This window comes from Pseudoliparis swirei, chromosome 20 (assembly GCF_029220125.1).
Source record: "Pseudoliparis swirei isolate HS2019 ecotype Mariana Trench chromosome 20, NWPU_hadal_v1, whole genome shotgun sequence".
In the NCBI taxonomy this organism is placed as follows: Eukaryota; Metazoa; Chordata; class Actinopteri; order Perciformes; family Liparidae; genus Pseudoliparis; species Pseudoliparis swirei.
The window spans coordinates 12,087,402-12,148,349 of NC_079407.1; the positions used below are offsets into that span (position 1 = coordinate 12,087,402).

Genomic DNA, 60,948 nt, shown 5'->3' on the forward strand with positions numbered 1-60,948 from the left:
AACTGTACCCTCTGGGTCTCTTTGCCTCTCGCTGTGGAAACAAACTGGACCTGTTCTGTAGCTTCCAGTGGAACCTCACCTTGTACCTGCAGCAGGGACACATTCTCCATTGATACAGTTCAGCTCCCTCTGTCTCCGAGACCGACCTCGCTCGCAGAGTAAGAAGCGAGTCGACTGCCAAAATGTCCCACTCATTACTGCAAACCCTGAGCAAGCTCTCGTTTCTGTGAAAAAAAGTTACAAATGAGAGGCGAGCAATGGATTTAAATGTCAGTCCCTACCTGGATCTGTTTGTCAAACTAAACCCGAAACAAGCTGTGAGCCAATTCAGTCTTTTTTAAGTCCAGTGTGTCCGAAGGAGGATCCTTCCCTCACAAGTCCCTGTCTGCAATCTTTTGTTACATTTTATTATAAACTGATTGATCATAAATACCCAGTGGTGAATACGTTTCATGTTATAACAGAAAAAGACACAGATGTCAAAACAACTCACGTCATGAAAAGGAAAAGCTTTGCATTCACATTCTTTATGTTTGCTCAAATTCCAGTTTTCTGTTTACTTTAGTATCTATTTAAATAACTAAAAAAAGGAAAAAAACATGACTCCCCTGTCTTCCCGAAAAAGGTCTTTCTTTTCCTCTCAGACTGGAGTCACTGACTTTCTCCCTTCTCCCCACTGAATCCCATGCATTCACATACAACGTTGTCTCTCATTGGCTATTCTATTGTTTTTTTATGCCAGCTTTACGCTGCATTCACATGGAATCCAGCAGACGGCAATCTGGGTTATCGGCCTGACGATGGGGGGCCAGGGGCCATATTCAGGGACAACATCTCTATCTCTGTGATTTGCAAGACTGTTTGTCAAGTAGCCAGTTCACAAACTAATTGTAAATCGATAGGAAGCTACATGATAGTCAGACGCTAACTAGAGGTTGAGCCCGCTCCAGCATGATCAATACGACTTAGCAAACGGAAAACAGAGCGTACAGGCTCTGCATTTGAATGCAGCATCTATTTATAGAGTTTAGATGATAACATTGATCAAGAATCACAATTTATTTTCCTCACCTACAAAGCCTTGATTGGTGATGCTCCATCATATCTTAAGGAGCTTGTAGTACCATATTGCCCCACTAGAGAGCTGCGCTCACTAAATGCGGGGCTACTTGTAGTTACTAGAGTCTTAAAAAGTAGGATGGGAGCCAGAGCCTTTAGTTATCAAGCTCCTCTTTTATGGAACCAGCTTCCACCTTCAGTCCGGGAGGCAGACACAGTCACCTCGTTTAAGAGTAGACTGAAGACTTTCCTCTTTGACAGAGCTTATAGTTAGGGCTGAATCAGGTTCACCTGGTCCAGCCCCTTGATATGCTGCTCGGGGACGTTTTAGGATACACTGAGCACCTCTCTCCTCTTCTCTCTCTCCTTATGAATGAACTTTCATCTCTCCATTGCACATTACTAACTCTGCTTCTTTCTGGAGTCCTTTTGACTTCTCGCCTCATAGGGTCCATTGGACCTGGCTGGGTCTGAAGCTGTTCCTGGGTCCTGGGTCCTGACTCCTTGCCCCTGCTTCCTACATTAATGGTAGGCCTCCTGCCTCAAGGGCCTACTATTCATACATGTCTGTCATATTCATTGAATGTGTTGTAACTCTGTAACGCTGTTCATATTCACACATAACATCTATTGTGTAACGTATGAAGTTATAAAAATGCAGCTTTTCTCTTACATTCTCTTACAAGCTTTCTCATCATGCGAATGAGCTGCATGCGTAACATAAGGTTGTAAATTCCAAAGTGAAAGTTTCTTTTACTTTGGACCGTTAATGTTGGCAATATTCTCCACTGGTCTCACCGTCATGCTCTTGACCATCGTGGGCCTGATTACATTGAAATGAAATGCAGCATCAATTGCCAACTTTTTGTACCATTTTTAAATCCCCGAAAGAAATGTGGGATAGTTTGTCCTTTCAAGTATACATTTGTGGTAATATTTAAGTATTTCATGACCATAGTGATGAGGTCACTATGTTTCAACGCTGTTCTTTCAGAGACATATTGAATTGAATGAATGCCTGAATGCCTGGATTGGGCCTGATACTGTAAACGGGCTCAATTCAATAGAGCACCTACAGCATATGGGGTCATTGTGATTAAGTGTGTAAAAGTCTTTGTTTCTCAAGTCATAGAGCAAAAGACAAGGAATGTAGAGGTCCAACTTCATGCAAACCTTCTACTTTGGGTGAGTTGAGGTTTGTGTTTGCTTTCAGGCGTCCGAGAACTGGCCTGACCTTCTTTCCACTTCAGCCGGGTCCTCTTAAAACGGACTCTCGCCTTTCTATTTATCTAGCTATTTATGTCCAAATGCGGGCACGCAGAGTGTTATGTGTGGCGCATGTGTGCATCTCAGCCTGCGTGTGCAGTTGGTCTACACATGTACATCCATGTTTAGTTTCTATGGTGCTCGCAATCTTCCGCGGCGTCGGCGTGCGACGGCGTTTAAAGTGCTAGTCTACATCTTCAATCGATTTGTATCGTGTTTGTGTTTTCTCAGCGTGAAACCATGCAGACTGGGAAAAGGGGAACCGGCGCTGAAAGGCACAAGTCAATGAATGGTGGTGTTATTTGTTCTGCACCTTTCACAGTGAAAGAAAAAACCCCGCCGTATCACTTATTCCGTCCCGCCTGCCACTGCCTGCAACAGAGGATGAGCCTGTGGCTGTGTTTGCGAGTGTGTGAGCCTTATTATGTGTGTATTATCTGTTTATGTTTTTGGTGTGCGTGAAGCCGAATTCAGCAGCCATGTGTAAAATCTGCTGAACAGTAAAATTACGAAGACGCAGCTGCAAATGTTTTTTATATTTGACACGTCCTGTAGCTCACACGTCTCTGTTTTGATTGAAAATGGCGAAGTTTCGCGAGACATCCTTAACGGGATTCCCGAAATCTTTTTGGCCAGATGGCTTTAGCCCCAAACTGAACCTATTTTAGCACGCTGATTGGCTAAATTGTATATGACTCCTTTATATCTTTATTCAGTGATTGGCTAAACTGCTTCTTAGACCTGTCTCCTGTGGGCTGTAACTATCAGGCCCCAGCTCAGCTGATACAACCAGACAGGCGAGAGAGGCGGAGAGGACGTGCTGGAAGTGCAGGAAAAGCATATATTTTGCGCAGATTTCCCATTAAAAAAATATAAATGGGTATATTCCATAACTCCAAAACACAAATATTGAAAATGTGTATAATTTCTGAATTAATAAAATAAAATAAAAATAGATATATATTTTTGTGGCTCAAGTCGGGTGGGGGCACCGTAGCCCTCTATGGGCCAGCCGCTACTGCCAAAAAAGCTTTTGTATTGTGAATAAAAACATCAATGAATCGCATCCTAAACCCTGTTTGTAAGAAGATGGTCTCTGGTCCGGACCTTTATTCCTCCTTTCAACCGTGCTAAAGGCAGCACACACCAGATCCACTCTTTCTGTTCTTATCTTTCACAATAAAAGCCTGACTGTAGTAACTGTTTACCAGAGGGAACTCCAATTACCCCAGAGCATTTGGCAAAAAGGAAATTTAATCAAATATCTTACAGGGGGTTATGCAACAATTTACTTCAAATTCTTGGCAGGGCAAACACAGGTGTAATTAATAACACAAATTATGGCCTTGTTCCATTGAGGCGGGCTAGGGGCCGTGGTATTGTGCATGCTAGTTCACTGGAATGACAGTGGCACACTAACAGACCATAATTCATTATTAATTAAATTAATACGTTCATGACAAACAATTAATAATTCATCACATGAAAGAAAAAAGGCACTGTTGTGTAAAGGACTTAAAGATCTTTTAGCTAAAACTGTAACAACTGATAAATCAAATGAGAAATGCTACCATGATTTAAAGAAACAAGTGTGCATAGGTTTCCCAGTCGTTGTTCCTCTGCCTCCACCAATCTAATTTAACGCTTCAATCAAAAAAGTTGTCCTGATCTGCCGAGAGAAGCCAATGCGGAAGTATTTTTAAACGTGCATTCTCTCGACTGACCAGCAGGGGGGCGACTCCTGCGGTTGCAAACATAAGTCTGATTGTCTAGAAGTCTATGAGAAAATTACTCTTCGTCTCTTTTGATTTATTACTTCAGTGACATTGTACACATGAGTTTATGGTCTCAATCTCAAATTTCAAGTCTTCTTCAATACAGCGCGATGTTCATTTAGTAACTGATGCTCCATTTAGAGTCAAATAGACCATAAAGTAAGCTTTAGGGTGGGCACACTGTGATTGACAGGTTGCTGCTGCAACCAGAACCGCACACGCCGTCTCTATATTCCTCCTCCGAATTCAAAATATGGTAACTTCAATTTAGAGATTGCAAAGACAAAATATAGCGACGGAAGTTATCCAAGATGGCGATGGAGAAATCATCAAATTTCAGCAGCAGTCTACAAACCAATGGGTGACGTCACGATGACCACGTCCGCTTCAGATATTCAGTCTCTGATATTGGTCACATAACGTAGAATAGCAACTTGAGAGTAATATAGCGGTCGACGTATCACTGGTGATCGTGGAACAGGCTGTTAGGGTCATTAAAAATGATACATGTTATTATACCTGTTACTTCCTATAATATAAATTATATATGACATTTTATAATTTTTTAAAACTCCTACTGCCATTTTAACCTCACCGGTGTGTCATAGAGTGTGTCTCTCCGCCTCCTCACAAGGCATGTCATTATTTTTAAATGGAGGACAAGATTTTAATTAAATGTCTTTACAAGCAAACAAGCCCTGAGGCGTTTTATTTGGTTTCTGCCGGCCTCATTCAACTTCAAACAAAGCCCAGATGGAGGGAAAAGGAAGGCAGGTGCTTGTCCGCTGATAAACCGATCATTTTCAAAAGGCAATTTACAAACCGCTGTTCATCTTTTTTTCTGTGGCTGTAGTCTTTTCATGAAAATTATGATTATATAGTTCACCTCCATGAGTTGAAGTGTGTAAATGTGTTAAACACCTACTAACGGTCCTTTGAAACGGACCAAACTTTAAATTAATGTATGAACATATATACTGTCAGGAGTGTTTTTCCGTCAGCTGCATCAACAACGACACGCGCTTGTCCATTGCAGCTTGTTTCAAAATGTGTCACTATAATCAAACTTAATATTTCAGTGCATTTGAAAGGTTTTCATCATCCTTGGTGTTGATTCGTGCCTCCACCTAAAAAATGAAGAGACAATTCTAGACAAAGAAGAAAGAGAAAAAAAAACTTGGATGGAACATTTAGGAAGGGCTCATAAATATCCATTAACCTCAGCGTAACCATCTCTAGAGTCTACAAGACAACCAGTCCGACCAGTTCTATCCCAGTGCTGCTCTGTTTGCTTTGAACAGCATCTCACTCGCTTCTCTGCTCCACAAGCGCTTCAACCTTTGAGCATTCGCTTTCCCACAGGTGAAGCTCACTGACTGATGCTGAGATATGAGGTATGAGGTGTGCTGCTGGTCATCAGCTGGTCCCACTGACAGACAGCACGTCAAACACAAGGGTCCCTTTCACAAATAGTTGTTTATCTGTTATAAACACTTAAAATGGGTTTCATATCATACTAATTGACAACAGCAAATAGATTTTTTTAAAGACAAATGCTCAATGAGTTATTGTATTCACTCAATAAGGAAACAAATGAATAAGAGTATAAAAAAGGTATTTGAACATATCTGTTCAATATTGTAATGAGAGCCTCCGTCCACCGACCTCCTCGCTCCAAGATCTGTGTGGTACAACAACATGGCGTATTTTTACCAGACCGGATTCTGTGACCGTAACATCTAAAAAGAAAAGAAAAAACACAAAAATGTGAGGTCTTGTTTTGTTCATAGTATTTTTTGTAACTTAAATTTGGTTCATTGCTCTGCTATTGTTCATGTTTTCAAGCCAACGTTCTTCAAAAAAATGTATTTGAGTGAGTTCACACTGGAAACGAGTGATAGATGTTGATGGTTGTGAATCAGTTCCAGGAACACCTCAGAAAACAAGAATCAAACTTTACATCGTGTGAAAAATCCCATTTAGCTTTATTGTTGTTCCACTGGAAGTGGCTTTCTAAAAAGTTTCAGCTTCCTTTCACTTGTCTCAGTGCATATCTTGTGTCATTTCCTGTTGAAGTAGAAAACACGTGGATTTCATAACCCTAAAACTATAAAGAAGAGCACATGCCGATGAAAAGGTAACAATTAAATAACGTGAATAAGAGTCAAAGAGCATTATTTTCTTCATCCCTGAAAAAAAGCTCACATTTTCCTGCAGTCCTTTAGCGTGGCGACAGCGATACGCTCGCCGACTGCGTGCCCTGCCCTGAATGAGCCTATAGATACAGGGGGGGGGGGGGGCAGGGGGGCTTCTGGCCAAACTGAGGTTTAGGAGAAATTACGATGAGGCGCAACGCAGCCTTCATGAAAGAAACATTGACTGCACTCGGTTTGCCTGAGATGATGGAGTCTGGACAGAGAGTCTGCAGTTCAGTGTGGAGACGACGGGGGAACTGAAGGGCACAAGAGGTGTGGGTGGGCACGGTCGAGACGTTTCGGGTGCACGCACAAAACACATCCACACAAGAGCAAGCACACAACCACGCACGGGGAAAGAGAGGGGTATGGGGAGAAAGAGTGGTTTGCTGCAAGTGTGTGTGTGTGTGTGTGTGTGTGTGTGTGTGTGAGTGTGAGTCATGCATAAGTACACATTGTTAGCACGGTGAAAATCCTCACAGGTTCCTGGAAGGAATTAAAAAGGCTGACGTGACACCAGGATGCAAGACTGCTCTGCAGGGCTGGTCCCACCCCTCTGCTGATCCATGTCAGGGTGTGTGTGTGTGTGTGTTTGGTTTTTATCCTGCGGCTCGGTAAAACGTTGTCATGGCTAGCTCCACCTGAGACAAAGCCTGCACATTCTCAATACAGGTGGAGGAATTACTCAAATCCTTTTAATATTTTCCAAGTTATGAATAACGTGAGCGCTAGCACTAGCTGAGTCAACGTTAGCCGTGCTATGGAAACGAGATGGTTCGGGTTAGTTTGGAGCTTTTGAAGGGCCGTTGTATGTATACTCTCTTGTTCTGAGAGGTACAATTACCGTTTTATCAACGGAGTCTTGAGGTAAGGTGCAAAGTAAAGCGACTGAGGACGTTAGCAGCTGAAAAAACGTTATTTAGTCACCTAAGAAAAGGCCCACCTGAAAATGTTATTCTTCTAAGTTACTGTCGGTAATACACATGGACTATTAGGGATGAGAATTGATAAGATTTTAACGATTCCGATGCCTTGTCGATTCCTGCTTATCGATTCGATTCCTTAATCGATTCTTTTATCGATTCTTATTGGGCAAGGGGTGAAAAAAAGAGCACAAACGGGTTTATTTACATTAATTTTCTATAATGCTGCACACACCATATACAGTATGTATACATACACATTTACATTTTTTTAAATAACCAAAAACATTTATACATATTCCTCTTGAACTTAAAATAAAACTAACATAACTTAAATAAAATGTATTCTGTTTAATTTAAACATGTTCCTAGAAATTACTATCCAAACGTGAAGTGATCAATAATGGGAGACCAATGCCGGAGCTCAAATGTACAGTATGCTTCAAACGAAGGGACAGAAGATAACTTGATCGACTACACACAATAAAGGCAAATTGCTTCACATAGTGAGTGGTTGTGATCACTTTTGAGGAGTTTACCTTGGACCAGTGGTCCCCAAACTACGGCCCGCCCCCACATTTGGACCGGCCCCCTGAACAATATCAGAGACGCGTTCCGATTTATTATTTGTTTCACCTGGCCCGCTGCTGTTGAGATTGCAGTGAGACGCGGAGAAAATGTGATGTGGTGCTCTTCGCAATAAAACATCTTTGATGGGACGTGTCGCGTCTCGGCCAATCAGCGTTCAGATGTCGACGGCGTTTGGGAAGTTAGGTTAGCTTGAATGTTAGTCCGCTACATCTGCTGCTGTCACGCTGCACGGTGTATCGATACTAACTAAGTACCCGTACGTTAAACACGATGTGATTTAGCATATTTTTTGTATCGATTCTTCATTAAGAGAGCGATCAGAGCGCACGCAATGCTCCGCTCCGTTAAATGCTGTCTGCGCGCGCAGCGCTCAGCCGTAATGCGCCCACACAGGTGAGCACTCTCACCTCACACTAGCACTTTTTGTCGTGTGAAATAGAGCCAAACTTTAGAACGCCTCTGCCTAGTTGCCATGTTTGCTGCAGTCTGAAGAAGAAACTAAAAAACTTTGCGCATGCGCAACGCCACAGAGGACCGCTAGCAGAACCGTTAAAGAATTTGGCTGACGATCCCAAACAATCGGTTCACTGGGAACCGGTTCTAAAACAGAATCGGTTCTCGATTCCCATCCCTATGTACGATGAATAAGGATATATGGAGGACGTCATCATTCATAAACCTACGTTAGGTCATGTGAGAAAACATAATTTAAGGACTTGGGTAAAATAGCATTTTGACGCCAACATTTGAATACACAAAGAACACGAGTGTGAAGGTACAGAATTACATAAAAACCTTAAGAAAAGAAGAACAAATAATTGACTAGGTCTATTAGCACAATGTAAATAACTCTGTTTGTAATGAAGTCTGTGCTTGTCAAAACCGTCCGTTCAGCATGGGTCTCGTGTTTGCTTTTAAAAAGATTAAAGACTGCATTCAAAATGAAAGTATCAATATTAAATAAACCAACTATGCCAAACTTATTTAGAAGAGACAATGTTGTGAATCCGTCAGTTGAAATGACTATGACTTCTTAACGGTACATTCGTTACATAACGGGGCAATGCATGACCCAACCTGAAACCTTTTTGTGATGATATGATTATAGTTTGGATTAAGTGAACTCTGTGTGTTAGATAAGATGGCCGAGCTTTGATGATCCAACTTCTTAATCCTTCCCAATATTTCACATTTATCAAAGCATTTATTAATGCCGAGAACTTTTCACTGCTTTGATCCTCGTAGTGAGTTTTTTTTTAAATCGCGTTTTCCAAGTCCCAGGTTGCTCCCTCCGCTGCACAGAAACCGTAGCCTCCCGGAGAGCTTCCTCCGTGTTGATTTGATCTTTATTTGGCTTTCTCGAAGCAACTCTTTGAATAAATCTACTCAGCGCGTTTACGGGAAGCGCACAGCGCAACATCACAACCTTCCCTCGCGCTTCCAAACGGAGTCTTTCCAAATCGGTTTTCATAAAACCTGCCAATTTACAGGGACGAGTTTAGAAAATCTTTCTCTATCCCCTACAACTCCCCCCCTTCCTCTCTCTTTCCCTCACCAGCCTCCCTTTTAACTCCCCTCTGCTCTTCAGGACAACCTCCAGGAGCAGTCATGGCCCTAAAGATGGTGATTCTAAATTTAAACATGCAAAAGGGTATCTTTGTAAATCCCAAGGTGGCTTCAGCAAGGAGAGGAGGAGAAAAGAGGGAGAAGAAGGGAGAAGGAAAGTTGCAGGGGGAGATTGAGGAAGAGTATTAGATCATAATTTTATGATTTTGACAACGATTATGCAAAAAACTGTTTGCTTTAAGTACAATCTTTTTATTTAGTTTTGTAACGATAACACATTGAATAAGAGAGAGATATCAGTAAAGCCTTTCAAACCACTCTGAATGCACCACATGTTCACATGAACTGCGGCTTTGGAAAGGTAAATGTCATCTTAAGCCCCATTCAGACTAGAGTTATGTCTCTCGGGGAGGTGGGGTGATTTTAACATTAGGGTTATTGAAAAAAGGCAGTGACGACTACAGCCCCAATAACTGTTTTGCAACTTCATGTAATTTAAATCCGGTGTGGACGGACCTCTTTTCATGGTACACTGGCTCTACTGTATTTGTAAATCATTTCAGTGCAAAATTTCACTTCCGTGTGAAATTTGAGGAATTCTAAACAGTTTTTTTCCGGATCTGGTGTTTAGAACATACCAACAGTAACCAATTTGGGAGCCATAGCCATGTTTTTTAGCCTACGTCTGTTTACCAATTGGCATGTTGCCGCTATTACAAGGATGCCAAATTAGCTATTAGCAATTTTCTCTACGCACTGAACATCATAAGGGTTTCGCAGGATTAAATAAAGTTAATGACATACACAATATAGCACAATAGAAGGGATTTATGTTCCAACATTGTCCTGATTCAGAAAAAAAGAGTTTAAATAGTGTACTTTGGTGTAAATATATATTTTTGCAGTTTTGCTTCCATCTAATACAACAGCGATACCTACATTTCTGCAAGAGTCAAATGCATAACGTATGCACAGTCGCTGGTTTGAATCCAGGCGTGAACCTTTATTTTATGTCACTCCCCCCTCTATGTTTGCTAAGTTGAAGGCAAAAATGCAAAACCCCCAAAAGTCTATTTAAAAGCCTAATCAGCCTCAAGGAGAAAGGACACCATTGCAACACCAATGACCAACAACATAAGGCAACAACATTCTAGTTCAAACTGTTAGTCTGGACAGCACAGCGTGCTGCATGGTGGCAGTAATGAACAAGTGGCACACAGGAGACAGTAACAGAAAAGGAGAGAGGGTCCGGGGAGGGAGAGCATTTCCCCTGCGCCGCGGCCTAAGAGCTGCTGCACGGGCGGCGTTCTCTCCGGCCCATGAAAGGTGTGATTGTCCCACAGCTTCCCTGAGCCAGGAAAGTTCCCCCGGCGGCGGTCGGCGGCCCCTCTATTTGCCAGGAACGCAGGGCCGCGGAGAGAAACCCAGCGCCGGTTATGTCAGATACCGCGCCGGGGCAGGAGGAGGGGGGAGGGATGGGCTGTGAAAGAAAAAAAGAGCTTCTTTTCAATGTGTGCTATAAATACTTTAATTTAGAGGAACACATACACACATTTCGGGGACACAGGACAAACACACAGGAGGACAGCGGGGCCCCGAAAACGAGGCTGTCGGCGTGGAGCGTCTGAATGAAGAGGAGGGCAGCTCTCAATGTGTTTATTTTGACAGGAGGGAGCGAGAGTGGAATGGGGGGAGGGGGGGGGGGGGACAGAAGTGGGCAGATGAGAGAAAGAGACGGAGAAGGCCGAAGTGATTCAGGCTCGGACATTCCTTCTTCACTTCCAAAAGACCGAAGTTGCAGTAGTGTTTGAAAAGAGAGCACCGTCGATGTTTTACAGACACTTTAAAAAAAAATTCTTTCGGGGGAAATTTCAGCGCAAATATTTTAACTCGGAGTGATGAGGAACATGAAGTCGGAGTGCGACAGTTTACTCTGCGTCTCGTTCAATGACTAAGGTGGCTTATGGGTGTGGTGGCGTAAAAAGACGGGACAATAAAGATGGCTCCGGGCCACAATAACTATTCAAATACACTGCAGGATGGCCCCAGGGCTAACTGCTGTCAAGGAGGCTGATGAATGATTAAACTAGCTGCTTGACGCTGAACAAGTTAGCAGTTTTTTTAACCACTGCAAATGTGGGTTTTCTGTCGCCCCCTCTTTTCTTGTTAACTTGGGGTTGATACATTGAAAAGACTTCAAGGAATTAGAGCTGGCTCTCAATATTCACTGACATGAAATGTCGTAATGCATTGACATTCCAACAGTGATAGCTCAAATTTGATTGTTAAATATTTGTTCTATTTTAGCAATCATCCACGTCTAGATAAGCAACCATCCAATTTCAAGCTGGAAAAATACAAACATCCTCAGTCATTATTTAATAATAGTTTAACGCCCCAAAAACCAGCTAACCATCTCATGGTGGCGTTGGAGCTGCTTTTTATTGACAGTGCTCAAAATCAAAAGGTTGTTAAATCCTAAAAACAAAAAGAGATGTGCTAACACTTTGGCATAAAATAGTCTCTTTCCTCTATAATTCCATCTTTGATACCAACAAACTGCTGTCTGCGATTATTAAAGATTCATCACAGCCATAACTCAGTTATGCCGTGTCCGCAGTGTTTTCAGCCCTGTGCTGTGAAAATAAGTAGAGCTTGTCTACCTGAGCGTGAGAGGCTGCCGGAGTCTCCTCAAGGAGTCCCGTTCAGCCGCGCACACACACTCCAAAACACACACACTCCAACACACACACACTCCAACACACACACACACTCCAACACACGTGTGCACACGAGTCCGGAGCCGGCAGACATAGTAGCGTTCATTCATCCTCTGGCAGCAGACGCCTCCCCCCCTCCTTCCTCCTTCCACCACTGGCCTTCAATTCCCTCCCCACCCCCCCACCATTCGTGCTTTTTTCATCCCGGCACCCTCCACCTCCTCCTTCTCTTCATCAACCCCCTCTTCAGACCACGTCCATTTTGGGCTTTGGAAAGGTAGGAAAACAGTCTGACGGATGAAGAGACAGGATGGTCCGTAACACAACTCGCTGTGCGCCAAAACCGTGTGAGCCCGCGTCCGCCGGCAATCTGTCTCCACAACCCTGCCATGTTTTTCTCTGGGTTTCCACACAGCTGCACTACACAACAGTGCTGAAGACGAGATTGAGGCTTTGGGGCATCGTCTCTCTGGATCTGGGGAGAAAGACACTTGCAGCTCCAGCAGCGGTTCAGCCCCCTGACGAGGTCTAGCGATTAAAATGAGAAATAGAAACATCCTGCACTACTACACTGAGTACTCGATCAGAATGTACTGCATACTGTTTTACTAAATGTTCATGTTAAAGCATGTGTCCGGTCCACCCCACCAGCAGCTCTGTCACGTCTCCAAAAAACGTTGACAGCTAATTTCTAAATAAACACGACCACATATTACAAATCTAAACATTTACATTCTCGCATGAAAACATATTAAAACTGTGACATACTAACAATGCATTGTGGGCAGTGGGCGGATAGCCCGGTGGCAATTAAGGGGCTCCCCATCCAAAAGTGTCCGTCCTGGTATCCATGAAGATGAGAGACAGTGTCCCTATGTGCATAAAAGCCATTGGAACGCATTTGTCTATTGGGGGTCCATTTGGGTCCAAAAACAGACTGTTTAGGCTTTCGGGATTTCTCAATTGTCAATCAAGGGGTCTCGGAGTGCCTCTGTATGTCGCACACAGATTGTGGGGCAGTTGAGTGTGTGCAGAGAGCTCAAGTCCCATACAACGATAATAATAATTTAATAATATTTTTCTTGTGTAGACCAAACCCACTACGCACTGCTTAATAGGTTTGATATCCTCCTCAGAACAGCAGTACTCAATACAGCCGGGTGGCTTGTGATTTCTTACACAGGCATTGAAACATCACACAGTTTGTCACTGAGACGGATACGTTGTGGTCCTCAGCTTCAGGATCTTCGCTAAACCAACAGTTGTATCAGTGGCTGTTTATCCACATCGGAAGCCATCGCTTCAAGGCTCGCGGAGTCAGGTCCAGGTGTGTCATACACCTTTGTGAACCGTGGGCTCTTAAGTTTGGTTAATGCACTATGTTCCCAGGAGTCGGTTCAGGTAACACGTGGGCTCTTCAACAGAGACAACAGAACGACAGCGAAGTGGGTAATTCTTCTCCCGTCTCTCGTGTGTGGGTGTTAACTTTAAACCCCCTCTGATCACCATGGCAGCACAATGAGGTGGCCGGAGGGCCACTAATGCGCCCCAGCTGGGTGCCGCACTACACTCTCAGTGGATGTGTGTGTGTTGCTGTTAATTGGTTCTGGCCGGGGAGGCCGGGGGTTTTGATTGGAGGCTTTGTAAAGAAGCAGTCACATGTCGGTGAAAAGTGAGAGGGGCCTTCAGATTCCTCTGTGACACGACAAAGTATATTAATCTGTATCACTTTACGGGTCAGCTCATCATTTGCTAGGAAGAGCCCCGAAAATAACTTAATTACAGGGGAAGTGCAGTCAAAGCATTGATCAGATAACTTGCAAATGATCAATCAATGCTATCGGTCCGTGCACACATCAGCTCAATGTGCAATCTGAAACTTTCCTATTGGACATCGTGCAATTCAAATTATAAAGAAATATATATGTATTACTTGGGTTTTAATGGAACAGGATCTTAGATTTCAAACATTGTACCGAATCACATAGATCCTTCCAGGAAAATGTGAAAAAACGGAACCATAAATTGTCACATGAGAAAAGAAGAACTTTTCTTCGATGTTGAATAGTCCATTTTCATTGAGAAAACCATGTGCATACCGCACAGAGGTGACATTTATTCAAAGATTTATACCACTGACAGTTGAATTCATTCTTTTCAAAAGAAACAAATTGTTTAAAGTTACCGCCCACCGTCTGATCCGACCGCAAACAGGTCTCTCTGTCGGTCTTGGCTCAGTGTCAGCATTGTGTTGAAGTGGTAAATTTCCTCATGACATCCAACTGCATCGACAAAGTCATAAAGGTGTCAATTGTCCCACCCCTGCAGGTGAAAGTATCAGTTGCCAATTAGCTTGACTTATCTGGCACCAACTAAGTTGTCTGCACGAGCTCAGGAGAGGAACTCTCCACCGAATCACCTGCACACCTGTGTCCCTCCTGTCGACAGGTGCTGAGTAGATGCACTGTACAAGTGTGGATTAGATTTGTGGTTGAAGCACATTGATGGGAGCAAAGAATCTCTCACTACGACCTGCGGCCACAGCTGTTATATTGTCCCCACTTACATGTGTGTGTGTGTGTGTCCAGCTGAACACATACACACATCTAATGAACTCTAAGTGCTGGCTGCAGTTGTCACGGTGGTGCGACCGTCTCAGTGCCCTCAGTCAAAGGCTTGACTTGAGTTCATTCTGGTCGGAAGCAGTGACCGGGGAGAGAACAGCTTCAAGGAAGAACATTTAGAAATTGTTAAAATCTTGTTTTAGTTTAGAAGATCATAAATCATGGAGCAGGCTTCTCATTTGCTCACTTTTGCTGGTTGAAGTGAGAATGTTGACGGCTGCAGATTATATATCAGCCGCAGCTACTTGACCCTTGGCCTTTGAATGCAAAACTATTTATTCTTATATGCGCTGGTCAAAAACCTCGGAATTCTATGTTAGCTTGACGTTGGTGACTCACTGTCTTTCTGGCACCCACTAAGTATTCAGTTATTTAAAAAAAAGTTTTTGACAAACAAGGTTTCCGTCCGACAACGACGACATGCTGTTAAGCATCTATTCCGAGTAGGAAACAGGTAATGGGTGTGGCCCCTTCAACATCCACACCTGTGATGACTCATAAGTGAGGGGCATAATGTGTGTGTGTGTGTGTGTGTTTGTGTGTGTACACTGCCATGCAACTGTATACTGTATATGTAAGTCGATGTGTTTTACGGATGTGAATGTGTGTGCAAGTTTGTGACCTGTTTTGTGGGGACCTACATCTGATTCGACTGACATTGTGGGGACTTACCTTCCTTTTGGGGATTGAATGCCCAATAACATAAAACATTGTTCAAGATTAGGTTTTGGGTTCAGGTTAAGGTTAGGCTAGTAGCAGTTATGGTTTGGGTTAAGTCAATGTAATGTCCCCACATGTCATGAAAACACGGATGTGTGTGTGTGTGTGTGTGTGTTGTAAATGTAACTGAAAAATCATTCTTCTCACTCCCATCTGTTGAAGACAAACTGCGCCACCAGCCTCGGGGCCATTAGTTCCATTGCTCCTCGACTTTATGATACACAGGTAAAAGTTGCTCAAAACAAATATGGATTTCAGCTTGTAGAATATTAAACAATCAGAGATTCTCTGTGCTGTAAACAAAGATTAATCCTCTGATTTGCGGCAAATATTTGCAGCAAATAATCAGTGTCATGAGGATATTTGCCAAGTCAAGGCTGTCCTCCTCGCCACTCTGCCACTTTCTCGCAGATCAAGTCGAGCCAAGTTTTATTGATACTTGGTTTGGTTGAGCAGCTAAACGTCTGTCTCTTTCAATGCTGTATGCCGCAAATCTGCACCGTCACATAATGTGAATTGGCCTATTATCACGTTGATATTGATGATAATTCATAAGACTGTATGTCACATGTTGTCATGTAGAAAAATCCCGAGGGATGGGTTGCCATGGACTGTCTTTCTGACTGACTTTAACTCTCTAAGTGTCTCCCTTTACTTGAATCATTGAATTAAGGCAAATAATAACTGTTGAACTTGTTCCAAAGCTCAGTCTTGCCCTCCTGATGTTAGTTTCTTCTTCTCTTCATCTATCTATCTAGAAAGTGTTTTTATAAACTAAAGCAAACTGGAAAATTCCTAAATCTCCCAGGAAAAGCTAGCAGGACAATTTATTTGTACACAACCTTTGCCAGTTTGTGGATAAAACCAACAAACATTAAAAAGAAAACTGAACAAAGAAAATAGCATATCTAAGCCGACACATCTTCATCCATCTCCGAGATGGAGACAAACACAGCCTCCGACATTCTCGGTGGGTCTTTATACCTCTTATGTATGTGTGTGTGGGTGTGTGTGTGTCTCAATTTCTGTAATTTACAAGGCAGTGGACAGTAGTGGCTGTCATTTTCAATTCAAGTAGTGTTGTCTTAAAGTCTAGCCAGAAGCTCTCTTTCACACACGCACTTTCACCGTGTGTTTGACCCGACACATGCTCTCCAGATGTTGGCGAACATTCCTGAAGGTCTCATCACACTTGTGGACATTTTATGTCTTCTTGCACCGTCCTGGCACTGTCACAGCTCAGCTCTTGGTTTGTTCAAATTGAAAGCTGCTATGAAGAGGTGGGGGCGTCCAGCAGAACGTGGGCCAGTAACTCTTCTTTTCTTTTGACTGAAAGCATGACATTTGTGGCTCGCTGTAACATCTGGGGGTTAATTAAATGCTCCCACACTGCCAGCTGTCACAGGGGCCCCCATACCGTTGTTCCGGCAGAGGCCGCTCAGGTGTGAATGCACCCAAGATGCACTGAGCTCTGATCGCTCAGACCATGTTCAGGGTTGGACTGAACCTCGTGTGGCTGTATTGTTTTAGCATTGTGTGCTCGAATGTGTGTCTACATAGGAGGACCGCCTACTCAACTGACGTGTGCGTGTGTGTGTGCAAAGTTGTCGCACTGATGATCCACTTATTTCTCCGAGTGAGAATAATCCCAGTTAAGGCGGTTTAAGGTGTGTTGATTGATTTACGGTGACGTGCATTGAGCATGAACACATTGCCTGTTGGATGGCCTTCTGATGAAGATGCGATGCTTGATTCTAAAAGATGCACTTTATAGCTCTTTCAAAACTCCAACAGTGAACTCTGAGGAGTTTGTTTATGGCACTATGAAAGGAAAATCAATGTAGCGCTTTAAAACCAGTGAGAAGCGAATACTCTCCTTGTGTTGCTGGTGCAAAATGTGAACGCCAAACTAGCTAGCAACAAACTTGTTCAGCAACAGGAGACTTTTCACTTATGCTCAACAAGTCAATCAAAGGCGTTTTAGTCCTGCCTCCCAATGACAGGATTAAGAGCACCTTGGGGTGAAGTGCCCTGCCCGTAGGCGTCTTGGCAGTGTAATTGTCGAGTGCCCTTGTAACGGATGTTACGGGGGCAGTCTTCCAGCATTATTAACTTTGCCTGTGTTGAAATAACACAGCGATTAGTCTGCATGTCGGAGAGGACTTATCACTTAGATGGGCCGTGTGACATCACAAGTCTGGGAAGTGAAGATTAGTGTGGATCAAAGTTTATTCGAGTGATATGAACCTTGCCGGGGTGTTCCCCTGCGTCCATCTCAGTGCTCGACATTATAAACTCCAACCCGAGGCTGCTGGATGACACACGAGTAAGAGGGAACCACACAAAGTCCTGAGGATATTGTTCTTCACGCCCCCCTCCACTGCATATCCAAACATCCTGAAACCACAGAGGAGAAACAGGACTCAGTCTTGAAACACAGCCGGTGTATTAACCTTGGATTCTTATCACCTGAGCCCTGTGAGCAATTTTTATTTTGAAATCTGCAGTGCGAAAAAGTGGACCTGACAAACCCGACAGGTGCTCTGTGTATAATCATAACAGAGACAATGTTACTCGCGCAAATTAAGATAAGATAAGAGAAAGACTTTATTGACACTTGCAGGGAAACTGGGTCAGTGCAAACAGAGGCAGGATGCAGCGAACATAAATCTGAAATGATGATGCAAAAATAAAACAGGAAGTAGAATAAAAAAATTGTTTTGCAAACATACAGTTTACTCAGTTATTCGAGCTTGATCAGGAATTTCTGGATCAAGTTAAAAAGCGCTAGAGGGATTAGGACCAGCCACCTTTTCGAAAAACCTGCTTGTCGGACTTTTAGCCTGCTGTTTGACGGTCTTTTTTGTCCTTCCATGATTGTCCCTGAGTCGCTGGATCTGTTTTAATCGATACTGTCTCCACCCCCCCACCCCACCCCACCCGCCCCCCATCAGGTTAAATGCAATCAGCCGCCTCCACTGTGTTCGTCTCTCAGGCCAGCAATTTTTATCTCGGGCCTCTTTGCAACACCCACGGCCGACAGAGCAAAGTCCAACAGCTTATCTGTGCCTCCGCTGGCCGGTGGCGCTCCGTCTGTCCGTCTGTCTGTCTGTCTGAATGACACACTAACTGACTGTCTCTCTACTTTACTAGCTGCTGCTCTACTCATCTCCCTGCCTTTTTGATCTAAACACAGCTTTTAATCCATGTGACTGTCTGTCACATAATAGAGACGCCAGTATGTTACTGTTATTTTACAGTGCAGCTGCTGTAATTTATTTGAACAGTATCTTCTTGTATATTGGAATACAGTATGTGATAGTAGAATAACTGGTTTTACAGTATCATGGCAGTATATGCCAGTAGGTTACTGTTTATTTACAAGGGGTCATAAAGTCTGTTACTTTTGCATTGAATTCCCTAAATCAAACAAAAGTTAAGACACACAATAATTCATATTTAATGCAATGTAGGTAATAAAATGTCCTAAATCATTTAAACTTTTACTTTAGACTTTATAAGATAAATAATATTAGTAATATTTGTATTTCTTAAAAATGAAGTTACTGCATGTTTGGAAGAAACATAATTAATTACACACCCATTTTACACATGTAAATATGTATATAATATGTATAAATATGTTTATTTGTAACAAGGGAATTTAAAGTGCTTCACATAAAATCATTTAAAGCACCAAAACACAATGCAAAAGAAAACAACATTTAAAAAGATTTTTTTTTTAAAGCAAGAAATATAACACAACGCAGTTAAAGAAATTAACTACCAGTGAACACACCGTTACAATAGTCGAGTCTACTGAAGATAAACGTGTGGTTGTGGTCTAAATCCATAACTACATCTAGATTTCTGGCTTGGTTTGTGGGTTTTAACATCAGCGATTGAAGCTGAGCGCTGGTTTTCAGGTCTACAGTCCTCTGTGATAGAACAATAAACACAAGTTAGGGAAATACAGTTACATCTTCACACCGTAATTGGCATTTAACTTTACTGACATTTGCTGGCTATGCGGTTAACTCACTAACGTTACGACAGCTAATTAAGTTCAAGCTAGCTAACCTTAAAGAATTAGCAATTTTAATAAACTGGTGAAACGAAACAGACAAATAAAACATTAACTGAGATGGTAACATTTCAATAAACATGAAGAGAAAACAATATTTCAAAAAATTAGCTATATCATCGAAGAAATATTAGCCTACAATCAACAAGCCGATGTAGGCTACATGGATAGTGGACTCACTGAATTTATATAGAGATGCGTATTTCTACCACTTCACAGTAAATTATATTATGCTAACTCAATACCTGAAGTTCCTCTTTATGATTGTAAATGTGTTGTTTACTTTTTTCTGTTGTTTTTCTGGCAAAAAAAGAACAAAAGTTAAATAAATTTGCGACAAGGGGTTAAGAGTTCGGACTTTGAACGAATAATCTTAATATCTGACATAAAGCCGAGAAAAAAATCTAAATCAGGAATTGCTTAGCAAATGTTTGAAAAATTACTGAAACAAATACATTTCCTTCGGCTTACAAATCATTTCAAATCGTTGAATTGTGCACATTTAAGTTGTGCATTTCCTGAATAACTTCCATACCACTTTGGAACAAAAAAAGTATATTTGTTGTGAGGCTGACGGAGCTATGAACTGTCTCCTCTTCTTTGTCTTCTATATGAGCCGCAGCTTCTGAATGTCAGTCTGACTGGCCCGTTCCCATTTTTGTCTGTTTTCCAAGTTGCCATAGATTTACAGCTCTTTCTGACTGCCTGAATTGCAGCATTCCCTATTAAAAACATCTTTTAGTTAGTTTATCTGTGTGTTTTCATATGACTTCATTTATTGACTATTATTTATTTTCGCTTAATGTTACTCATTTTCAACATACCCAAATAACTATATAACTCTCTCTCTATATATATATAGAGAGAGAGAGTTATATATTGTTATATATATAACTATATATATATATATATAACTATATATAGTTATATATAACTATATATATATATAACTATATGTATATAACCATATATAACTCTCTCTCTATATATAATCATATATAACTCTCTCTATATATATAACCATTTATAACTCTCTCTATAAGAGAGTTTATCCATAACTAACTGACCTGTCAGTCAAAATAAGGGAGCGTACCGCTAAAGCTGTATGTGCTCCCTTCTCTCTCTCTCTCTTTCTCTCTTTCTCCCCCCCCCCCCCACTTCATTCCCTCCCTCTCCTCAGGCAATAACAAGTGTAAACAGTTCATCCACCCAACAGGATCCAGGATGCACAGCGTCGTTTGCATGGCACATCTTGAAAACATGCACCGCCCTTTTTCTCTCCTCTCGTCTCATTTCTTTCTTTCTTTTGTGCCTTTCTTTCGGTACGTGCTTGTAGAAGCTTTTCAATCAAACACCTGTTAAATGGAACACTGCTGCTCAGTGAAACACACAAATGTCATTTTGTTATTAGAGACTTTCTTGTTGTTTTTTGTTAAGTTTTTTTTGTCTACTTCAGTGCACGTTCCATTTCTGGATTATCAGCTTAAACACAGTTGGGAGTGTTTGGTGCTTTTTAAAGTACGATTAAATGTGGGTTCGATGTAAACTACAGCAGCAGTAGAAAAATACGCCTAATTTCTTTGCGTGTTCGAGCACAGACGCTCTTTGTACAAGCTCTACCTTGGCTTCTGCTGTCACCAGGCCCCGAGGGCTGCTGTCATCAAGTGTTCAACAGGGAGAGCTGAGAGACTGTTGCACCTCAGGAGACAGATATTCGTGTAACTGAGAATGACGCCAGCATCTTCCTCGCACAGATCTGGAGGCTGAGGCTTTGTCAGACCTCGGGCACTAATTAGGCAAAACACAAACTGTTGAGTCGTGCTGTAGATAAGATACCATCTTATCTATGGATCTCACGCCAAAACTGTTTCATGTGTCTCACAGTGTTTTTTTTGGCTATTTACAAAACTAGAAATGGAGTAAAATTCAACGTACGGCCCTTTTCTTTTTCAATCGTGAGGATCACGAAAATTATTAAATACAGATTTTCTGCCGAGTGAAACGTATTGAAGGTGTTAACTGGTCAGTGCCAGTACTGCGGCCCAGTGTCCGCAGGAATCGTGTAATGTAGCAGGCCCTCAATTATTGTTTCCTTTGCCTAGTCAAGTTAGTTTTGTGCCTATACATCACCAGGCCTCAACTAAAGTGCTGTTAGTGAAAAACAGTTGTGTTTCATTAAGAAATAGACAAAATGAAGCACTTTTTCTCTGTTTTTTACGATTTCACTCGGATGAAAATCAGGAATTCGTATGTTTCATCAAGATGTATTATTTTATTGATTTGTTGAACAGCACAAACTGATTTTTAAACTCAGCCTCACCGCAGTTGGTGAAAATAGTTCCATACATTGCAACATGACGGTCACACAAATGAAACGAAAACCACGTGTGCTAGCAAGTTACACTACCGTTCAAAAATTTGGGATCACTTAGAAATGACTTTATTTTTCAAAGAAAAGCACTGTTTTTTCAATAAAGATAACATTAAATTAATCAGAAATACACACTCTACATTGTTAATGTGGTAAATGACTATTCTAGGTGGAAGTGTCTGGTTTCTCATGAAATATCTCCATAGGTGTATAGAGGCCCATTTACAGCAACTATCACTCCAGTCTTCTAATGGTACATTGTGTTTGCTAATCGCCTTAGAAGACTAATGTCTGATTAGAAAACCCGTGCAATTATGTTAGCACAGCTGAAAACAGTTATGCTGGTGATATAAGCTATACAACTGGCCTTCCTTTGAGCTTGAAGTTTGTAGAACAAAATTAATATTTCAAATATTAATCATTATTTCTAACCTTGTCAATGTCTTGACTATATTTTATATTCATTTGATAAATAAAAGTGTGATTTTTCATGGAAGACACAAAATTGTCTGGGTGATCCCAAACTTTTGAACGGTAGTGTATGTAGCAACGAATATTAGGAAAGACTACTTTTGGTGGGTTATTCAAACTAACACTGTCACGGCTCATGTCCTTTTTTGGTCTTTTCCCCATGTCTCTTGTGTCTGCTGTTCGTTCTCTGTAAGGTGTGTGTGTGTGTGTGTGTGTGTGTGTGTTTGTGCCATGGGCGTGGCTTCCAGCACCTGGCGTCATCTCCACACCTGCACCTCATCTCCAGCACCTGCATTCAATCATATTATCAGATCCATCCAATTAAAACACCCCGGCGTTCCTCTCTCCAGTTGCCAGATTATTTCACCGTTTCCAGGATTTAGATTGCTCACGTACGTTACATCGTGTTTGACTTCTTACTAACCTCTGTTCCCTCTACCCAGGATTCACAGGATTCCTGTGCCTGCACTCCTGCTCAGCTGCCGCTCACGCCACCTCACCGCTCTGCCTGCACTCACCTCCTGTCCTACCATCTCATCGCTGTCCGGTCAATAAAACCCATTAGCTTCACCCGAACTTGCCGTCCCCCGTGCCTGCGCTTACAAACCTTACAAACACTGGCCAATCAATGAGATTGTTTCCCAGAGCGTCGTTGTGATGTGTTTTTCCCAAACCGAACAAAAAGGTTGCTTTGCTAAAAACCTAAATTTCACTTTTTACAAAATCCGAAACCATACCAGGTCTTTGGTTGCGTGAAGTCCTCTCGACTATGATTGGATGAACCATCTATCAATTAAATTTTTACTGAAACCAGCCTGGAGAAGAGGGAATAGACTCTTTTACGTGGAGAAAGGTCTTCATGGGTGTTCCTTGCTCTTCTGAATCTATTGCAGCTATCTGCTTCGGTGTGTTTTTCACTGACAGGGCGACAGAGCTTTGGTTGAGGTCTGGTGACGTCTAGGCACAAACATAACTTGATCCGGGAAAGGGAAACGTTAATCGAGGGTCTGCGTCTTTACATGATTCCTGCGCACCATGCAAGGTTACTTACCTTTGTCCCTCAACTTGGGCCCCAATTTCCATTTTCCACTTCACGTACTTCCCACACTAGCAAAGACCGAGTTCAACCTCTTACGACATGTTGAGTTTAGAATTCAAGACATTATGTTCTTGAAAAACAAAGAACCGTTTGAGCTCAAACCACAGAACGTTTTTCAGCTGAGGTTATTGTGGCCATTTGTGACATCTAGACTGTTATCAGCAGCCGCTATCTATTTTCTAAGAGTCTCGCATTTGGAATTTGGGTCAGCTGAGGGTTACAGATTACAATCGAGAGGTTACAAATGTAAGGGTCACACTTAAGTTTCTATTTTTTTTCCTTTCTCCCTTTTGTCGCCAGAAAACGTTCCACGCTTAACTGCTGCATTGTTGCTCCCTCGAAACCTCCAGCATGTTATCTGTGCACAGACTCTAATCAGCTTTTTCTTCATGAGAAGTCCGGACTGAATCAGCACGGTCACCTGATTACTGCAAGGGGACATATCTAAGTGACATTTCAGTCAGCCAGGTTAGTCACACCTGGGGCGACCGTGTGTGTGTGTGTGTGTGCGTGCGTACGTGCGTGCGTGTGTTGTAGCTGTGGAGACCGTATCAGGCGGGCGCTCTCCTATCTTATCAAGCCAACTGCTCTAAAGGGACTATTGTGTATGCAAGGTGACAAACTCCCTTTAGATTCTTTCTAAGACTATAGACCAGTGGCCTTTTTTTAAGGTGTGTGTGTGTGTGTGTGTATGCGCGTGCGCGTGCATGTTGCTGCAGTCTATATTCTTAAGCCTCTGGAATCGTGGTTGCTGTGCTTGACGCAACGGGGAAGAATGGGCCGCGGAAATTACGTGACGACTGACAAACAGCGGAGGCCGAGGTTGAGCAAGCCAGTGGAGAGACAGACATGCAGGCAGACAGGTAGACGCGAGTCATGGCGACAGGGCGAGAGGCCAGGGACGGGCAGCTGCAGGAACCAAGATCAATAAAGTAGCGTGCTATTTTTTTTTACGGCAGGTGGAACCGTACATGCATCAATCCTGACTCATTCTCCTGATAATATTCAGCAGGTTTCCATACTCAGCTCCTCTCATGCTTGCAGGAAGTGATGTGTTTGGATCTGATTGGTCCGATCAGGCACAACCTCTGCCCCGTTTTGGTTCTGTTCAAGTTGGTGTGCTGAGGGTTCAGGACGGGTCTGGGTCTCGCTGTGCGTATATACGTGTGTGTGTGTGCCCCCCAGGGCATGTGCAGAAGTCTGCTTTGAGGTTCTCAGTGTGATCCGTCCGTGTTTAGTCTACCAGTCCGACATGTCACACACCACAGTCATTTGGTCAGGAGCTGTTTCAACAAGGCGCTGCTATTCCTGCAGCAGCGGGAGGAGGAAGTTGCGATTGATTGATTGACGAGTCATCGAGGTCCCCGTCAGCACGACGCCACGTGATCCAGGAAGCACATTCTTTTAAAGTCTTTTAGAAAAATAAAATTGCGTTAATAAACAGTATTTCTGGGGAAATGACCAGTGAGACTTTTTTAAATATAGCATTTTTATTTTCATGTTTTTTAGAGATTTACCTGAGTACTTCTTGGAAAGTACTTTGAAACAAATTAAGCTTGTGAAAAAACCCACTGTTAATGTATTTAGAAGGAAGGCGAAGCGGCTTTCAGCGTCGTCCTCGGCACCAACAAACACTTCCTATCGCCGGCATAAAAAGGAAATACAAACCCATGTTTCTCCCCACATTTTTTGCCTTTTTAATAAGAAAAATGAAACAATAATCATTTAAATCACATTTACAACCAACAGAAAAACAACAACGACGACAAAAAAACGACAACAATATATTATATCAGCACACTTTCAAAAGTTTGAAAAGCAACGCAGCTTAAATAAAAGACAATTAATTTTTGAAACTTAAAATATAAGCAGGACACCGTGTGACCTGAACCTTCCATGTCCTCCTCTGGACAATCCTTCAATAGATCGTCGATGCATTGATGTAAGAAAAAGGCACTTTTTGGGGAATGGTCATTCGACACCCGCTGACATCGTTACACTGATCCCATTGAGCCGACGCATTGACATTGTGAGGGGGGGCTCCTAAGTATTGTTGTAACACACTATCAGCCCACCTGGCCGTCGGGAGCTCCATAGTGCAAAGTACTGTATGTAAATCCTCCCATAGTGCATCTCTCCTACCCCTCCTCCTGTTTTTAGTAACTGACTGAGCTCCCCCCGCATGCCGGCTATCTCTGATTCAGAATCTGACATTCTGTAGAGAAAGCATCTGGTTTTAATGCTCCTGTAACAAAAAAACATAAACACAACATGTTTTTTTTTGTATTTCTATTATTTTTTGCAATGGTTTTGACCACAGTTGCTTTCCCTCCTTTCGGCTGCAGAAGATTGTTTAGTTTCCCCGGAGCGAGGACAAAATGGCTTCTTTTTTCTTTTCTTTGTTTATATCGACCAAAAAGAACAAATGCAGACTTCATCCGCTACATGTACATTGACGAATGCCTGATCTGACGGAAATGATGGACGTGGTGTGAAATGTCGTAACGCAAAAAACTAAACTAAACTGAACTAAAGGGTTCCCACTGCAGTAACACCTGCCTGAAGCAGTAACCTCTCGGAACTCGCCCGGCGTCTCTCCGTCTTCCGATTAGAAGAAGAAAAACCTCTCACATTTGTGTTGTAACTGGTCAACAGAGCGCTATACAAGATATATTAAAATGTATTCCCTTCATAAATAAATGCAAATGTTCTTTTTTCCTCCCCGTATTACCTCTATTTACATTTTGTACAAAGCCAATTTCCCCAGGACAGAGTCGGACTCCGGCATCGAAACACACACACACATACACACACATGCACACACACACACACACACACACACATCCAAGTCCTCAGTGTGACCAACCAGTCTGCATATTCTTCAGAGTTGGTCAAACAAAAAGAAATGTCCTTTGGTCCCCTCAAACCCGGCAGCCATTTTAGATGCAAGTCTCTTTTGAGGCCTCTGGACGTGAGCCAGAGAGGGAGAGAAAGAGGAAGATAAAGAGGGGTGTCCATTTTAGAAAAGGCAGGAGAGAGAAATAAGTCATCTTGGCTCGCCTTAAGAGACAGGTGTGTGAGTGGGGGCCGGGGGTGGGTGGGGGTGAAGGCGTCCACATTAGGAAGCATTGAGCACCGAGCGGCTGTACAGAGTTTGGTAGTAAGCGCCTGAGTCCATGGTGGCCGGCCCCTGGCTGTCGTAGATCTGCTTGGCCCCCACGGGGGAGCCGCTGGCGTAGCTGTTGTAGGCCATCACCTGGTCCTGGTAGGACTTGAGGTCCATCTTCTGCTCATTGGACATGAGGTTAGTGATGGAGAAGGGGTGGTTGAAGTTGTAGTGGGGGTCCAGGGACTTGAGGGCGTCGCTATGTAGGTCCATGTGCTGCTGCATGGCGCTGGGCATGAGGTGGCCACCGCCCACGAGAGACTGGGAGTGGAGGAGCGGGCTGGAGGAGGTGGCGGCCGACAGGGACAGGGAGGACGACGCGGAGGAGGACGGAGGCAGGGAGATGGGCGGGCTGTGGAGGTGTGAGGAGGACAGCGGCGGGCAGTCCAGCGGACCCATTGAGTTCCGGGGTTGCGGCTGGTCGTCCGAGGAGCCAGGGTGGGAGTTGTCCGAGTGGGCGGAGTCAGCTCCCTCCGATCCTCCCATAGGGCTGTGGTCCTCCCCGAGGTGATCCCCGCCGTGGCCCCCTTTCCCTGAACCCCCCTCCTGGCTCTTGGCCGCCTTCTTCGCCAGCTTCTCCTCGATCTTGAAGCGCTTCTGGCGCCTCAGGTAGCAGCCGTTCTCGAACATGTTGCCCGACTGCGGGTGCAGGGTCCAGTAGGAACCCTTGCCCGGCTTGTCCGGCGAGCGCGCCACCTTCACAAAGCAGTCGTTGAAGGAGAGCGAGTGGCGGATGGAGTTCTGCCAGCGCTGCTGGTTCTCGCGGTAGTATGGGAACAGTTCCATGATCCACTGGTAGATCTCGTTCAGGGTGAGCATCTTGCTGCCGCTCTGCTGGATTGCCATGGTGATGAGGGAGATGTAGGAGTACGGCGGCTTGGCGTGGGTCAGGGAGCGCCGGTAGGGCTTAGGGGGCAACTCCTTGGGCCCGGCGCGGCTCAGGGGTGCGGCGGAGGAGTACCCCAGCTGGCTCATGGACTGGCCCATGTTCTGGTAGTGGGTCAGGGAGCCCAGGGAGCCCAGGGAGCCGGGAGCGGCGGGGCCCAGCTGGCTCAGAGGGCCCGAGCCGAGTGACGAGGCCACCGGGGAGAGGGACATGTGGCCGGGCCCGGAGCCCATGGAGGCCAGGGGGGAGCTGCTGAGGCTGGAGCTTGGGTACGCCATGTTCATGCCCGCTGGGGAGGCGGTGGCCGGGTTCAAGTTGATGTAGCTGTTGATGGTGCCCATGGAGCCCATGGAGCCCAGACCAGAGTTCATGTTGCTGGGGGAGGAATATAGCTGGGGGAAAGAGGAACAACATCTGGTTATTCACAAGAGAACAAAAACGCAGTTGGCTTTTAAAGCAACAACAACAATATATATATATATATTAATTTTTTTATATATATATTATTTTTCTCCAAATATAATACACTTTTTTCTTGGATCAAACTGGTATTGATTTAAAAGAGTGGCTGCAGTGAAGGTCTGAACGCGAGAGTAAAGCGGCTTGACTCCTTATCAATGCACAATGAGGCTCTCAGTGCGCGGGGATGACATGGATTTCACACCGCGATGTTAACCTGTAAAATGCGTAAAAGCGCGTCATGGAGCCTCTCGGCTCAGACCAGACGGCCTTCTCCGCTGTCTTCTAAATCTTCACTATTTAACTCAACTTTTCTATTTTATTATTACATTATTTTCTGTTCTACGTTTTTTTGCTGAAGAGGAATAATTCCGTGTGATTTTGTTCTTCTTCTTCTTGGTGATAAAATCCTTTTGCGGAGAGGATAACGGTTTAGATAAAGGTTCTCCGGAGGCCATGAAGGGATCGCGGCCCGCTTACTGATCGCTGGTTACATATTATCAGACTATTTAATTTCATCAGCTCGAGGTGAGGACTGGAGCTGCTGATGGAATTAACTCTAATTGAATTAGTGAGGGGGGAGAAAGAAAGAAAAAAAAGTCTCGTTACATTTACACCTGAATCGTCGCAACACTTCAACAGCTGCGGGAGCACAAAGGAAGAAAGTCTATTGGAGCAACTAAGAACCGAAATAATAATAATAACAATAATAATAATAATAATAATAGGTATTAATGAATATATTAAATACATGTAGTATTGCTGTTGTTTTTTATTTTTATTTGTTTTTATATTTGAATAATGTTACTATAGGGATATTTTTTCTACAGTAGAAAAATACACGTGTTGGTATTATTTAAAGTTTATTTATCCTGATAATAATTGGTAAGTGTTAAACTACTAACAATGCACCGTGATACTCAATCTTACTTTATAATACTCACCGTTATTCTAATTATTATGGTACTACGACAATATTCCCATAGGAGCTTATAAGAAGTGAATGTAAAATCGTTATCATATTATTGTATCATCAAATCGGGATAACAGCTGGCTCTTTTTTTTAACAGAGTCCTGCACAAGTAATTTGGTCTTCTCGATTTCACTGGCAAGAAAACCCTTTAACTTAATTCTCCGAACAACACGAGTAAATAAGAAAACAGTGGTTTAATAATTATTCTGTTATTATTGCTGCTACTTCAATGAGTGAGCGTGTCTTTACCTCGCTGGCCTCACTGTAGAAAGTATTCCACTCTGGTAGATCATGTGCTTCCATCTTCACGGAGCTCAACATCCCCAAGACAAGTCTTTGGAGGAGAAAGACTTATCTATGACCGGATTGTTTGAACAAATATCAAAAAGAAATATACAATCCTTTGCAACGTTTTTAGTTGTTGAAAACAAAAGAAAAAAACGTCAAAAGCACAAGTCTCTCGTTTGCCAACAAAAGAGGGAGGAATTGTGTAGAGTCAAAAAAGAGAACGAAACAACGCTCTGCTCCTGGAAATTGTAAAGTCAATATGTCTTATTCGTCAGTCGTCCATTGTTTCATAATCTTATTCTTCTTATGGCTCAGCAGATGTTGAATTATTGTGGCTCGTGTTTTTCTTCTCTCTCTCTCTGTCCTCCGGGGCCTCGGAACGCAGCGTGTGGCAGGCGGAGGTGCAGCGCGCAAATACAGTAGAGGGACCTGGACGTCCTCCTCTTATAAGATGCCGGCGGGTCACGCCCCACTCCCCACATTTGAATACCAGGAAGGGCCCCAGCAAAAAGGCCGATGTGGCCCCCTGGCGTGCTGTATATTGGCCGGCGGCTGCAACGGGGGCCACCCGGACGAACGACGGTCCAGTAATCCTCCAGTTGTGTGGAGATAAATATAGATTATAATGTATGTATGATTATTTACGTTGAGCAGTGCGTTCTCAATACTAGTGATATGCTCCAATGTGAAATATCAAACCGCTTTTGAATAAATGCGCCGGTTCTATAAATAGATGTAATAAAGGAGCCCAACAAAATGCAATCATGTCGCTTCTTTGAACTGAACCATAATTCAAAATATATGTTTTCATGAATAACCACTTTTCTGAAACGTTTGGAGGTATAAAAACTTCTGGAAATTGAAGTTATACCACTTGATCGTCAACGAACACTATATATCAATATGTCGAAATATGTTTATTAGAGTTGCGACTGACTGCAGTATGTGTGTGTGTGTGTGTGTGTGTGTGTGTGTGTGTGTGTGTGTGTGTGTGTGTGTGTGTGTGTGTGTGTGTGTGTGTGTGCGTGTGCGTGGGATGAAAGTTGTTAATTTCTTCTCCTCCATGGTCTCTGGAGCTATAGTTCTCAATTGACTTATCTGGTTAAATAAAGGTTACACAAATAAATATAAATAAATCCAGATTTTTTTCTAGTCAAATATTTTCCTGATCGTGAAAATCCCAACATGAATTTGACTAAATATTTGAATATTATAAGAAGAATATCAGACCATCAGAGATCCTAATCAGGAGAACACCCCCATTCTCCCCCTCCCCCTCCCACGCACACACACCCTTCTCCGCATAAACTCCTGCCACATGTACTTTAACACCAGATGGAGTAAAGTCGATAACACCTCGAAGGTTGCAACACGCTCGTAAACGCAATCCGTGCGTAAACGTGGCTCCTGAGGATTTATTTATGTTCTATATTTTCTTCCAAAAGATGTATCCGCGACCCGCCGCCACGCAGCCACACAATAAATAATGTAATCCGGGTGTCAATGCGCAGGGCCGGCCTCCTGTGTTCGGGGGGAATACACATCGGCCTCGCTGCAGACGGAGGCCCGTGAATGTCAATGCCTCTGCTAATGGCCAGTCAATGGAGATGTAATTGATGCGCAGGCGGGAGGTCGACGGGATTAAAAGACTGTGAGAAAAGATCCAGAGGAAATAAGGAACAACAGGAAGGCGCGTGAGAGCGCGCGAGGTGCAGTAAAAACAAGACCATGCAACATGTTGTATCTGCTCAGTTCTGCGCGCCTGAATGAGTCCCTTTAACAATCACGCACGGTGATGCGTTTGGCTGCGTTTCCACCTCCCGTGAACACACGTCAGCCGGCCCCATCACCTGTGAAGACTCGACGATTATCGCCTGTTTGCAAAGCGCTGTCGGATCGATTAACACGCGGAGCGAGCGTCACACCTCGGCGTCTGTAATGATGTCATTAAGGCCCACACAGGTGAGCCGCTCCCTCATCTGCACGGGGACATCTGCAGCATGTTGTAGATAAAGAGCAACAACGAACACAAAAGGGGGGAAACTGTGACCAGTTTATGATCGGAATAAGTATACAAACGGGGAACAATACATGTTGAGATCGAGTATTTTCACGAGAATAAAATTCAGACGTCTCTTGAAGCAGGTTATATATGTGGATATCAGCACCAGGGGCGTCTCTAGGATTTGGATACATCTGGGGTTTAGCCAGTGCAGCTTAGATAGGAAAAAGTGACCCACGGCGAGCGTTGTCGACGGGGGGGGGGGGGGGGGGGGGGTTCTAGTGAGTGTGCTCACCTGTGTGCGCGGATGTGTCGGCGCGTATCACGGCAGAGCGATGCGCATTATGGGAGCGGCGGCGCTGGGCTTAGCCCAGAAGAGTGAAGCAGCGAAATTTGTAGACATAGAAACACTCTCAGACAGCAGCTTGCTGTTACGTGCGCCTGCTGCCAGTCTGACTCCGCTGTTTTGGGTGAATGACGTCACGTGCGACCTGGAAGTGTTAACCACTTGTGTGCCAAATCTTTTTTTATTATTTTTTAAATTAACATTCGGGGCTAATTAAAAAACATCCGGGGCTAAAGCCCCGGGTTTTTTAGCCGAGGGACGCCACTGATCAGCACCATTGGCTTATTTGAGCTACAATGCTGTTGCGGTAAGGGCGGCATTGGGAAATCTGAGACCTTCAATTTCCAGCTCAGCGTCACATGCAGCGGAAAAGGAGAAACTGCTGTAGGCTACGTCTCTGGTTGGGTTGAATACTCCTTCAAGGCCCCCGACACACATGTGGCCATCCCGTCTCCTCTCTGCGGGCCGCTGCTCATCCCACTGGGCCCTCATCGGCCATTAACACCTCTGTAATTGGTTTAACAATAGCCGACACTAATGGAGGAAATGGCACATCGGCCGACCAGCAGCACGGCGGCCGGACGGTGGGGGTGGGAATAACCAAACGCCCCTTCCTTCTTTCTTTCTTTCTTTCTTTCTTTCTTTCTTCTTCTTCTTCTTCTTCTTCTTCTTCTTCTTCTTCTTCTTCTTCTTCTTCTTCTTCTTCTTCTTCACCACAATGAAATTGAGCAGCGTCATCACTGTTGAGTTGTTATCTCTTGTTGTTAAAGCGGCCTCTCCCGCAGACTGAGGCAGAAGCCTGTCAGCGCCACCACGTGGCCTCTGGAGGAGAGCTCGTGTCTGGTTTGTTCGGTTCTTCAAAGTCTGGCAAATGTATAACAACAACAAATGTCAGCATTAAATTGAGACCAAAACTATAAAGCAAACACAATTAAATGCAAATCCCCCTATTTTCTTCTAGAGTAACCAGTCAGGTCTCTGCACTTATCGTGAGATGATGGTCCGTGTGGGAGATACAGCTATGGCCTTGAATTAGGGGCGGAGCCTCTTCATCCCACCTCAACAATGATTTTGTTAAATTCTTATCGAACAACCACTGTGTTGTTCAGGTTCTGTCGTATTTAATGTTTGTTTGTTTTCTCTCTCTCCCTGGTTATCCTCTGTTGTGCCATGTCTTGTATATATTGGCATGGAAAATAAATATAATCTATAGACTAAATATTGTTCTTGTGGGAACAGCAATGAAGCCAACCACTATACTGCTATATCAGGTAATAATAGGAAATGACACAATCTTGAGTTGGATGAGGAATATCAAAATGGTATCCTGGATGCTTTAAGCAATATTTAAAAGACAAACCGTAACGGTCAAAGCTTGCGAAAACAAGAGTACATATACATATATATATACAGGACTGTCTCAGAAAATTAGAATATTGTGATGAAGTTCTTTATTTTCTGTAATGCAATTAAAAAAACAAAAATGTCATGCATTCTGGATTCATTACAAATCAACTGAAATATTGCAAGCCTTTTATTCTGATTTATTGCTGATTATGGCTTACAGCTTAAGAAAACTCAAATATCCTATCTCTAAATATTAGAATATCATGAAAAAGTATACTAGTAGGGTATTAAACAAATCACTTGAATTGTCTAATTAACTTGAAACACCTGCAAGGGTTTCCTGAGCCTTGACAAACACTCAGCTGTTATAAATCTTTTTTTTTACTTGGTCTGAGGAAATATTAAAATTTTATGAGATAGGATTTTAGAGTTTTCTTAAGCTGTAAGCCATAATCAGCAATATTAAAAGAATAAAAGGCTTGCAATATTTCAGTTGATTTGTAATGAATACAGAATGCATGACATTTTTGTTTTTTTAATTGCATTACAGAAAATAAAGAACTTTATCACAATATTCTAATTTTCTGAGACAGTCCTGTATATTAGGGCTGTCAATCGCAAAAAAATTTAACTAATTAATCGCCCATTTTAAAAATCATTAATCGCGATTCTTCTAAAGACTAAATCTTCGATATGAACGAGTAATCCCTTCAGACAGCATGTATTTTAGACACTTGTTTAATTGTATTCTTTTTTAAAGACAAAACTTCACACAGAGCTGTGTTTTTAAGGAGGCTTCTACCTATAAAGTGCCAGCGAGGTATTTAATATCGTGGAGGATAAATTGTTTCTTCAGTGAAACATCCAGATAAGTAAACAAAAAAGTGCATTAGAGACCCCATTGGTCCTGTCATCTTTAACACTGAACAACAGCAGAACCAGTGGCCTTGATAAACTGACTGACATTCAAATATGTCACGTTAACCCTCTGGAGTCTGGGCTCATTTTCTAGATTTTACAAAAACAATGTAAATTCACCTTTTAAAGTCTTTTGCATGTGACACATCCCAGTGTTTCCCCCACCATTCAATCAGGGTGAGGCCCCGCCCCCCTGTAATGTTCTCTATCGCGCCAGATTACAGCAGAAGTAATGTAAGGTTCTTTTCTTCAAGACGTCTTTGTTCTTTTATTAAACTAAACGTCTGTTGTTGGTCGTCTCTACAGCAGCATGTCATTCTGTCTCGACGTGTCGGTCACTCTTCTCCGCAGAGCTCCATGCCGGCGTGTCTGCGCGCGCATCGAGGCGGAGAAAGAAAAAAAGTCACCTGCACCTTCCGCCCCTGTTGTGAGCTTGGGCTGATTTTAGCTTGTTTTTCTTCTAAACATGTCAGAGCTTAGCTTTCTTTTGCAGGTTGTAGCCACTCCCAAATGGGGTCCAACCATGTAGGCTGACCACATATAGCACTTAGCATCCCTGCTTGGGAAGGGTTTAAAAACCCGGAAAAAAACAAATTCCTTCCTTCAAAGGTTAACAACTCCTCAAATGTTTGTACTATATGAACAATTTCAATTGTATTCTACCCCATTTGGGAGTGGCTATAACCTGGAAAAGAAAGCTAAGCTCTGACATGTTTACCCAATTTGACCATTTGGACCTGTTTTTGGGGCCCTTAGCTCAGAGCTATCGGTCCAAAACGTTAGGGTATTCATATTCAGAGGCCCCTCTTTGAATCTGAAAAGAATCCAGATCTTTAAGTTGATTGAAAGTATGAAAAATGTACTTAAAGACTGGTTTTAAGGATCGTACAAGGGTTATTGGCACGGTGACAATTTTCGATTGTGAAAGTTTTGGAGGGGATTCCCCCCATGACCTCAAAGTCTTATATTTAGGTAAATATAATGCATTAAATATAAAGCAGTAGGGTTATATCTGAGAGACAATTGGGAGGTCAAGGGTCAGTCTGCAGAGTATGCGTGTGTGTGCATGTGTATATGTGTGTGTGTGTATGTGAGTGTCTGTATGTGTGTCTGATTGTGTGTCTGTGTGTGTGTGCGTGTGTGTCTGTCATTCTGTGTGTGTGTCTGTGTGTGCGTGTGTAAGAGTGTGTGCGTATGAGTGTGTGTCTGTGTGTGTGTGTGTACGTATGTGAGTGTCTATGTGTTTCTGTCAGTGTGTGTGTGTGTGAAGCGATGTATTAGTTTGCATGCATATCAGTGGAAGTTGAAGGGTAAATCATGTTTTATTAACAATTCCCAAATTATTTCCCCTGTAAATAACGCCATGAAGGGTTTATTGTTTTGAGTTGTTTGACTGTTTAACATTTTCCTTATTGATTTTGATGTATGCCTTTTATATTGTATTGTTTGAATAAATATAGACGTTTTATACTACTTCCGCTTAACAGATAAATCGGACTTTTATTTTGAAAGGTTAAAAGGAAGCGCATTTTTTTTTAGGATAAAATGCGAACTTTATGGTATAGATTATGGACAGATGCGCATTTTATAACAAGTTTAATAGTTGATTTGACCCGTATGGGGCTAACTCTGTTAAGGTGGTGATAGTGTACGAGTTTTAATTAATGTATTGTCACCTAAAGAAAGCAAATAGAGAGTCACCAGCAGTAAGTCTTCACGCCAATTCATATGATCCGTTACAACGCTTATTGCTGTCATAATACGCAGGCGAAACAACATATAACATTATAATAAATAAGACTAGAAGACGCTTTTTACAATTCATAACAGCATTGTAGAAAAGAGAGATAACAAACGGCAAAGATACGTTGATCAGAGACGTATTTGTAATTATAATACGTCAAATACAAACGTAATCTGGAGAGAAATACGTTTGTCAAACGTAACTGCAAATTGCATTTTAGGTCTGGGGGAACGTAATTTTTGTGATACAGGGTTGGTATATATATATATATATATATAATTTCCCCCATAAAACATTTACATCCAGAAACAGTTTGTTCTGCTTCTGTACTGACGAGTGACGAGTGATATATAACACATTTACTGGTAGTTCAATAAGTGTAAAATAACACATGGTTTGGGATTCTACATACTTGTCAAACAAAGAGTATTTTCTTATTTAATGGAAAATTTAGTGCAAAAATAATCACGGTTTTCTTGGCAATCTGAGTCGGTCCGTGCTCGTTATCAATGAGGATGAGGGGATATGGCGTATCACGATATTTCATCACGATTCCACTCACAGAAGATAAAGTATCACATTGAATTATCGCCGAGCCCTAAATGCTGCACATAGAGAATCCACCCAAAGTTACTACATTTGTTGTAATGCTGGTTTGTTCAATTTAGGAATATTAGGTCCCTGCTAATTATTTCATCAAAGTACAGTTTGTATGTTCATCATGAGATCCACTGACATCACAGGAACGATGGATATGAATCAAACGCACATTTAACAGACTGTCAGGCTGTTTGTTCGAATCAATAAGATTAATTATTTCACCATCTGCAATTAAAAATGTAAAATAAAATATACTTAAATACTTTCCACTCGGTCTTGTCTCTACTTTTGGGAGCAACTAATTGATTAACAACTTTCTGCTCGTGGATGGATTCTCCCCTTCACAAAAACAAAAAGGTTTAGGTTAAGGAAATGATACACATCGTTTAATCACATTACAAACCGTTGCATATCATATGACTAAGGATTGCACATACTATTGTATACAGTATATAGTTAACATTTGACATTCTAGTATAAAATAGTTCTAGGACTAACAATAGATATCTTTTCATATACATTCGGGGTATAAAGCGATGGGCTGGATCTCGTATGAACACTTTACATACAGATAACACAACTTGGCCAATATATGCGTAGAAGGTTGTTAAAAACAGTTCGATTAAAAAAAAAAAAAATGCGGGGACACAGAAAAACGTTAATTACTGGCATTCTGTCCGTATTTCATGTTTAGTTAAAGATTTGTATTCGTTTCATTTGAACCAACAAAAAAAAGAAGAAATATGATTGTGCACCGAAAGAAAGATGGTCAAAAAACAATAAAAATACATTTGCATTTAAAATGTAAGGTACACTTTGTCGCCACGACGGTCAAGCTCTTATAAATTGCATTTGTAGCAGCTTAAATATTTCATTTAGACTGAACAATGGCACGGCAAGTTCCAACTTGTTGCGACATTTTGACCTCCTGCCGCTCATCAGGAGAGATATGGAACAACCAGAGGCCGCCGCTTTGAGTCTGCGTTGGATTGGTCAACACGGTTGTTGTGCTTTCACAATAGAGTGTAGTGCTACAATAGACACGGAACCGTGGCTACTTTCTGTGAGCTTGAGGTTTTGTTATATATATATATATATATATAGAGAGAGAGAGAAGTGAGCCCGTCTACATGGTGCTCGAGCCTGTGTATCTCCAGCTGCTAACAACAGCTAGCCTGTCGTGCTAATGTGACCCTACGGGACACGATGCCGACTCCACAGAAAGTAGCCACTGTCCAGCTGTTGACTGGCCCTGAATATCTGACTCACACAGTACAAAAAGGCAATTTTAGGTCTGATGAATGTTGATCAAATTTGATGGTGTGAGCAGTTGGACTCGAGACCTCGAGACAATGCAAAAGAACCTGCCTGGGACTGAATTGGGTCGTGGTTTGGTTTACACGGAAAACCATCATCACGACTCTCTCTCTTTCTTGACGGTGACGTCTCCGCCGGCGGCGGCCCCGGCGGCTCCGCCGGCGGCTCCAGCTTCATTCCCTGCTCCAGGTGCAGCGGCTGATGGAGCTCCTGCTCCAGCAGTGCCCAGAATGGTGGAGACCTCTCCCTGCATGAAGGCCCAAGGGGGACTGTTGGGAGAGATGTCTAACGGACATCGCTCTCCGCTGGGGCAGTACACCTCCCCATCGCCCCGCCGGCCCTGAATGTACACTCTGGTGCAGGGGAAGCAGAACCTAAATACGGGGATGGTAGAGACATAAATATTAGAAATACCAACGACTAACGATTAATACTGTAATAACCAATGATTTGTTCAAGTCATCATGGTTTATAGTATATCAAATGTAAAAACTAATACATGACCAGAGTATACAATGATGTCTTAAACTCCTTATTTGGTCTGGCTAAAAGCCCCAAAACAACGCACTTTATCTACAGAAACATACATTTGCAAATTAAGTTACAAGACAAAACAATAGCAAACAAAACAGACCTATGCCCTGGCACGGATGGACACTGGACAAAGTGTGTGTCTTCCAGCCTCTCCTGACACAAGGTGCAGGACAGAGTGTTGCCGGTTGAGTGGGTGTTGTTGACGGACGCTGACCCCAGCTCGGAGGCCCCGCTGTGGGGCAGCGTGGCAGCTGTGGTGGCGGCCTCCGCCGAGGTGCTGGATCCCAGGGACTCCCCTCCGGACCTCGAGGCGAGGGGGCGCGGCTGCCTGGCCGGGGACGAGGCGGGCTTGGGACTGGTCTGGCTCACACCTCCAGCCAGGGTGGAGGAAGATGAAGACATGCCGGCTGCACCCTTGCTGGCGCTGCTGCCAGACACAGAGGTGTGCATCTGGCTCTGTAACTTGGCCTGGTTCTGGGACGAGCTGAGCTCTCGTTCCAGCTCCGGTGTGATGAAAGGGGCGATCCCCAACCCCATCCCCAGCTGCCTGCGGCTCATGTCGGCCAGCACCGGGCCGGGGAAGATCATGGGGCTGCTCATGGGGGCTGTCCTGGCCGTCAGGCCCGCCGGCATGCCCGCAAGTAGCCCATGTGGAATACCCGCAATGTTCTGAGTGACCAGACTAGGAGGGATCGCAGCACCCAGCATCGGCCTCCGGCTGCCGCCGGGGCTCTGCCGGTTCGCCTCTTGGGGCGGCGGGCCGTCCCGGTGCAGCCCGTTGGGCGGCACACGGATAGCCGACACGGCCTCTCCTCTTCCTCCCCTCTCGAAGCGGTCGACGTGCGGCCGGCCCACGTCCCCAGCAGCCTCTCCTCTGCCAGATGTGCCGTGTTTATTGGGCGAGGGACCCGGTGACAGGACGTTCCCGTCCTGCAGCCCGTGAGTCCGCTTCAGCTGTCGGGTGCTCGCTATCAGGAACTCGATCTGGTTCGCTCCCTCGTAGTTGACGCAGCCCCGGCACACCACCTCGCTGAAGTCCCACACGACAGTCCACGGCATCTTTGGCAGGTCGCACAGGTAGCACCACTGGCGCCTGGAGGAGGAGGGGGACGACATGGCCGGCGAGCGAGCGAGCTAAGCTGCGCGGGTCGGGCGAGCCAGCTAGCTTGCTGACGTACTAGCACCCGTTAGCTCCGTTAACCTACTTCGCGTTGACAGGTGCGCTCCCGCTCTTCGCTTTCGGATTTGTACTTTAACGGACGTCCAGCCGCTTCAGAACAATATTACACATCCTACGGTTCTGAAAGTAAATCCCATTGTAACGTTGCTTTTGCTCCCTTTTGTTCATATGTTTGTTTTGTTTACCCACTTCGGCCTGCTCTCGACTGCTGTCAACCGCTTCACCCACCGACGGACGGTGGGACGTTACGTAACCTTGCGCGGTGCATTCTGGGCGTTAGAGTTTCCTCATCCAGATTCGTCCGCGCGAACCAACTCGCCCTGTCTCGTGTCGGAACTACAAGTAAAACTGAGACGGAAGTGATGTCATTAAAGGTTAGAGTTTGTTCGGCGTCACCACGTGTGCGTCCGCAGTAGCCATGCGTGTTGAGGTGGAAAATGTCTAATTTCAGCAGTTTGTTGTTATTTGCAAACATAAAATAATGCCTCCAGCGATGTCGTCGTCGTCGTCGTCGAGCGAAGGCGAAGAGGACAGCCACCCGACAGAATCACCTGTAGCGCGAAAAGAAACCGGTAAATTCTCACGAGTTATTCTTTTGCACAACGCTGGTGTGTTTGGCAGTTTCACTCATTCACACACAAGGCAAACACATAAATGCACAGCACAGTACCCCGTGACATGCCGAGCCCCAGATTATTAGGGTTAACGCATCTATGAACTATGAATTGGAAACGATAACATCGCGTTTTTAAAGTCTGTATTTGAAGTACAGAAGAGCACTGCTCTTCCTTGTCTTTGTGTCCTGCTGTGTGTTATTATATTCATGGCCTAATGAATGCGGGCCGCTTGGATCCACAGATAAGAAGACCAGCACGTACCAGTGTCCCGATGACTTCGTGCCTTTCTGCCACAAGCCCTGCAGCAGCACTCTCACCGAGAGCCTGAAGAACGAGGACAATGAGCTGTGGCTCATTAAAGCTCCTGCCAGCTTCAACCCAGAATGGTCTGTACGATCCAGAAACCGCTCGAGCAGAATCATGAAACTGTTCTGGTGTCTTAGCAAAGATTATTATCTTTGTGGATCACTGCCTAAGATGTGCCAATAAATTGAAGTCGGCTGTAATGTTTAATGAACAGCGACAAATGTTAATGACAGAATTACAACAACAATAAATGCTAACTCTTAAACAAAGACTAATAGTAGCACATACACACCAGTCATTATTCATACATTTAAAGTTTGCTGTTGTTGACTAATGTTAGCCACCATAAGGTGCAGGTCATACCACACCAAGTATGGCTGTAATGTCATTTATTTTGTATCTTTTTTTGGCCGTGTTTAGTTTTCTGAAGCGTCATCGAGTTCCTTTTTTAAAGAAAATGATGTCGTTTGGTGTAAACGTTGACCGCGTCTCCCCTCCCTCTCCCCAGCTTCAGCGGCATCAAGGTGCCGCTCTCTGGTATCCAGACCCTGAAGGTTCCCACGGCTCCAGGCGGAGCCAAGACTGGGAGCGGCCAGCAGGTCTACAGCGTCCTGGCGTCCCCCCACGGCACCTCGGAGCTCCACCTGCTCACCAGTGACGAGCCGTTGTCGAGCAGTGTTGTCTTCGGGCCGGCCTTTTCGGGCCTAATCAACGTGTGCGAGAACTACGGGGACAGCGGCGCCAACCAGGCCCCTCAGGTCATCCCCGCCACCCTGCCGCCCTCCTTACCGACGGGGCTGAAGCAGCGCTTCCACCCTTTCGGCAGCAAGACCCCCACGCTGACCTGCGTGGCAGAAAGCGAGGTGGACGGAGCCGCCCTGGGGCCCTCGTCCGCGACTCTCCGCCCGCTCGTCGTCAAGCGGTTCGTGGAGGAAACTTGGCAGGAGGAGGAAGGGAGGAAAGGGAAAAAGAAGAAGAAGAAAGAAAAGCGAATAAAGACGGAGGTACTGGACGTGGCGGAAGTGAAAGTGGAACCCGTCTCTGAAGTTCAGGAGGAAGCGACGATGGGGCTCCCCTTTCAGCAGGGCGACGCTTCGGAGGAAACGAGGAAAAAGAAGAAGAAAAGGAAGGACCGGGAGCGAGAGGAGGTGGAGGAGGGCGTGGAGCCAAGCGTGAAGGAGGAGGAGGTCACGGTGAAATGCGAACCGATCGACGATTCCTACGGTGACGTTGTGAAGGGAAGGAAGAAGAAAAAGAAGAAGAAAAGCAAAACTGGCGATGACTAGCCCCTTTCGTTGGTTGATCTTAGGCCTCATAGGAGCCATTTTATCACGACTTCACGAATGCAGCGCTTGCTTTGGCCAGGACATCGCTTTTCAGAAGTAAAGAAGAAGCAGAAGAACACATCCTGAATCAATTGAGCGGTGGATTCATCCCAACGTCTTTAGGGCCAACGTTCCTCTAATTTCACCACGCAAAGGACCGCTTTACAAACAAGGAATGTGCGGCGCCGCAGCGCTGCATGAGTCAGTCGGAGAGGGAACTTTTGCCATCGTCTGGCCAGTCCCGTTAGATTTGGCGGGATTACGCTCGCACAGCGCATCCGTGTGCGTAATCACGCAGCCGAGGCACCGCAGCAGGTCCAGAGGTGTCACGTCATGTTTAGATATTGTATTATTTTTTAAGATCTGAGTCCCATGTCTTGGAGAACACATGTTTTAAAATAAACTCCCAGAAAATGAAATGAAAGAAAAGTGTTTGTTTTTTCTGCCTATGCCTGGATCGAGTGGTGATTTCATCCAGAAGGAATGGAACCAGAACTCTGTGCAACAAAAGGAGCGTTCCCAATGCACTGATCTGTCTCCTCATGATTTTGTGTTTTTGATGACGAGAAGAGAAGTCTGTGTTCCGTGACCAGACGTTTAGGTTTGCCAACAATGTTTTCTGAATGAAATGCGAAGAGTAGTTTATTTGGCAATGCACTTTATTGTGAAATGAAGTTGTTTCTCAGTAAATATCTCCCTTTCTCTCAGAGCTCTGCAGTGAAAAATGTTTGCGGTTCTGCTTGTAAGCTTTTTAGTTGCACAAACAATTCCCTCAAGTAGTTTGGCCTCCCATTAAATAGATCCGGCCCCGAGTTTCATGATGGACTTCATGATCTATTTTGTGGCTTTTTCTCCGCTCTGCCTCGACTACTCCGTGGCTCTAACCTGTCGGCATGCTGAAGGTCCTATCACAAAGCCCTGGCATCAGAACTGGAGGCTGAATGTGTTGTTACTCTGTAACGCTGTTCCTCCGTACACATGACATCTCTTGCTTCTGTCCATCCTGGAGAGGGATCCTCCTCTGTTGCTCTCCTCAAGGTTTCTTCCCTTCTTTCCTGTGAATATTTTTTCTTCTATTTCTTGTGAGTTTTTCCTGATCCGATGTGAGAACCTGGAAACGGGGATGTCTATGTGTACAGACTGTAAAGCCCTCTGACGCAAATTTGTAATTTGCGATATTGGGCTATCCAAAATAAATTGAATTGAGTTGAATACCAAGTCCGTACATCTCTGCGTATCTGTTGCCATCAGAACTTCCTCTCAGATATGGAGACAGAGCAGCGGCCACAGGCAGATGGCGCCACACTCCAGCATGTGTCCTGCGTGGAATGGCCTGCCCTTTTTCTCGGACGACATCCAAGCTTATTATTTACATGCTGGCACTTCTTTCCTCCTGATACTCTCCACGGACACAAGACGGGATTTATGAATTCCACAGTTATTTGTTTGCTCTCCCCAAGACGGCAGCAAATCATGTGAGAACTCGGTGACACTCGGGGGTGAATAATCTCCAGTCTGGGCTTTGAACCCCCCCCCCCCCTGCATCCCCCTCTGCCCCTCCCCCCTGCTCTGCACCGGCGTATGGTCCTGCTTCTTAATGAGCTCCGGCACCTCTGGTGCTATCTCACCATCTGTAGTAATCCTCCTCACACTGCAGGGCTTTATTGATCCAGCCTTCATGTGTGTGTGTTCACATTTAATTACTCATTCTAAAGGGGTCACAAAATAAACCAAACCATTTTGAAGAGTACAAAATAAAAATAAACCCATTAGATACCATTAAATGACTTTGTTTAAGTGGTTTTCTATACTCTCTGAATAGGACTGCCCATTGTGGTGTTTTGGGGTTCAGCAGGCGGCACATTAAAGCAGAGGCCTACAGATGTTGGATCAAGCGCTTTTCCCCAGGAGTCACATCTAATGCCATAGTCCTGCGTCTCCTCCTCACTGGCATGTCGAATGTGCTGCGGTAGCCAGAGTCTGCGGGTTTGGGTGCATATGTAAATGAAAGAAGAGGGTATGTGTGTGTGTGTGTGTGTGTGTGTGTGTGTGTGTGTGTGTGTGTGTGTGTGTGTGTGTGTGTGTGTGTGTGTGTGTGTGTGTGTGTGTGTGTGTGTGTGAGTGCGCAGCTGCCTGATCTTGAAGATTATTATTTTTATGTAACAAAAATATATATGTATTCTTTTATTCTGTGATTTTAAACCTGTAGAAACAAATACAAACTACAACTATCCCTCTTTTTGTAGAACGATTGTATATAGTGTTCCTCTCTCTACTTGATTTCCAGTTGGTTTACACTTTTGAATGATCCACATCTATAAAAAATACTCAAACACCAACACATTTGTCTTGGATCCCTCAACAAGAGCTGCAGGTCACTTGAAAAGATATCTTTTGAAAATAACTTTAAAAGAAGTCCTTTTAAAATGAAACAATTAAAAACAGTAACCTTGTGTCTGTGTTGAGCCAGGTCAATTCATACTCTCTATGTATTGTGTCTTTTGGGCGCGAATACTCGCTTGCCACCTTCTCAGTCTTCCTGGGATTTTATTTTGTATAACGAGACTCCAAAATTATTGTTTCCTTTGGCTCTCATCGCCTCGTGTTGTAAAGTGACACGAAGCAGCAACTCCACCTCTCCGCCCGTCCACATATGAGACACATTGTCACCATGGCACCAACTTTCTACTACGTGTGCAGAAATAATGAACTATTGCTTCACTATTAGTTAACACTGGCCGAAGGAGCATGCGCAACATCCTCTTTTCTACTTCAAGATATCCTTTATCGCCACCTACTGGAGAGAGTTGTTTCGTGACACAAAGGCGGTGCGAAAGAATTACATTTTACAACGCAGAGGAAAATATCTGTGTACCTTTTATTTTGTACTTGCTCAGCCAAAGACGTCATTGAACAGAGGTGTGATAGCAGCAGCCAGATGAAATTAAACAAATAGACAATAATCACCAGTCAATCTGGTTGTGCAGGGCTCTTTCTCCTCTTGTCTCTGTCCATAGTGCATTGGAGTCATAAAGGCTTTAGATAAGCACTCGTGAAACACCTAACAGGTAGCGATTTAAAAACAGTACAATGTGTGTTTAGTCCTGAAAGTGAGAGCCCGTAGGCTTTATAGCCATAAAACATATCAGTTCTTCCGTCTACGTTCTGAAATATTTAAAAGTAAAGGCCGTATTGTTTTAAAAAAAAAAACAGAAATCTCAACACCTGTTGAAGTATTGACTGAAGAGCTGTAGTTCACTGTCACCCCCCTGCAGAGTACATGACCGCCATGGCACAGGATGTAGTATTGCGCCTATATTAATATGTGTGCCTCTTGTTATGCAGCTTCTGACATTTATCTGAATCTTTCATTGAGGTTGCATCAGTTTTCCGACTGTGTGTGTGTGTGTGTGTGATCGCAGCAGTGTGGTCCAGATGGTGCAACACATTTTTCATCTCATTTCCATCGCATGTGAAATTCGCCATCAGCTGAATTTACTTGGAAGCCACCGCTGCCTTTTCCTTGGAGCGTTCGTCTCTCTGCACCGGGCCACCGCATCATTTCCCAAAGGAACGGGGAAATAATAATTGCACATTCTCTCTGGCAATGTTCACACACCTGCTGGAGGAGTATTGTTAGCACTGCTTCTTTCACAATGTCTCCCGGCCGCGTGAATGTAAACACAAATTAGAACCAGACGCTGTAGAAGCAGCCGCATCGCGTAAGGTGAGGGGTTCCTTCCGTCTCCGGCACCACCTTCACACGGATGGAGTCACACCTTCCAGGGCCGTGGGGGATGCTCTGTCTTTCAGTGAGGCAGGTAGACAAGTAACATGCTACAAAATGAATTCTGTTTTCCACAACGTTCATTTGGGGGATAGGAGTGATATTTCTTCCTCTGAGCGGGCCTTGTCTCGTCTTCGCCCAGAGTTCAATCCGACTGAACTTTGACCTCTGAAACAGTGAGGCTCAGTGAGTTCTGGCCGATGAGGGCGGAATTAACCTTCAGCGCTGCAGTTATTGATCGGTGCCCTTTCTCGGTGATGCATCGGTATTAGTGGAGGAGAGAAACTGCAGAATTGAAGGCAATAAAGCAATGAAGTGGAATTCTAATGGCCGCTGGGGAGGATGATGTGTTTCTGAAGGACAACCCAGAGAAGGTAGCATCGCACCGGTTCAAATACGCTTTGTGGCAAAGAAAAGTTTATGATAGAGCCAGGTTACCTTTCAATCATGGACGCCAGTTTTATACATGTTTTAACGCCTGTAAACGCCACCGCGGTCACATGATGAGTATCACACATTGAGGATGCACATGGCGTTTTGCAGTATGAATGAATCACTTTCAAAATTTGACACTTTCAAAGCTTCAACATTCACATGAGAGGTTTAATCAGTAGCGTTTCATATCGGAGATAAAAAAAACAACGTTAAAAACGGACTTTATTTCAGACGTCTAACCAAAAACCCAATAAAGGAAACCAAAACAATGACATCGAGATGAGGGAACCGGAGGTGCTCTCTATGCTAGCAGGTCGGCTGAGCTAACCTCAACAGATTGCGTTTGCGACTCTGCGTGGTTTAGTTAAATTTTTCAGGAATGCTGCTTCTCTCAGGGGATGCTCACGACTCATCTATTTCTCTGAGAATATTTATTGTTTTCGATGTTTTCATGATTTGTTAATAGAGACAGAGGGGGAAGAGGAACACCACGTAGCAGATGGCGTTGGCTCCGGATGTGAGGTTACAGCCCCACTGTATCTTAGCAACCCCCCCGGCTGAGTGTGTAAGTCCCCTTGAATGCATCGCTGTCCCCGCTGAGGGGTCAGGAGGTCACAGCTCAGGCTCGGGAGCGCTGAGGAGGGTTCATGTTTAGTTGAGGGAAATTAGACTGAAGGAGCCGGAGAAAGGTATCGCATCTGTGCGCATGATGTCGGCCGACGAGGGTTCAACCAAGAAGCAGGCCGTAGTGTTTATTTCTGCTTGTATTATTTTGTGTGTGTGTGTGTGTGTATTGGCTACTCGTTGTCTGGTCTCAGTCCAGGTTCTGTGTGTGGATGTGTAAGTGTATGTGTGTGTGTGTGTGTGTGTGTGAATCTGTGAGTTAGGCTGCGGTGCTGTCAGCCAAGGAGGAGGAGGAGGAGGAGGAGGAGGAGGAGGAATAATAAATGCAGTCTGAAGTTTGGATCCAACGTGTTCAGACTACTGAGCAGCGTGGAGGCCTTTCCATGGCCCGGCCCGAGCCAATGCCTACACGATAAGATTTGTTTGGGGGGAGGGGGACAGGGTGTGGGAGGATTTTCAGGGGTGTTGTTGGTGGTGGTGTTGTCGGGATAATGAATTGGAGAACCAATTCTCGCCTGCCCTCCTCTCTCTCTCTCTCTCTCTATCTTGCTTTCCCTTTCAACCAGCGTGCCTCACTCCAGCCAGCCTGCGGCAATGTGAACGTTGCCATGGCAACATGGAGAAGACCACGGCAATAGAGAGAGAGAGAGAGAGAGAGAGAGGAGGGGTGCAGCTCATCAATGTCTTAAAGCCCTCCTCCCCTCCCCCAACCAAACGCACATACACGTACACTTCTTCAGGCATGCTGTTGAAAGAACCAACATCACAAAGGGCTCCAACCTCAAATGTGCTGCAGAGAAACTCAAACTCCACACAACCTTCTTTCTTTCTTTCTTTCTATCTATCTATCTATCCATCTATCCATCTATCTATCTATCTATCTGTCTTTTCTTCAGCCCTTTACCTGACCCTCTTTTTCTATTTCCCTCCACCTTTTCCAATTACATGTTTCTATATCCAATGTTCTTTACTCTATGTGCTCCTGTGTGTTCCTGTGTGTTCCTGTGGTTGCCTGTGAGTGTGTGAGTGTGTGAGTGTGTGTGTAGGTGTGTGTGTGTGTGTGTGCAGCCCTGGCTCATTTCCAGCTCCAGCCCTCTAATAAGCTATTGTGCTGAAGCTGAAAGTGTGACATGGATCAATAACTGGATATATGAATCTATTCATGCACAAACTGACATTACAATGGTAATTCACGTCTTCTCCTTTATTTTTCAGGCAATATGGAGGGAGTCGAAAGTGCCGGTGTGTGTGTGTGTGTGTGTGTGTGTGAGAGAGAGAGAGACATTGCAGCGTGGATCTGAAGAGGCTGCGGCAGCTGTCGACCAACAACGAAAATCCTTACTGCACCAACAACTTGATTGCATACTAATGTCTCTCTTTCTTTCTCTTTGTGTTTCAGGGGAATTACAAACATGTGCTATTTTAAGTGTTTGAACAACAAAAAGCAAACAATGCTGTTTTATTTCCGATATAAATCCCAAAACAGAGACCACCATAGTGAACAGATAATCATCACATTCGAGAGGCTGGAACAGGTGAATGTCTGGAAGCACTCCGAGACAAATTTGTAATTTGTGAAATTGGGCTATACAAATAAACTGAATTGAATTGAATTTACTTGAGAATGTACTTGTGGAAATGTACATTTTTACGTCCATCTACTGACCAATTAATCCAACAATCTTTTTCTGCTCCGTAAATTGCAGAAAGAATTCTGCAATATATATTCAGCTGAAAGCTCTCTGACTCATGAACATGAAATCCTTTGTAGCTTCGACATAAACACGGGAGCAGACAGGTGAGAGATGGATTGTTAAGCCTAGAGGGAGTTGAGCAATGTGTTACTCAATATGAGGAGGTTGGACATTTTGGTTCTCAGTGAATGTTGGACGTCTGCTTTTTCTTTTTGAGGTGGAGATTAGCCGTTGTGGATTTGAGGATTTGAGGCTCCATTGCCGTTGTTTTGCTGTTATACAAAATGTGTAAAAGAAGTTGCTAAAAAATAAAATTAAAAAAAGATATTTTTTAGCAAATGAATTGTCCACGCAAACAATTGGAGCAGGTTTTCTTTGCCTGGATCGTTGCGGGCCGCCGAGAGACAGCAATGCAAATGTTAGACCAGAGAGCGCTGTGCGAGACTGAGTGTGATCGGCTGCACCGAGAGTCTGTTGCAAGGCTCACTGTGAACAGACCAGTCAAGTCTGACATATGTTTTCAAAGCAGCCCTCTTAGCAGCTTGCAGCAGTTGCCATGGAAACCCCAATACCATTTCCCCCCGTTGTTTGGACCTGCATGATATCCTGAAAGCTTTTTTCAGAGTCCTAATAGAAGCTGAGAAGAGCTGGCTTTGCGTAGTTTGTGCACGCATCCGGCATTTATGTGTGGGCATTTTTACAATAATGCATATATAATTACAGTATCTGTGTGTGTGTGTGTGTGTTAGTTCAGTCTCTGAGGTGTTAACAATGGAACGCGTCCTTCAATTGACCTTCACAGGAGACACAGACATGGACCGAGTCGATGCTGCTCTTTTTTGTCACAGCTGAAATTATATATACAGGACTGTCTCAGAAAATTAGAATATTGTGATAAAGTTCTTTATTTTCTGTAATGCAATTAAAAAAACAAAAATGTCATGCATTCTGGATTCATTACAAATCAACTGAAATATTGCAAGCCTTTTATTCTGATTTATTGCTGATTATGGCTTACAGTTTAAGAAAACTCAAATATCCTATCTCTAAATATTAGAATATCATGAAAAAGTATACTAGTAGGGTATTAAACAAATCACTTGAATTGTCTAATTAACTCGAAACACCTGCAAGGGTTTCCTGAGCCTTGACAAACACTCAGCTGTTATAAATCTTTTTTTTTACTTGGTCTGAGGAAATATTAAAATTTTATGAGATAGGATTTTAGAGTTTTCTTAAGCTGTAAGCCATAATCAGCAATATTAAAAGAATAAAAGGCTTGCAATATTTCAGTTGATTTGTAATGAATCCAGAATGCATGACATTTTTGTTTTTTTAATTGCATTACAGAAAATAAAGAACTTTATCACAATATTCTAATTTTCTGAGACAGTCCTGTATATACATTTATATATAATATTCTAGTTTTTAGGAGAATCCATCCTTTTTTAAGTCGATAAAGTACTTCTAATCCTTAAATCTTCTGTAGAATGAGCACCTGGTACCTAAAAGCCCACTTCCCCCTTGTGATTTGCCAAGTTCTAATTTCAAACACAGACAATTTTGCCATCTCTAGTCTGGACTGCAGCTGTTTTCTCTTATAAGATGCTCTGCATTTAAATTGCAGTGTGGTTGATATATGAAATCCCATGGTCAATAACCTTGAGCTTAATTCTTTCCATTAAAGTCTTGATAAAAGGGATAAAGGACAATGAGCACAGACGGTGGGTGAGGTGTAAGCCTTGTTGTTAGTGCTAATGCTTCATTTTACAGGCTCCTCTCGCTGCAGAGCTCTCACTAAAATAATGTTTGGGTTACAATATAATTGATGGAAATGTTTCATTGAAGCCCTGTCTATGTACTTACCCTATCATGTTCGACCAAACTACACTTTTTCTGCAAAACTTCAGGAAATTAGAGATCTTTTTAAACTATTTTTTACTATGTTTTTATAAATAACTTATACATGATTATTAGTGATATATAGTGTATATATACACTACCGTTCAAAAGTTTGGGATCACCCAGACAATTTCGTGTTTTCCATGAAAACTCACACTTTTATTTATCAAATGAGTTGCAAAATGTATAGAAAATATAGTCAAGACATTGACAAGGTTAGAAATAATGATGTTTATTTGAAGTATTAATTTTTTTCTTCAAACTTTTCTTTCGTCGAATAATGCTCATTTTGCAGCAATTACAGCATTGCAGACCTTTGGCATTCTAGCTGTTAATTTGTTGAGGTAATCTGTTGAAATGTCACCCCACGCTTCCTGAAGCACCTGCCACAAGTTGGATTGGCTTGATGGACACTTCTTGCGGACCATACGGTCAAGCTGCTCCCACAACAGCTCAATGGGGTTGAAATCTGGTGACTGTGCTGGCCACTCCATTACAGACAGCAGACCAGCTGCCTGCTTCTTCCCTAAATAGTTCTTGCACAATGTGGAGGTGTGCTTTGGGTCATTGTCCTGTTGGAGGAGGAAATTGGCTCCAATCAAGCACTTACCACAGGGTATGGCATGGCGTTGCAAAATGGAGTGAAAGCCTTCCTTATTTAAAATCCCTTTTACCTGGTACAGATCTCCCACTTTACCAGCACCAAAGCAGCCCCAGACCATCACATTACCTCCACCATGCTTGACAGATGGTGTCAGGCACTCTTCCAGCATCTTTTCACCTGTTCTGCATCTCACAAATGTTCTTCTGTGTGATCCAAACACCTCAAACTTGGATTCATCTGTCCAGAACACCTTTTCCTTTTTTGCGGGTACCATTTAAAGAAGCTGCCAGTTGAGGACCTGTGAGGCGTCTATTTCTCAAACTAGAGACTCTAATGTACTTGTCTTCTTGCTGAGTTGTGCACCGGGGCCTCCCACTTCTCTTTCTGCTCTGGTTAGAGCCCGTTTGTGCTGTTCTCTGAAGGGAGTAGTACACACCGCTGTAGGAAATTTTCAGTTTCTTTGCAATTTCTCGCATGGAATAGCCTTCATTTCTAAGAACAAGAATAGACTGGCGAGTTTCACATGAAAGTTCTTTTTTTCTGGCCATTTTGAGAGTCTTATCGAACCCACAAATGTGATGCTCCAGATAATCAACTAGCTCAAAGGAAGGCCAGTTTTATAGCTTCTTTCATCAGCAAAACAGTTTTCAGCTGTGCTAACATAATTGCACAAGGGTTTTCAAGGGTTTTCTAATCATCCATTAGTCTTCTAAGGCGATTAGCAAACACAATGTACCATTAGAACACTGGAGTGATCGTTGATGGAAATGGGCCTCTATACACCTATGTAGATATTTAATTAAAAACAAGACGTTTCCACCTAAAATAGTCATTTACCACATTAACAATGTATAGAGTGTATTTCTGATTAATTTAATGTTATCTTCATTGAAAAAAACAATGCTTTTCTTTGAAAAATAAGGACATTTCTAAGTGACCCCAAACTTTTGAACGGTAGTGTATTGTATGTATGTATGATTTCCCCAGCCTCATCCTACAACTCCTGGAGCCTTTGAGGCTTTCAAATCCCTCAAAGGTCTTCTGGTTCTACCTCAGGATTTCCCTGCAGTTGGTTCGGCATCTATCAGAGTTTCCTGTTGCATTAAAGCTGCAGTTTTAGTCTTTACTCCTTCGTCCTCACTCTAAAAAGCGAGCCCCTTTTTAGCAGAGACACAATCCTGAGGCCACTAAAACCAACACTTTCATTCCTGTCCAAACTGAGAGATTATGTCCATTAACAATTCACACAGGATCAGCAGCCCAGTGTATAACTAGAGGCCTAAAACACCTTTAACCTTGTTACCTTATAGTGCCCCCTCTTTAGATGAAGAGGCGGTTTGCACAGACCAGACTAAATTGTCAATTCTCATCCTGACAGTTTATTTTCCTAAATGCTGATCTCAAATACTGTGTTTCATTCTTCTCATCTCACGAGGCCTCGCAGAGTGCCTTGTCTGTGTGTGTGTGTGTGTGTGTGTGGGTGTGTGTGTGTGTGTGTGCCATCATTCATTCTTAGGTCAGAGTTGAGGCTGCTGGATCAGAGATGAATTGGCCGTCAGAGGAGCCCTAAAGTCCTGCTGGGCAGCCATCTGCGGGTTGACGAGCCCTTCTGCCCAGAGTCCTGGAGACCGGGGGCTTTGGCCGAGAAGGATTGTTCATTGGAAACGGTTCTGGCAGGCAAAGAGGATTAATAACACTTTGCCCTTCCCAAAGAAGCAATTAGCTTCTGATGAGAGAGATCTGAAGCCACACAGCCATTAGAGCTGCTGCGTGGATGCAAATCCAAAAGGAACATTTCGATGATGCACTAAAAACGCAACTTTGTGAACGGCGAAAAAACAGATGCGAGCTCACGGCTTTGGTTAGCCTCCTCCGTCATGCTATGATGACAACATTTAGGAGGTACTAGGCTACTTTCAAAGTAAACTCCTTTGTGTGTTGATATTGAGAAAGAAGCAACCGTGGTTTTGACTGCTCGGACAACACCGTGTGGCGGTTTGTGTTTTTAACATTTAAACTTATTGGAACGGATGGATTATGGCCTTTGTTAGGGAAAATGAACACCATGATTATTGACCTATTGGTAAATTTGTCAATCGTTTTCTTCATCTGGCCACGACAATCAGATAAATTAGCAGCCAGTAGCGGCTTAAACATTAAGTAAGCAGGCGCACTTTTATCAAGGCAGCACCAATATCTGAGGTGGACCATAGAGCAGATGACCATGTGTAGTGACACACCCACAGAGAATGATGGCACGCCTCTACGGATCTGTTCTCATCAACCCCATTGCAGCTGTCTCAGCTAGCAGGGCCTCATGAACCAGCCGCTACCTGCACAGCTCCAAGCAGCAGACCGGGGTAGCACCGAGCTCGGGAACATGGCGGAGCAATGAGGTCATCATTTTAGTCTGAAATGCAAATGTCGTGCAAGTTGCGTAGAATGGAGTGAACATTTAGTGGATTTGCAGTTAGTTTATTTAAGGAAGTTTGCAGACTAGGGATGGGTCATTTAGAATAGTTTTGATACTACGCTTATTAATACTCCTTAAGGTTTTTTTTTATGCATGAGTAAATAATTGGTTTTTAATTCATTGAAAAGAAGAAGAAGAAACAATTCTGAACTGGATTAGAAATTATTATTATTATTATTTTTAAATATAACAAAATGCTAAAGTAATGTTTAATTGTGGAAGGTCACTCTATAAATGCATTAATATCTCACAGGAAACACATTTTAAATGCCAATAAAATAAATAACAAACCGAGTGAAGACTAGAAGGTTTTATTGCACAGGAACAGAGTTCACTTCAGTGTCTCCACCTCTGCTGTTCGCTTACTTCACTGTGTGGGTGTAGTTTTTGTGTAGTTTGTGTGTAGTTTGAAGAGCTCTGCCCAGAGAGCGGAGGAGATGATGAATGACACCAAAATGTAAAAGAAATACTGATAAAAGAAATGTTAACATTGGAGCTTTTACTTCATACTCTGGTCTTTATTAATATAGAAGCGAGCCTGTTTAATACCGGTGGATGGTACCCATCACTAGGACGGACTTTGTGGTTAACCTGCTCAGCTGCTCACCTATAGTTCACCTCGCTCTACATTTTGAACGTACATGAATGAGTTTTGATTTGACTTAACCAGACTTGGGAAAAGATGTTTTGTTGTCCTTCCTTTGGAGATACCACACCCCTACAAACCCACTGTATCGCACCGACTCCAATCACGCATTTCCCGAGTTGCTTCAGCATTACTCACAGGACAGATGACCTGAAAGGAAGACTTGCAATCCTGCACCAGATTAATGAAGAGAAGAAAAAAACTAAGAGTCACCAAAAATGGTGATGATTTTGATCCCTGGCTGCCAGGCCTAGAACCGAAATGGAATCGCTCCACTAGGGATTGCAGATGAGCTGGGAGGACTCCTTCTCAGTGCCACTCTTGCACCATCCCTGAGACCATCAAACGGAAACACATTGCAGGTGTTGGATTCCAGAATTGGCATCGAGATAGATTCATCCGGCGGCATCACTTGGAGAGACAATGGCCCAGGGGCCGGCCCCCCCGGACCCGCCAATCACCTGCTTTCCTCTCGTGCAGCCTCAGTTCTTTCATTGTGGGTTTGTCACATCTCTGTCAGACTCAATCAGTGCGATTACATGATGGTATAATTCGAATCTTGCTTTAGTCGGACTATGCTATCTTTTGGGGGATCTGCTATTATCCCAATATACATGGCAGTGAGTAATTCGAATCATTGGCCGAAAGCATGTCATATCCGATACGATAGGTGGCGCTGTTTTCATTACAACTCGTGGTGATACAGCCATTTCCGCTTGACCTCTTCACCACTACTAACAACAACCAACAACAACAACATCAACATTTTGAGAAAGATGGCGAACAGAGAGCAAGGCGAAGCTACATCCCTCTATTCTTTCATGATGTTAATAGTGACATTATCGTCTCTTTCGACTCTTTCGACTTCCGGGTCACGACATGGGAGGGAGGGAGGGAGGAGGGCGGCGGGATCTCAAGCACGCGCAAAGACGCAAAGTCCAGTTCCTAATCCAATTCACCGTTACATGCCGCGATAGTCGAATTATCAACCGGATCGGATCGAGTTATCCAGGGGTGTTAATCGGATCGTAGTCGGACCGCACATAGTCGAACAAAGGTGTTTACATGAAACGGATCATTCGATTTCAGTCCGACTAAGCCAGTTATTCGAATGCATGTAAACACGGTCACTATCTGCAGTCCTGGTGCACAAGCACCCGACGTAAAATCCTGCCTCCCGGCGCTCGTCTGTCGAGGCAGCTATGCCTCTAATGTCGTCTTGCACGTTGGTTCAAGTGCTCACCAATCAACATTTTTTACATTTCACAACCTTGATTGAAACCACCAGAGTCTTTGGCAGGCGCAGCATCATTTCTGGTCCGCTGCCTGCCCTACGCCATATTGACATTAAAGTCCATCGGGTCAGATACACTTGGCTCAGAGGGACTACTCTACATAGATGACGTAGCAGGGGTGGGCCAGCGGGTCAGGGTGCCTCCTGTTATTCATGAATATGGATGCATTTCATATCAACAACATGGAGTGAGACCAACTAAGTATTATTACAAAATTGGATGCAATTTTCAAAGGTTTTGTTTACCACCTTCTATTAAATATACGTAATTCTTCACTTTAAATACACGTCACTTTAAACTTACACTTACATTACACTGTTTGAACTACTGTTACCTGTTTGTCTGTGCATTTTATTTCATATTTTATATTCTTCTGTACATTTAATATGTTTCAAATCTTGTGCTGTGTTGAATGTTGTTGATTTTTTTATTTTATTGTCCAATGTTGCAACACCCGCCGTATCCTTGTATCTAAAAACACTTGGCAATAAAATTCAGATTCAGATAAAAGAAGAACAAATTGATGATAAAATATGAAAGATATCCAGTACCTTTTTTTCTTCTTCTACATTATCTGACCTCCATCTATTTTTGCACATTTATAAAAACAAATCCTGTGTGTTCGCATTAATCCAAAAAGGGACTGTGCTCTATATGTTATGTAACTCACAGAAATGGGTCAGCAGCAGTAGCAGTGTCGCTCCCTTTCCCTCGGCCTAGGTGTTATCTTGCCCTCTGTGGCAAATTTGTAATTTGTGATAATGGGCTATACAAAATAAACTGAATTAAATTGAATCTTCCCCATTTTTTTCTTCTTTTCCGCAGACTTTCAACATGGTTACATAATCGATTGTGTAATAGATAATATGCAACAATTTTAGAAATGTAATGAAATGGATATAATGTTATTTACCTGCCGAGTCTGTCGCTGGAGGAGAGGCAGTGCACTCCCCTCTACTCTGTCTGAGGGAACGTCGTTGTTTTGCAGTTTGTCGTCTGAACCTCTCGTGTGTTCGGGAACGTCTGTCGCTCCATAAGCTGATTTATGTAAAGGGGGATAAGCCGCCGCTGAGCGTGTTGCATAAAACGTCCCTTTTGTATTTTGACTGTGTAAAACTCCACCGCTCCTCCGTGCATCCATTTCCATTGACTCGACCCCCCTGACCTCGGAGACAAGAAGCATCGACATGATTTAACTCTTCTAGAGCGCAGCGGCCAGTAGTCCATGAACTCAACACAGGCCTTTTACACGGAACATTTCCAGAGGAGGCAGTGGGAACCTTGAGATTAAAGAAGTGGCCGCTGACACTGAACAATGTCTGAAAACCGAGGATTTACATCGAGAAAGCACACAATAGTTTCACATTATCATCGTTTTTTAATGAGACTAGTCTGTGTTTAAAGTGTCCGTGCTGTCGAAGTGAACGCATGTTCATTAACGATTGGCTCAACAGCCCAATATGCAGTGTTAGTTTAAATAAAAAAAATTGTGCAAATGTAAATTCTTCTTGATTTTACTGATATCATAAAAAGCGCTATTGCTGGGCTGTGATTGGGTGGGTTGTATAAGATAAAACTTTCTCAATCCCGAAGGAAGATCTTGTGGCAAAGATGTATTAATGATGAGAACTTAAGAATAAGGAACAATAATAGTCAAGTATATATCAGTGTGTTGGTTTTTAAAATGACGAAGCTGACTTTCATAACAATTTAAATACTTGGTTATGGTTTCATGCTGAGCCCGGACTGATGACGAGGCGATGTGTGTTTTCTATCTCCAATTGAGACGCTTCGGTAGTGTCGGGTTGCTAATGTGAGACCTCGCCTTCTGTTCCTGGCATTTTCTGCAGATAGATTTATTTCTTTCAATCTAATGAGTGATTCATTTTTCCCCAGATGAAATCTGTTTCATTGCATTTTGGATTGAAACCCTGAAATCGTCTGTCTGCCCCGGAGGAAAAAAGAAAACTGCCTTTCATCCTCTTTATTTCAAAGCACTTAACCTGATCAGATTATCGTTCCGTTATTAAATGACCAGGGACCGTAATAACTTAAAAGCAGAGCAAAGGAATGCAGAGATTCAAGGTTACTTTAAGGTCACCCGAATCACAAAATCTCTTCGTCTCGACATTGATACCCTTTCTTCTGCCGTCTTCCATTATCTATGGTTACAATGAAGAGGTGCCTGTAGTTGTTGTTTTGTCTGATGGTTATGTTGTTGTAACAACATAACCATCAGACAAAACATGGTTCATTCCTTAACTCAAGTGAGGAACTGTCATCACTTACCCGCTTCTTGTTTTTCAAAGGACACGTCTCATTAAACATGTCGCCCTCCAGGGTCAACGCAGTTTTACTCTGAGCCAACAAACTCTTCACCTTGTTTTGACCCCTTACTTTTCTTTTTTAAAGCTTCAGGTTTGTATGTGACAAACAACCAATAGCAGAAAATGCCAACATGCAATAGTGTGATGGGACCTTCAAAGTTCAGATACAATTTGATCAGCAATTGTTTGAGAAACATGTCGAGAAAAGGAAACACAAGATTGGGGTCCATCCATAAAAAAGAAAATAGCAGTTATGGAGTAAAATGGACAAAACAACCGAAGCAAGATGGTCAGTGTGGCGGTCATTTTTATTTGCACCGTTGCAATTGAAACTGTTTACTGAAATAACTTCTGTATAAACTAAACTAACACTTGAGAAAACGTCCCTCAGACAACTAGCCAGCCTCCCGTCTTCCCTGAGCGGCGCCTTCTGACTTGTGCTGTCACCATAACAACGAACACCATTGGCCATTCTCTTTTGTACTGGTCAGGAGACCACGTAAAACAGTTCCATGTCCATTTTGCTCCCATTCTATAAGTCCTTCAGTGGCAGATGGACAAACAAAGGATCGCACGCACAAACCAACACACACACACACACGAACACACACGCACACAAAACTGAAAGTACCCGTGAGAGTCAGAACTGACGTGTGTGTGTGTTTTGTTGCTCCTCTGTGACTGATGTGCAGCAGCCCGAGGCCGATCAGGACGATCTGCTGCGTTGGCGCTGTTCTCCGGCTGACTTCACACATCACAGGAAGTCGAATGTCTCCCGACAGGGTTGGCGTGAAGTTCCGTGGGTCTCAGAGACAGGTGGATCGTCCGCCCCGCTGGGCAGAGCCCAGCATGTCGGGGGACTGCTACACTGTGATTAAAAATGACTCTGTAAGCTACCTGCAAAGGCTTCCTCCGGTTACCACAGAGGAAGCCTTTGGTCATAACAAATATCCCGAGTGGGAAAATAAATTCCTTCGTCTTCATCAGGGGAACGAGGCTTAGTGGTTAGGGTTTGGGGTTGTATTTCTTACTCCATAAAACCGCCTTGCAACATATCCTCAGATGTACTGCAAAACTAGTCTTCACTTAACATGGTTGAAATCAGCGAGCCCATACTTCTGTCATAGCTGCATTCTACTCATGTCTTTTTATGCAATTTGTATGTGGTAATACCTTTGAAATTCAATTCAATTCAATTCAATTCAGTTTATTTGTAAAGCCCATTTTCACAAATTAGAAATTTGTCTCAGAGTGCTTTACAATCTGTCCCAAAACCTCACATCGCATCAGGAAAAACTCCCAAACAACCCTTCACAGGAAAAAAGGGAAGAAACATTTGTCCATATGAAATGATTTCTTTTGGTAATTCCTTTGAGACCACCCTGGTGTTGCTTTTAGCTTTTAGGTCTTTGTGTTCGAGGATTCAATTTTGATCCCATCTCTTTTTATTTTGTGCTCCCACCACATTTATTTACATCAAATATTACACACAGTGACTTTGATTTAAAGCTACGACAGGGAACCTTCCCTTTCCGTCGATGTTGGTGATCCCTGTGGTCAAAGGTGGTAGTGTTTCCATCCCTCACATTAACTGTAATAATAAAATATCTTTAGGTCATTTTATCACGTGCACCAAAAATGAAAATTGTGACATTTATCATTCAGTTTGGTGTGGTAAATCCTAAGAATATAGCACACAAAAATAAAGAAATGTATTGATCTGCAACAAAAAGGAATTACTTGTAACCTCTACTTTGGTCAAATTTTTTAACCAAAATGAATCTGTCATGTTTTTAAATGTTAACTGACAGGATACAAAACACAACCTGGTAAATATAATCTTCTCCCCGTCATTCGGTCGCATGCTGTTGTCCTGGGAAGTCTTCCTGTGTGGGTGTTATGGTTTTCCCACCAGACACTTGGAGAAAATGTATTTGACTTTGATTACATTTGCATATGAAGACAGTGTATCAGCACCTTGATGTTACACTGAGAGTCCAGAGCAATCAGATCACCACAGTACACTCAACTATTCATAAGCACATGTAACAACAACGGATCATTTTGGACCCCTGCAGAACTGTGTTGTTTACCGAGTGCAGTGAGTGAGTGAGGGCCAAGAGGGAAAGCAGGGTTGGTATCGTACAAATAGAAACAACTATGTGAACACTGTTTCTACGAACTAAAATAAATGTGCTTCATGCCAGATATATGAAGAAATATTGGCTTTAAGGATTTATATTGACAAAATGGAGTCCGCCACAGTATGTAGCCGTGTGTGTTTAGATGTGTATGGATATATATATATATACAGGACTGTCTCAGAAAATTAGAATATTGTGATAAAGTTCTTTATTTTCTGTAATGCAATTAAAAAAACAAAAATGTCATGCATTCTGGATTCATTACAAATCAACTGAAATATTGCAAGCCTTTTTTTATTTTTTATATTGCTGATTATGGCTTACAGCTTAAGAAAACTCTAAAATCCTATCTCATAAAATTTTAATATTTCCTCAGACCAAGTAAAAAAAAAGATTTATAACAGCTGAGTGTTTGTCAAGGCTCAGGAAACCCTTGCAGGTGTTTCGAGTTAATTAGACAATTCAAGTGATTTGTTTAATACCCTACTAGTATACTTTTTCATGATATTCTAATATTTAGAGATAGGATATTTGAGTTTTCTTAAGCTGTAAACCATAATCAGCAATAAATCAGAATAAAAGGCTTGCAATATTTCAGTTGATTTGTAATGAATCCAGAATGCATGACATTTTTGTTTTTTTAATTGCATTACAGAAAATAAAGAACTTCATCACAATATTCTAATTTTCTGAGACAGTCCTGTATATATATATATATATATTCAAATTTTGTATGTCATAAAATCCTGAATCTCAGCTGCTGTGTATTTAAACTCTTTTTTGTTTTTTAAAGCATTCGACCGTGGAAAATGTCTGAGTATGTTCAACTTGCTTCTTCTTGCTTTAGTTCTATTCTCCAAGCTGTATTGAAGGAGTTTAAATATTGTACATGAAATAAATAACATGTGCTGCACACTGAAGCATAAGCAACGTTTTGATTGTGCTTTGCATGTAGCCAGATGACGGACATAATGTGTCTCATGCAACGAGCCCCACGGCTACCATCAACACACACAAAGGGAAATTATTTTGACTCCCACACATTGCCTGCTGCTGCAGAGCCTACTCACTCACTACAGCGCTCATTGATCTGCTGAAAGTAGTCCCAGACAAATCCACTATTATTATAAACCAGCAGTCTGGATTATGTAGATTTTTGTCAGGAGGAAGAAGAGTAGGATTTCCATTTATATTGGTATTTTAAGTCAAATTATTACATTATTATTTGTTTAAGTTGTGCTTTAACCATATTGTGAATAACAAACAGCCCAAGTGGAGTCGTATACCGCGCTGTACAGTGGACAGTATTTGAATGTTGATTCAAATTTGAAGATTCAAACGCAATACAAACAGTGTTACCGGATCGGAAAATTCAACTTTAATGCATTCAAGTTAAAAAACAATTGACATTTCATTTTTAGAGAATTAACCTATTGTAGAATGTACATAGTACATATGTTTTCATATTTACTCAAATAACCCATTCATCCATTATCTGAACAGCTTTTCTCTTTTAGAGGCTGGAGCCGATCACAGCTGACGTTA

The 60,948-nt window shown here is 43.1% G+C and overlaps 3 protein-coding genes across 3 annotated transcripts; 1 reads left to right on the top strand and 2 right to left on the bottom strand.

Annotated features, from left to right (window-relative positions):
• Positions 1 to 25,133: 25,133 nt before the first annotated feature.
• Positions 25,134 to 29,654, bottom strand: foxa3 (forkhead box A3). The gene is made up of 2 exons (XM_056441985.1): positions 29,198 to 29,654; positions 25,134 to 27,908 (listed from the first exon to the last, which is right to left on the bottom strand). The coding sequence occupies exons 1-2, from the start codon at positions 29,267 to 29,269 to the stop codon at positions 26,583 to 26,585; spliced, it is 1,398 nt and encodes a 465-aa protein (XP_056297960.1). The 5' UTR covers positions 29,270 to 29,654; the 3' UTR covers positions 25,134 to 26,582.
• Positions 29,655 to 36,551: 6,897 nt separating this feature from the next.
• irf2bp1 (interferon regulatory factor 2 binding protein 1) lies at positions 36,552 to 39,460 on the bottom strand. The gene is made up of 2 exons (XM_056441721.1): positions 38,145 to 39,460; positions 36,552 to 37,884 (listed from the first exon to the last, which is right to left on the bottom strand). Exons 1-2 carry the CDS (start codon positions 39,158 to 39,160, stop codon positions 37,608 to 37,610), a joined length of 1,293 nt encoding a protein of 430 aa, XP_056297696.1. The 5' UTR covers positions 39,161 to 39,460; the 3' UTR covers positions 36,552 to 37,607.
• Positions 39,461 to 39,618: 158 nt separating this feature from the next.
• Positions 39,619 to 42,693, top strand: polr1g (RNA polymerase I subunit G). The gene is made up of 3 exons (XM_056441722.1): positions 39,619 to 39,796; positions 40,083 to 40,227; positions 40,656 to 42,693. Exons 1-3 carry the CDS (start codon positions 39,706 to 39,708, stop codon positions 41,431 to 41,433), a joined length of 1,014 nt encoding a protein of 337 aa, XP_056297697.1. The 5' UTR covers positions 39,619 to 39,705; the 3' UTR covers positions 41,434 to 42,693.
• The last annotated feature ends 18,255 nt before the right edge of the window (positions 42,694 to 60,948 follow it).

Bases quoted from the DNA above. Each gene is read 5' to 3' on its own strand.
- irf2bp1 (XM_056441721.1), bottom strand. From the start codon at position 39,160: ATGTCGTCCCCCTCCTCCTCCAGGCGCCAGTGGTGCTACCTGTGCGAC. The intron at 37,885-38,144 runs GTCTGTTTTGTT...CCCCGTATTTAG, and splicing joins CCATCCGTGCCAGGGCATAG to GTTCTGCTTCCCCTGCACCA.
- polr1g (XM_056441722.1), top strand. From the start codon at position 39,706: ATGCCTCCAGCGATGTCGTCGTCGTCGTCGTCGAGCGAAGGCGAAGAG. The intron at 39,797-40,082 runs GTAAATTCTCAC...TTGGATCCACAG, and splicing joins TGTAGCGCGAAAAGAAACCG to ATAAGAAGACCAGCACGTAC. The intron at 40,228-40,655 runs GTCTGTACGATC...CCCTCTCCCCAG, and splicing joins GCCAGCTTCAACCCAGAATG to CTTCAGCGGCATCAAGGTGC.
- foxa3 (XM_056441985.1), bottom strand. From the start codon at position 29,269: ATGTTGAGCTCCGTGAAGATGGAAGCACATGATCTACCAGAGTGGAAT. The intron at 27,909-29,197 runs GTAAAGACACGC...TCTTTCCCCCAG, and splicing joins TCTACAGTGAGGCCAGCGAG to CTATATTCCTCCCCCAGCAA.